The 72,089-nt window shown below is 43.8% G+C and overlaps 1 protein-coding gene across 2 annotated transcripts; it reads right to left on the bottom strand.

Moving 5' to 3' along the window:
- Nucleotides 1-16,268: 16,268 nt before the first annotated feature.
- Nucleotides 16,269-63,225, bottom strand: LOC147884465 (uncharacterized). 2 transcript variants are annotated; one of them, XM_087398527.1, is made up of 8 exons: nt 63,092-63,225; nt 61,959-62,047; nt 23,408-23,578; nt 23,040-23,315; nt 22,080-22,858; nt 17,630-21,924; nt 17,372-17,518; nt 16,269-17,010 (listed from the first exon to the last, which is right to left on the bottom strand). In XM_087398527.1, exons 3-6 carry the CDS (start codon nt 23,570-23,572, stop codon nt 17,667-17,669), a joined length of 5,478 nt encoding a protein of 1,825 aa, XP_087254653.1. In that variant the 5' UTR covers nt 23,573-23,578; nt 61,959-62,047; nt 63,092-63,225; the 3' UTR covers nt 16,269-17,010; nt 17,372-17,518; nt 17,630-17,666. The 2 variants fall into 2 exon arrangements, with proteins under 2 accessions (XP_087254653.1, XP_087254652.1); XM_087398526.1 differs by lacking the exons at nt 61,959-62,047; nt 63,092-63,225 and adding an exon at nt 61,754-61,817.
- Between the last annotated feature and the right edge of the window lie 8,864 nt (nt 63,226-72,089).

Below are 72,089 nucleotides of genomic sequence, written 5' to 3'. Positions count from 1 at the left end.
TGTGTGCATGCATGCACTGGAAAGATAGCAACCATAGAATGCATTGCCAAGACCATCAGATGAGGTTCTTCTCACTAGGATTTCCACACTCGCTCAACTGTAAGCAAGGTGCTAGGGATAGGATCGCATCCACTGGAGTTCATCTTGAAATCCATGAATGTGCCTCCTCACCATGGTAATCTCCTCCTGAATCTCCACCAGAGTGCATGCCGCTGCGTGCAACCCTCCATGTGGAGTGACTCCAGAGTGATGGCAAGGAACGAATGACATGAGTGCGCCCAAAACACCTTGTTGAAAGCAAATCAATTGCCAGATCACAAATCCCTTTCGTGAGGTAAGAATGTGCATCGTGATTGCCAATTTGTAGCATCATAACTCAGCACAGATGCTACAGGAAATAGAGATAAAATGATACGTGCAACATCTACAAATAGAATAAAAAGAACATGAATAGAAGACATAATACTGTAGAACTCTATATTCCAAAGCAAGAGCTCTCTCAATAATTGTGTAAAGAACAACGTCAAAATGCTAGTAATAGCATGCGTACAAGAACCGATGATCAGTTAGAGACCATTGAAGACTCAACCGCTTAGAGGAATGAACCGCCAATTGTTGTGGGTAACCCACCCTCGCACATCCCTCATAGTCACTGCTGCTAACCCACATGGTTATGCAATAACAACTTCACTTTCTGCATATTTCCTTTCTCTCACTTTCGTCCTATCTTCTAAGGTTTGTTCCGAAAGGCAAAGGATGACCCACAATTTAAGATGGGGAAATGCACATTATGTACAGGATCGTAAGTTGTACTCATTGTACATGCTTCTACTACGTAATCACTATGCTCATATATGCACATACTACTCTGATTTCTTTTTAGTTTGGATGCTATCATATGCACCAAATGAAACACAAAAAGTTCTTGTACATGCACCCTCTACTTACCCAATGCAATTTAAGAGGCAGTGTTGAGGATGGTGTAAATTGCACCATACCTCTAGGGCATAGGGGCAAATCCTAACCCTAATCCTAAGGGGTTCACATGTTTATCTTCATGTTAATGTTCAATACAACTTAGTGTACAGGTAGCTATATCGTGTGCACTCCTCTCTCTCTCTCCCTCTCTATCTTCCACTATCAAGTCGAGGTAGAACAAGGGGTACTAGGATAAGCAGTAGGACAAAGGATTGGAATAGGAACAAGGATAGGGAGAAGGCAAGTAGGATGAAGGCGAAGACCAACATCAAGATAAAGGTGAGGAAAAAATAGGAGCAAGGAATTGGTAGAGCAATTGGATAGCAAGACAGGTGGATAGTAGGGAGACAAGAATTCTAAGGGGAATGGTGAGAGGGACACCTCCAAGCAAGCTAATGACGGGTGGAACAATAAGGAGGGCACCCCCAAGGAGTAGGAGAAGTTGGAGGGGAATAGCCAATAGGGCACCTCCAATGGAGAGGACAATAATGATGGGGATACAATGGAAAGAGATCCAACAAAGGGGGCTAAGGACATGCATAAAACCAAGCAATAAGAAACTCAATCAGCACTCAATCCTCTTACCTTACCCCCACTTCTTTCCCCCCCTCTAGAGACTTGATCCAGTAGAGCCATTTCCTCTCGGCTTGCTACCGACTAAAAATGAGTATGAAGGCCATGCAGCCACAGAAAGTTAGTGGTAGGTGCTGAGAGAGAATATGGTTTACACAATTCCTCCCCATGTGTTGGAACATAACTTATTCTTGCAATCCAGGTACCAAGAGGAGGTGACCACATTTTTTGAGGAAGAAACAGCCAATTTGCACCGAGCGAAATGTGGGTGACCTAGCTGCCGAGTGTAAGTCTCTCTAAGAGTAGCTCAAGGGAGTAAGGGAAATTCACAATGAGCTCCTTTAGGTGCATATGCAATTGTAACAGACACACATCGACTGACTATAGCAACTTGCAATGCGAGCTTGAGCATTAGAAGGACCTCACAAACTAGGCCCAAGGCATTGTGGTGTCCATTGCTGCAAAAATTATTAACATACAGTGGGCGGTACAGAAGTTGTAGCAATAGGTCATAACATGTAGACCAAGGCCCGGATTGAGGTGCTAGAGTAGGAGAATGTGCACTTGAGGGAGTAGGTCATGGAAGGGGAGACATTGTGGGAGGAGAATGCATAGCTCCCATGGAGAGGTACTAGCAACTCTAGCAACTCATTCGCCTCCTCCAAGTGCCAGACGAGCACCATGGCAAGGTACCTCACAGACAACCGCCAGATTAGAATGGATCTAGTGGTTTGATGGGTGGCCACCAATAGTCCACTTTGAAAGAGCAAGCAAGAACCTCAGAGCCACATTCAACAACCAAGGGAGGGATTTTACAAATGAAGAGGCTAGAAGGGGTCACGACCCAAACACTGTTATTATTACATTCTAGTAAGGGGACCCATACCGAGCAAGCAGACTGTAGTTTTGATATAACATCGCAGATCCGAGTTTTGGTTGAGGTCAAAGATAAGGAGGTTCAAATCGACCATATTGTAGATGTTGAACCCCTTTTTTTGGATGATCTTTTGATTGTTGTTGCTGCAACAAAAGTTTTGTGGCATGTTCCAGGTAAGGAGGAGATGCCTATCCACTACACACTGTTTATCAACAACTAGTAAGAGATGAGGTGTTTACTGCACCCTCCATGCACAAGGACATTTTGGTACCCGTACGACCGATTATTTTTGTTTATGACAAGGCCATTGAAGACTTCAACCATTTTGTGGAGGAGCACGCTAAGTGGTAGCACAACATATTCAAGGCCGAGCGGCAGCATAGGTTGATTCTTACATGAGCGTGGTAGCTACCTAATCCTACCATGGCCGAGTTACCCATCTACTACAGTAACCTTTTACGAGGGCTCAAGCACCTAATCAATAATCATGCAATAGAAGTACGGCCCATGTGCGATAACATACGCAACCTATGTAAGGAACCAAGGATTAAATGGCAAGAAAGCATCAACCAGGTGTAGCAGTACCACACTAATTTTGAAACACTCATCATCGACTTCCCATCTGAGGACCCAATTGTTGAAGGTTGGTCCCTGGATTGGCTAGCCGCATCCGAGTGACCACCAATAGACATCTCTAATGTCTATCCTTAGCAACCAAGGGGGCGCCATTTTGAACCAGTGCATTTCGCTCCTCAACCACTACCTACAGATCAAGTCACACCTTCTTAACCATCCATCCACACTCGACCATCCAATCAACAAAGGCACCCTGACCCCACGGGTTCAATTCGTAAGCACCCACTGTTGAGCAACAACTAGTCCCTACTAGTCCATGAGGACATAGACAAGGATATCCGAGGTGAGATGTTCACCCAGATCCAACTAGTATACAGTCACTGAGTATCGAGTACTGATAGCGGAGCAACGGTAGAGCATTTCCTTGCAACAATGGGTACAGATGATTTCAGAGTATCAACTTGTAGGTGAGTAGCAGCAAGCGCATCGAGCACTTGCTAGAATGGAAGGCAGTTCTTAGGTAGAGAAAAAGTTGTAGTAGGCAAGGGAGAGAACAAGAGAGTATGCCAAGGTTTCTTCCTCCGACCTGAGTTGATAGGTTAGGGAGTGTTCATTGCAAGCTAATGCGGCTTAGTTGTTCACAATGATTATGATTCAATGAATGAGAAATGGTCTCTCTTCTTGGTTTCACTTTGTTACGTACTTCACTAAGTGTTAAATGTGGATAATAACTCAGTATTCTCCCATCATCACGTGGTTCTTGCCTGTTAGCTAGCCGCAACCTCTGAGTGTTAATTGTTGGCACATGTTCAACACCCAAACACCCCTACTTTAAGATTACAAGAGTGATCATCTTCACAAAACATGGCACTAGGTTGGAAACTATTTGAAGCATTTTGAGCTAGCATGGTGAGTGAGCATGAGCATCAACATTTGGGCGATTCTGCTTGGGAAGGTCAAGTGAATTATGAGCTGACAAGCTACCAAGGTAGGGAATTTAGAGAACCAAGTTGGTAAGCTTAGTTTTAGTGGGGAAAAGGAGAGAGTTCATGATTACCCATGACAAAGCAAAGCAGTTGCTAGGAATCATGGGTTACTATAGGAAGTTTATTCAGGTAACTCCAAACACATGGCATCGGTTGATAGAGTCCTTAACGATCGGGGTGTGGAACACAAAAAGTACTTGGATTGTTCTTTGATTATGTTTTGAATTAAGGAATGGCTGACACATGCTCAAAGAGAAGAAGAAGACATGTGGCTAAACGTGAAGAATATCTAAACTAGAGGCTTGTGTTCACTCACCCTACTAATTCAATAATGGAAATTTAGCATTGAGACAAGATTTTGACCCTGGGTCAGTTAGGTCAACTAGTATAAAGTCGCTGAGCATCGATGGAGCAGCATTTTGCCTTGTAGCAATGGGTGCAGATGATTCTAGAGTATCAACTTATAGGTGAGTAGCTGCAGCTTATGTCTCCCTTTTTCTCTCCTCTCTCTCATCCTGGACCCTTGTTCATATTTTTTTCTTTTCTGTTGCATAGCTCCCTCAAGTTGACAGGTTATTTAGCCCATCAACATTTAGCACTCTCATCATCATGACTGTAAACTCACACCTCAATGCTTGAAACTATTTCTCCATTTTCTGCCTTCTCTAGTAGTTGCTTTCTTATTTGCAATGCAGAATCCAAGCAATTTTCCACTTTTTCTATTTGTAGCTCTCGAGCAAAGATGGGGTTAACCTTACTTCTTTGTTGAGGATGCAACATGTGCTGAACACAAGCTTGGTTGCGTATTCTACTATAGCATCACACCTCACCAGATATTTCATCTCATGGACACCATTTCCACTTCTATATCTATCCGGCTACCCATTTTCCTTTCAATGAATGATAGAGATTGTATATGGAGGAGCTCTATGGTGCTTTGCTATCTTTAGTGAGGTGTTCAGGATATCAAATGTCCTCAATTTAGGAGAGACCCATTTAAATACAATATATGTTATAGATGCAAGGTTTCCAATGGGCCACCATGGGTGAGTTTGGCATGTCTATGCCAAACTCACCCATGATAGAATGGGCATGTGTGCCATGAGATCTTGTAGATTTTTGTCAACAAGAATTCATGCACTGACAGATTAGGTTTTGGATGTTATCCTTCTTACTTTGCCAAATAACCGGCAAGGGAATGGAGATTTTGTCATCTTTCTTCACCATCAATGCATTTGTAATAGTGGAAGGATTTGATTGCTTTGTGCATGAAAGTTCTTGATGCCCATCTCTACAATTTTTTAAATCAGAATGGCCTCATCTACTCTTGCACATATGGAGCATTCATTTGTCCTTTTCAAGACTCAACAATAGAGAGGATTGATTATCAATTCATTATCTCTAGGAATGCAACCACAAGTACAACATCTAGCACAACATTTTCTTGAGCATTCTTGACTATCTGTTTTGCTTCTGCTTCTTTCTAGGATTACCTCTTTATCATTCGCGCTGACCTTCCTCATGTGCTGGTATTGATGGCTTCAAGACTCACAACAACTATGCTAGTGACAATCAAAGACCTCTAGAATTGAAGAATTGTGAACTATTGCAAGCTACAGATGCTAGCTCTCAAAAAAGTTTGCATGGTGCGAGAAAGCATATGGCAATAGAACCATGCAAAAGATGAACAAATTAAATTGGTTGATGAACAATTTTCTAGCATGCAAGGCAGACTGCTTTTGATCTTTAGCAACATCTTGGGTGCAAGAATATACATATGCTTCCTTAAGCAATGGCAAGCAATGATGATACAAAGCATTGAAGATCTGCAAGCCCTTATTTGCAAACTTTTGGAGCCGTTAAGGAGTTCAAAGGCTAGCTTTGAATGCTTTGATAGCATCTAGCACCTCCATTAAGGAGTTCAAATGCTTTGGTCCCCTAACTTTGCATGGTTTGATAGGGTATAGAGCTACGGTTGGCAACTGTTGTCTCTGTGCCAACATGGACTTAGGTAGCACAGAATGTGTGTGTAGAGTAGCGGCAAAGCTGCGCTTGTACTTGCATAAGGCTAGGAATAATCTCTCTTATGAATCCTCAACATACATCTTCAACATGGAAGTCCTACATGCATGTTCTACAAGCAAGAGGAGCCATCTAGTCATTCTTCCTATTGTACACGGATGGTTCACAAGATAAAGCAATGCTTGATGGTCGGTGTAGAAGACAAAATCATTTGCCAATAAATAGTGTCAAAATTTCTCAACACTATACACGATTGCCAGGGCTTCTCTTTTGGTGGTGGTATAGTTGATCTCTACATCATTGAGTTGTCGACTGGCAAAGAATGGGTAGTCTTTCTTATGTTCACCAGGTTGGCAAAGCACAGTCCCAATTGCATTCTTGGAGCCATCACTACTATGAACATGAAAATCAATATCCCAATTGGGAGATATAAGGATGGGTGTTGTGATTAGGTGCCACTTTAAAAGCTCAAAGGCTTGGTATCACTCTTCTGTCCATAAGAATTCCACCAACAATTTGTATAGTGGTCTAGCTATCATGGCATACTACAAGATAGATCTTTTATAGTACCTGTGGCATGTCCCATAACGACCTATACACCTTGGAATTTGTAGGAGGAGGAAATTCCAAGATGATTTTGATTTTGTCCATGTCAATTGTTGCAATCCCATGTTGAGAAACGATATGTCCCAAAACAACTCCATGGGTGACCATGAACTGGCATTTTGTTGGATTTAGGGACATGCCATACTCCTTGCATTTGATTAGAACTGCTTCAAGACATTTCAAGTGGTCTTACTTAATGGAGTGGATGCACAAATCACCAAGAATACCTGTAGGAACTTATTCAAAAATGACTTGAAAGCATTGAACATGACTCTCTAGAATGTGGCCAGGGCATTACATAGGCCGAAGGGCATGACTCTATATGAAAAGATGCCCCATTCTGTAGCAAATGCTATTTTCAATTGGTTGACAGGAACAATTTGCACTTGGTTATAGCCACTAAAACCATCCAAGAAGTTGTATATCTCTAATCCAGCCACCTTTTCCAACAATGTTTCTATTACAAGTAGGGGATAGTGATCCTTGTTTGTGGTGGCATTCACATTCTTTAGGTTAAGATGTATCCTTAGCTTCTTGTTGCGTTTAGGCACGATGACAATGGGTGAAAGCCAATCGGTGTGCTCTATCTCATAGATGAAGCTTGCATCTAAGAATTTTTCTAGTTCGTCATAGAACATGGTGCCATATTTTGGATTTTTTTTAATAAGGTCCACATACCTTAGGATGGGCACCTTCCCTAATAGTAGGTATCATGTGCACTTCATTTCCTTGTATGACCATGCTAGGCAGTCTCAATATTCCATTAGGAGAGATTTTAGCTTTGTTTCCTCTTCTTGTGTGAGCTATTTCCCAATGAATACCAATTTTGCTTCCTCCCCTTCAAGTACTGCTAGTCTTCCTACATGTATTAACTACTGACAATCGGACAATCAATTGATACCAATGACCTCTCTCATAATCTTGAGGTAGGGTTAGCAGAAATTAAAGGAAAGATATTGTGTCAATATTAATATCAACATAAAAACCCCACTACCATCCGATTTAATGGACATGAAAACTAAACATGTCCTTCATTGAAGTACTTCCCGTTACATCTCCTCATTGTTTAACTAATGTAGATATTGGACACGACAATCGTGTTTAGGAAACTAATCACACAAGAGCTACTCAAAGAGTAAAAAGTAAACAGTGATGACTACAACTTTATTGGCATGTGCACTTGTTATAAGCATCCATAGACAAAACATCTAAACAAAATGTTTCATCGACCATGAAGATGTACAACTCTAAGGCAATCCCTAGTACAAGCAAACTCATTCAAAGCTCAATTCCCCCTTTGTCTTTAGTAGTGTTTCCTAGTATAATTTGCACTTGTAAAGTTTGATCTCTTTGCAATACTTGCACTACAATACATTATTCCAATGTAATTTCTTTGCATTCGGGCTCTTCAAAGAGCCAACTTCACTAATATTTACATCCTAATATGATTGCATGTATAATCATGTCTTAAAATAAATTATCTACCAAAACTTGATTAAAGCCAATTATTTTGGGTTCCCCAAACTCAAGCCACATGACAATGCACTATTTTTCATGTTTTTGGCTATATTTGAAGATACCATGGAGCAACAAGGGATTATTGGGAAAAGGATTTATACAAAGATGGCATGTGAAATTGAATGTAAATATTGAATTTTCTCACCTCTTTACTTTGAATCTTTGTCCATACCTTGCCAAATTGTCTTAGTGGATGCTTGCAAGAAGATGGGCATAAAGTTGGAGTACAAGGGTTTGATAGCACTAGAGATACTTATGCTCTTTCATGTCCATAAAATTAACCTTCTAAGAGGCTTATGCTTGTAGTAGTCATATGGGACTGCCATATTCAATAGAATGAGTCAATTAAAAAACACCTCCTTGTTTTTTTTCCAAAGATAAATTGCAGGAGCTAGACTAAAGAAGGCCAATATAGTTTGGCTAGAATTGGAGCTAAGATTAAAGAAACTATTGTATTGTAAGTATTTGCAAAGGCTAAACAACTTTTAACTAACCAAAAAGCCTTTTAAGCACATACCTAGTTTTAAAATTAACACCTACCAATTGTCAACCACACAAATTTGGATATGTATCACCAATTTTTCCTTATTATGGAATGACTTTGTAAGAATACAAAGCGGACAAAATGTTGCAAAACCTTGGAACATATGTTTTGCACAACCTCCACATATTTTCCTTGACCAAATGCCAATAGATGAAAATCCTTTATAGACCACATTTGTAAAACTCCTAACCAATATGTACCTAAGATACCGAGTCGTTAATCTTTGCAATCTAGGAAAGCATGATTCTATGTAGCCAGTGTAACTCTCTCCAATGTTACATTGAGGGAGGGTGTGAATCATGGACTTTTGACACTCACTAGAGTGGTAAAACAATATAGAAGTGAGATGGATGGAATGCATTGTTGCACAATGTACTAGACTACCATTTTCCTACAAGACAAACATAAGGAAACATAACTTTCAAACACATGTGCTCCATACCAAATTGGAAAAGCAAATCCCAGCATCTTGGATGAGCCATTGGCCCATAGCATATCCTAGTTTTATTGTAGACTTCTAAAAAACACACATATATTGCGGATTGCATTCACGAGCCAATGATTAGTAGATATCATACTACCTAATTCATATTTCTTTGTTAGAGTCCATGGAGGGAATATCTAGTCTTAAATACTTCAAATGCTAGCTAAACCACCACCCAACCGAGAGACTATTTCATATGATAGGCTTTTTTATTATGCCTCCTCACTGTTAATACATCCAATCGAGCAAGAGGCTCATTGTCATTTAGAGAAAACACAATGGACAAGTTCATTACTATAAAACTCTTTGGTAATGAAAACTCTAGCCAACCCCAACATTGACTAGGATAAATTGAATTCACTGTAATTTAGAAAAGGAACAAATTGCATCTTTAAGCACCCAAAAAAAAACATTCGAGTAGAAAGCAAGCTTGAAAAACATAATCATCATGCTATCATATAGAAGGAACACTACTTCATGGTGTTGAAAGAAGTGGATAGCATACATAGGGGGTTTATGTCATGGAGCAAAAAAAGAAGGGAAATAAAGATTGCTAATTCGTATGCTTTTCCCTTGAAAGAGCATATTTTGGGTGTTCCTCTTGGTGTACAAGATAACAATCCAAGGGAAAATGAAAGGGGGCTAACAAGAAATGCTCACATGAATGATTCTCATGTGTAGAGAAAAATAGCACGATGAGGTTTAGAGCATGGGGAGCTATTTCCCATGGTCCACTCTATTTCCCCCGTGTTCTCCTTTATATATAGCATAAGGAAATTCCCATCTTTTTCCCCTCGATGACAGAAGGCAAAGCAATCCCTTTCACCTTTTTCATGAGAACCACTGATGTGCTACCGTAGTTAGGATAATATATTGGGATTTATTTGATCCATGGTATGTGCCTTATGGAGTAATGTATGCGAATATATCAGGATGTCACTCTCTTATATTAAATTCACTCCTTTTAGTCATACATATCTATCCCTATGTGTTATTATGTCCTCAATGTCCAACATATATCCCTATGTCCTCAATATCCAACATATATCCCTGAGCATTAATAGAGAGGGCGACCAAGAAAACATTTCCACATGAAACTCAAACCATCGAAAACTAATTTGCCACCAAATTTTAGAACAAGGTAAGATAATGAAGAAAACAAAAATTATGGGGAGCCGCAAAGGTTGGAATGCATCATGTAGTGGAAGAGAGTGTAGTACAAAAGCATAGAACATGAAGAAAGAAACAATTTCGAGACAAACGTCAACCAAGATTGTGAAGAGGCTGACGCACAAAGGGCAAGACAAGACACAAGTTAACGAGAGGAGAGAGAGAGAGAGAGAGAGAGAGAGAGAGAGAGAGAGAGAGAGATTAACGTTTACAGAAGACCTCATAGATCTATTAGACAAAGTACATACACCATAAAGTGACTTATGACATCTAGACAACCAAAGAATCGAGGGAGTGCACAAAGCTCAACCCCTCTAGAGTTATTATAGGACAAAATTACATTCTAATACTATCATAAGGTAGCCTTTATAATATCAATTCAAGACTAAGAAAATTTGGGTTTGAATTTTAAGTCCCTAATCAGTGCTTGCCCATCTCGATAAACCACATGTTTATGCCTTGCGTACTTCCTTTACTTTTGTAAGTTCGCAATTTCTTTGTTTAAGTCGTATTAGAGTGAGCTCCTCAGATATCCAAATCTTTGTACCCTAGGTTTGTCTGAGCATCTTACCTCTTGCTAGCCTCCCTTTGAACTAGACTATCCTTGCGTGCCATTTTCAGTGATATGGCATATATCATTCTTGCCCCGTTCAACTTGTGATACTTCCTTCATAAGACATATGACTATGTCGTCTATGGCTTTCTCCTTATCATCATGAAGGCAACCACCTTCCAACCCCCTAATGCATAAGATCATTCAATTGTTGATTCTAGATTCCTATTGTTTTGCTTCCACTTTAAGATTAGCTTTTTTTACTTTGTTGCTAGCATCCGCATCATCTCTTCTTTGATAGAACGAACTTGATTAATGATCATCTCCTTAACTATGGAGACAAACTGTGGCTCTGGAGGAGATACGTTGCATTTGCATGATACTTCTGCAAACAATGAATTCATTCTTTTTATGATTTCCATATCATGTACGAAGCTGAAGAGCTACAAGTTGGAGCTTGAGTAGATCGGCTTCTGGCTCATTATGAAATTATCCTCATCTTTTGGTACATCATTGCATAGGAAATGGACGTTAGGATAGGTGCAATAGTTGAGAAAGAAATCCTGCTAGTCGAGGTCAAGGTAGCAAATGTTTCAACCTTGGGAAACTGCATGATCTTTGCATGCATACACTATGTACCCACTAGTAAAACTAACCGCCAAAGGGTTCAACCTAACCCGGGCTTGGGGACAGCAAAGTGGAAACTTTGGTGTTGACCTTGAAATAAAACTGAAAATGAAAATGAAATTGGTCAACCGTCCTAACAAGCGAATTCAAATCAACCCTAGCAATGTAAACTGGAATCAAAAACTAGGAAATGGTTGAACTTCGACAGTTGTAACTAAGGCTACTAAGCTGAGGTGGCAAGAGGGAGGATCCTAGTAGCAACAGTTCTACTGGAAATCTAATGGATGAGCTACTACTAAACTAGCAACTGAGGCTGGTAAGCTGAGGCAACAAGAGGCACGAGGTGAGCCAGAAGGGAGGGAGGCGCTAAGGAGAGAGAGAGAGAGAGAGAGAGAGACGTCCGCAAAAAGCCTCATAGGCTTATGGAACAAAGTGCAAAACATAAATCCTTACATCATCTTTATAAACTAGAGAGGGTCGAGGAGTGCACATGGCAACTCAGCTCGAGCTTATTAAAGCACAATTCTAAGTTGTAGTCCTATATCAAGAAGACCTTCATTACATCAGTTTAAGACTGAGGGTCTTTAGGATTAGATTTGAAATCTCGGATTAATGATAATTCCATCTCAGTAGACTGACCATTTTCCAGCTTTACATGCGTTCTTGACTTTGATGAGTTCACTATTTCTTTGTTTGAGCTGAGTCAAAGTGAGCTCCTCAGATATCCATATCTTTGTACCCTTCAGCTTATTTCTGTCAGAGGACATTGGCTCTCTCTATCCTTTCATTGAAATAAACCTACACTTGTGTTCCCTTTTGAGCGATGTAGCTAAAGTGGATTGAATTCATTCCATTCAATTTGAGGTATCTTCTTCTTGAGACATTATTTTCTCATCTCTATGAGAGCTACATCCTCACTAGAGGTGTCACATCAATCTTTGGGCAACGTGTAGTATGTACTACTGCTTCCTGCTCTTGAACTTCTGCATAGACGTCTACTTTATAAATTTTATTGTTGGCCACAATAGCCAACTCTTCCTTGGCTGAGCTAACCTGAGCCTTGATCATCTCTTTGACCATAGAAACGAGTGTTCGTGTTGGTGGGGATGCGCTGCATTTTTCCATAATCTCTGCAATTCTCTCTTTCTTGTCCTTGCTCTCCATCTCCTTCACTTTTCTTCCAAGAGCTGCAACCATAAGTCTGAGCTCTCTAATTTCATGTTATAGGTAGTACATTTGTTCCTGTGGGTCTGATTCAATCCTTCATTTGAATGTCAATGCATAGGGGCTAGGTGTTGCTACAATGGAGTAGTACGAAGGCTTGCTAGTCGAGGTAGAGATGAACAATTTAGTCTTGCAAAACTCGATATTGGCCTGCATCAATCTAAGAAAACCCCTTTGTTGAACTAATCCCTAAGCGTTACGGGTTCAACCCAACCTAGGGTTGCGTGAAAAAAGAAAGGCGAGCTGCTCCTCCTCAAACCGCTAGTGCTGCTACGAAAGAGGATGACCGAGGGTGGAGTGGAGGCTAATAAGGGACTAGCACAAAGCCAACGGAGGGCTAGCAAGGGCTGACAGAGAGAGAGAGAGAGAGAGAGAGAGAGAGAGAGAGAGAGAGAGAGAGATCATATGATATAATTATACTAAAGTTCTCCTGAGACCCTTTCAAGATCTACGGAACTGGTGGTCAACGTGTCGATAAATAGTAGCCTTTTACATTCGATAAATAGTAGCCTCTTACATTTGATGAAAGGAAATACTATAGACTTACAATACTTATTCAGCTAGCTTGTATGCTAGTCCCAAGTACCTTGTTGCAATCTTCCAAAACTTCATTTAGATAACTTCCTAGCCTTGTAGCTCATTAATATAATAGATTTTTTAGATTGCCTCTATTGGACAAATTTTGCACATTCTTTCTTTCATTGGGACCCTAAGTCTTACCCGCCTTCCCGTCTCCAGTTCTAAATCATGTGAGCTAATTCTTGTTTTACGAGTTTGATGCCTTTCAAACATTAATATGTCCTCCCCTTGCATTCCATGGCTGTCCATTGGATTAATTTCATGATTTTAGAATTGTATTTTTTACCCTAGGTCTTGCCATAATTTTTATAACGTCTTCTATATCACTAACTCCCTAATCTCACGTGTATCCTGTGGTATATCAATCGATTTTAAGCCCGATACTTCCATCCGTTTCCTCCAATCACAATACCATCCGATGTTTTGTACAGCTTCCAATGCCTTGTGACGTATCTTGTTGGCATCCATCTTCTTAACTTTATTGATGTAAGCCATGCATTGGCATAATGATTCCCTCCGCATCGAGAGGTATCGTGCCTATCTCTGCCAATAGGATGGGATGGCGTCTCTAAGCCTTAACTCCCAAATCCCCTATGAGAAATCTTTTATGTAAAGTTTCTATTCTTTTCCAAATAGGTCCTAAAGTGCCCAGGAGGCCGTGCTGGGAACCCAAGAAATATCATTATTGATATAAGCATAGTGTATAGACACTCATTTCTTAATTCCACAGATGTGCATTCCTGCATTAGTCTAAAAGTTATACAAATCTTTCAAACCCCCTAGGATTCTTGTTTCTTGTGGGCAAATTCCAACCCTAGATGTTTATATGAGTTGATGGTCTCTAAATGCTCTCCTTTGAAAGTAACATCAATCTGTTTATTGCGAGTCCCAATCACCATTACTTTTTGTCTTGGCTATATTTACATTCATTCCTAAGTGTCTACAGAAATCCTCCATTGCATCCAAATGTGCTTGCATTTTTTGCTATGTCAAGTCCCAATCACCATGACTTTGTCTTGGCTATGTTGACTTGCATTCCTGAGCGTCTACAGAGCTTCCAAATGTGTATGCATTATCTACTCGCTTTTTGAGAAGACGACTGCGTCATCTATGTATATAAGCAATAGTACAATTAGAAACCTTCTTTGCTATGTACTCTAATCCAATCTTCCAGATCATCAATGAATAGAGCAAAAAGAATAAGCAAGAGGGGACAACCATGTTTGACCCCTCTTATCACGGCTTAAGACAACTTTCCTTTGGAGAATGTATAACACTGCTTGTGACAACTTGCCCTTTAGAGAGCATTTGTATATCTAGATGAATCCAAGAACATGCCCAAACTCATCCTCTAAAAATACAACATATAGTGCAATTTCAATCTCATGATAGTCACTCATAAGGTTAAAAAACCATAAACTCCATCACACGCATAGCAAGAACTAATGTCATTAATGCCCAATAGTAGATGTAGACCATAGTATAGACATATGCTCTCACTTATTCGAATCCTCACACCCCCACATACTTGAGCATCCATTTATACAAAGATCTTCCTATTGAGTTTATGTCGACACTCCAGAGGAAGGGAAGACTTAAGCGAGACAAAGGCTAGCACTAAAGAAGGTTATCAAAAAGTAAAGGCTAGCACTAAAGAAGGCTATCAAAAAGTAGTCCACATTCTCATCACTCAAGCTACAACTGCTTGTGAAGACTACGATTTCATTTTAGTCTCTCCCACATGAGCTTTTTCTTTAGACATCCACGAGTGGTTGTGCTAATTCAGCTAATGTTATCTCGTATAGACAGTATGTAGCCTCTTTGAGTTCATGAGGGACTTTTGAGTTGTTCTAGTCTTTCCCATAGTTTCTTGCATGGAACCGTGTCAAAGGCTTTCTTGAAATGTACAAATCAATACAATACCTCCTCTTTTTAATGCTTAGCTCCTTCTAATGCAACCTTTATGGCGACCAAATGGTCTATTGTTGAATTGGAGAGAGAGAGAGAGAGAGAGAGAGAGAGAGACCCGGGGGGGGGGGGGGGGGGGGGGCGGGGCGAGGGGGGACAAAGGGGCAACAACACAAGATGCCATAGGAGAGAGGCAGGATCAAGAACAAAAGCATACAAACTAAAGTAAACAAACTGAAGTAGCATCAGTAGAGGATGAAGGTGGGAGCAAACATGTGCAACAACCTCAGGCCCAAGCATAGTAAAGAAGCATCTGGAGCGACAGTTTCAAAAACCTGCAGCATGGCAGCGACAACTTGCAGGGAAGAGCATCATCAGCAACATGCAACTTTCCAAGCTGTGGCCTCGCAAGAACCTTCCTTTTGTATGCATCCGCAAACCTACAAGAAGCCGCCTCCATCTAAATTGCATGCAACTAATGCAATCACATCCCATGTGTCAACAAACCCCTGTGGAAGCCACAGTCCTCCAATCACACCATTGGTCTAAAAGGCCCTCACACAAAAGTACCGACCTATTATGTCCTCAATACCCAACATCAATGCACAAATGACTCAGTATTTTTTGGGAGATGATCGGCTCGCAATTGCCTAAAACGATTACTTTCAGTTTCCAACAACCAGAACCCTCATTGCATAGGCTCTAGTTACAACATGAACATGTGTCTCAGACATACTATTGTTTGTCCACAGTTGCATTTCGTGTGCTTTCCATCAAAAAGATCGCCAGTCACGAAAGTGTCATCCTTTTTATTTAAACCTTACAAATCGTGCAACATATGTACTACACCAAAAATGTGTCAATTGACTATTTTCCTTCTCTTTGATTATCAGTTTCAGATACTTTCACATCGGTTTCCTTCACCTGCAACAATTGTATCTGTGGATTTGTACACACTCATAACTTAATTATAAAGTATCCTTCATGAAAACACTCTGATACATAAAAATCCACCAAGTGAAAGAGAAGCTTGATAGCAAGACAGGATAAAAGCATGGATAAATGATATCTTTTAAACAAAATCCAAAATTTGTTGCAAAAGAAACACAGAGCCAAACCTTGATGAAGATTTGCAGCTCCGTATAATTGATCTTCAACAAGCATGTTCCTTGTAAAATGTGTATAAACTTGCTCCCTCACAAGACCAGTACCATGATTAGATCTTAGTCACTATAATGTACTTCAAATTGTGAACAAGCCAGTGAACATTAAAATTGTGAACAAGCCAGATGAAATGGTGAAAGAGACCTCGACGTAAGATAACCCTCATTTTCCTCTTGCTTCCCATCGTCAAGTGCTGATTAGAATTTAATAACGGCAAAAAGATAACCAGTACAAGCACATACACTTGCTCTCTCTCCACAGACAGTACCATCAGGTTTGGTCACTATAATGACTTAATCGTGAACTAGCCAGTTGAAATGATCAAGAGACCTTCATGTAGGATGACAACCAGTTTCATCTTGCTTCGCATCATGTTAGAATTAAAAGGAAGCCAACAACCTTGTGACAAAAGACCAGCAATATTTTGAAAAAATAGAACAAGTTCCCAAAGAGAAGGAAAACCTGGATGGGGATAGACGGCAGCCTTATCTTAAGGGCTGAATGAATGAAAGTTATAACAAGAATCAAAACAGGAATTGGGTACACAGACTTCTCGATGCCTCATAGGTATCTCCATGTCTCTTGCTTGGTTATTGAGCCTACAAAACCTTCGAGCTGATTCTGCCACACCTCCAGCCAAAAAATATATATTAGAGGCTAATTATTATAAATTTTGGTTTTAACAAAAAGAGTGAGAAACTCCTCATGCATCCAAACAGATATTATGTCCCCAATAGCAAATCACAGTATCAATGCCACAATTGAGCCTAGAGCCCCTATTGCAACGTTGCTTTGGTAGATAAACCAAGGTGAAAACCATGCCCGTTTTCAGTCCAGAGAAAACTTATCTACTTACTACCAACATGCCACTTACAATGAAGAGAAAAATCAGTGATCTACGTGCAAAACTGCAAGGTAATTTCAGCAAATTGGATAGTGAATCTTCCAATGTTTTTTTAAAGAATTCACTACAGCAGCAAACCTGTCTCAGCTCTTGCAATGTTGAACTCATCAAGGTCTCGGTGCCGCTGCTTTCTAGCGACAAGGATGGGGAGAGAGGACACCCTAATTGTGATCAAGTCTGCTCAGTTATAAAAGACTGAGGTTTATATATCTTTAAAGGTATCAACTGCACATCAATAACAGCCCATTATACAAAGGATAAGAAATGTGAACATGGTCAGCATTGAATGTTTCTTAGTGGAAGTGGCAGAACAATCACAGATAGACGTGAGGTTACCTTCAGTCAGCAGGCAAAACCATGAACGTTGATCTGTTTAATGCAAAGAATTGGAAATTTCCTCCTTTGCAGTGTGAAGAACTTGGCTTGAAGGCTCTGTTTTAGCTTCAGACATGACCAAGACCTCACTTGCCCTTAAAAGCTGTCCCCAGGCTTTTAAAGCAGGCAAAGAATAATCAGTGGAGGATATATGTTCCTCCAAAGGCATGACTGCTCTACATTGTTGCGTGGGAATTTTCTTAGGTACCATCGTCTCTCTGCCTATGGCAGCACCACCTGCAAGAGCACATTCTGCATTCCCTGGCTCAGTGCTGCCCTTTATTTGGAATTTAACCTGTTGGACATCATCATTATCCTCTGTATCTTTTCTTTCATTGGCCACAAATATGCCAAGATTTTGATCCCTGCAGTTGCTTCTGAGAGAACTGTCAGGGCCAGCCACTGCTTCTGCAACTGAGCTCATGAGAGTGGACTGGGTCCCCAACCTGTCTTCACAGCTTTCTTCTTTAGTATCATATTGATCAACTGCAAAATTTAGTTTGGCAGAAGTTCCCACCTGCCTGAAAGCCATCTCATCATATGCACGTGCTGCAGCTTCAGCAGTACAGAATGTCCCAAGATATGTGTGCTTCTTGGTCAAAGGATTGTAAAATATAGACTGAAATTTCCGTCCATTGTAGTAAACACCTTTGTAATCTGCCAGGCGGGTGGAGCTTGATTTCTTAGAAGATGAATTGGAAGGACACACAAGACCTCGCTTTTTTCCACCAACTATTGACCTTTTTGAGCGGGTGGAAGAAAACTGTACACTCCTCTCCTGCAGTCCACCATTTGTCGTGAGTGAAGCCCCAATATTCACTCTAGGAAAGTGCTTCTGTGGTGCTGAAGAGTCACTCTCAGAGGATGCAGATGTTCTGTCATCATTTCTGCACCCATACTCTCCAAACAGGTCTTTAGGGCTTGAATCGTGCAACATAGATTGAGGGTCACTGGAATGGTTTCCATCCTTCGAAACTGACCCTTCAGGAGATGATTCATTTTTGCATTTTAATAAATCCTTTAGACGAGCTTCAATAGCTGGAATATCCTCAGGAAAATTGAGGCAGGCTGATTTTCCATGCTTGCTGTAAGCCATCTCGTCATAGGCATGAGCAGCCCTCTCTGCTGAGTCAAAAATCCCAACATCAACATACTGTTTTAACCTAGGAAGATAGAGCTTTGCATTGAACCTTCCATTTGATGTACACTGGACACCAATGTATTGAGTTCTTCCCAACATCATCTGATCTTCCGGGGTCATGGCTTCTGAAAATGGACTAATCTGGAGTCCCTCTGATCTGCACTGCCTTCCTCTCTTGAAACTTCTGGCAGCAACACTCATTTCAACTGCCTGGAATTGATCCTCAGTGATGACTGAATTTTGCTGAGAAGAACCTTTAGGAGCATTGTTTCTTCCTGTTTCTGTGATGAAAGCATTGCCCTGATCTTGCTCCTGCTTATCTTGCATTGCACGCTGTTTTGAAGTTGTCTTGTAAACACGAGCATAGTCAGATTCAACATATATGTCATTTTCGAATCCCAAAAAAGGGTCTCTAAGCTGAGCTCTTGCAGATGACAGCACCCGAGTAACATGCCTCGAAACTCGGCACTGTCGTGAGCTGCTCAAATCCTCCCCACCAATTTTACCCTTGTCCAAGAAACTGGAACTCTTGCCCTTTTTCAGATCAACTCCGCTAGGGGCTTTGGCGTAAGGACCCCAGATAGAACCAGGTTTGTCCATGTCGCCGATGTTGTTCATTTCAAACTCCACAGCAGCCAGCTTTTCTTGAATGTGCATCCCCTTAACATCTTCAACATCACATGCATCAGACACTGATTTCACTGGAAACAGCTGAATAAAAGAGTTCAAGGTGCAAGGATCCTCTGACTTCATGTCTTTCACAGGCTGATATTTGAGTTCAGTTTCCATCTCACATGGCTCATGAAGCCCATTATATTTTCTTACTAAATCTGTCTCTAGTGGTGCATTTGCATTTAAGATGGTTCTCCTGCAGTCTGAATGATCAGGCAGCTCCTCAGTTTTACGTATGTTTTGTGACACCCTGCCAAACTCAGACACAAACCCTAACTGAAGCAATTCTATACCTTTGTCACAATTTGACTCTTCCGTTTTACTGAATTTGCCAAGATCAACCTTTCTCCTCGGCCTGTCATGTGGTCCTGATTCAAAACTCCCAGATGATAATACTCTTTCTCCATTTGGAAGAATGCCTCTGTCAATACGCTCAGCCATCCCGCCTTCAGTAAAGTCGACTTCCATTTCCAGGCTTGACCTGCCATTATAAGCTCTGTCTACAGATTCCAGAGGATAATCCACAAGGTCTGCCACATCTTGATGCACACCTCGCTCACTGGAAGGATCTGCTTGTTTTTCCCTATCCGGAGAATAATCTGAATGACCATCAACTTCTTGCACTCCCACCACAGCTGAGGATATACTTTTGAACTTCTTTTTTTGCCTGCTACCACGTGGAACAGCAGTGCAAATGCTCTGCTGCTTCTGTGCTACTGTCATTTGAGCATCTTCATCTTGTGCATTAGCCTGGTGACCATCCAAAGTTTCAGTTGTGAGAAAAAACTCACTGCTAATTGTGTTTTGGATTTCTTCCTGGGGACCAGAATTCCATTCAACTTTGCAACACATTGAGGACACTTGTCCATCATTTTCTTCCAGCTCATGACAAACTGATTTTCCCAAGTCAAACTGCAGGCAGCGGCTTTCCCCTCTTGTACTAATAATACATCGTGAACTTTCTCCCAACTCCTGGTCAGACATGCCATCCATCTCCACAGCTTTGTTAATTCCACAATGGTTGGATGCCTCTGTATCTCCATTGTGATATTCCTGTCTGAATGAATCAGATATATCTAAATTTTCCTTTTTCAATAATAAAGCAGCTTTCTTTTCAAATTGGTCAGACACTGTAGCCTTCTCCAATTTCCCCCTTTTGGTTAATGTGAATTCATCCCTCTTCTTGCCAGTTGAAGATCTCCGCTTCTTGGGGGTCTCCTTGAACATTGTGTCATTCTCCTGTTTCACAGAGTGCATAGGACCACCTCTGACAGGCACTGGGACACGGCGTTCATCGCCTTGCACAAAGTTTGTCACTGCAGTCTTTCCTCGGAACATACGTGCAGCATCATCATAGGCATGTGCTGCTGCCTCTTCTGTTGGATAAGTTCCTAACCATAACCTCTTTCCTTCAGGAGTTCGAATTTCAGCACCATAAGCACCCCATGGGCGTTTGCGAACACCTAAAAACCTAGAGAAACAGATGCGTCTACCCTTATCCCGTACCGCTGATACCTCTTCATGCTGATTTTTGTGCTTATGCCTGTGGGTTGACTCTATACCTACCTCTGTGTCTTGAAAGTCATACTTGGTTCCCACATTTGTGTCCATTTTGCCAGCATCTTTCGAGAGCATAGTTTCCAGCTGATCAGACTCTTTTCCCTCTCTTGCACCCACCACAGAAGGATGCAGCAACCGTGAGGGTGCCCAAATGTGACCCATTCGGGTGACATCTAGGGATCCAGCCTCTATTAAAGAAGGTATTCCACAAATTCCAAGACTATTGTCCCTGGCATTCATGCTTAAGTACTTTCGATTATTTTTGTCAGCAAAACACTCACTAACATTTTCTGTATGGCATTGAACAGCTTTTGTAGCACCTATGACAGGCATCTGTCTTCGTCCACTTGTGTGAAATGCATCCTTACACCAAGTCCGACAGCTTTCTTTTACCAAATTTATATCCTTAGTTCCTTTGTTCGCAAAAGTTGAAGGATTCCTTTTAGGTTTTCTCCCAGGAAGATCAATTGCAGTTGTATTATTCCATCCTCCAGACCTATCAGTGTTTTTGGGATTAGCCATCATAAATTCAGATTGTGATTCATGTGTGTGAGGATGTTCTCGTTTGATGCCCTGATTGGCAGCTGATACTGCCCAGTTGTCCTCTGTGAAGTTCATCATGCCAGTAGGAAGGTTCGATACCTTCACAAGTTGTAGGACTTTACTTGCACTTTCAGACACAGAACCCGAACCATTGGTAGGAGTAGTTTCCAAATCATTGCAAACCCAAACATTATCTGCTTCATTAAGCTGATGTGCCAGTGTTGCTGCCGTCATAAGCAAAGAGAATGTCCCAAATCTGGGGGGGCTATTCCAGATTGTCTGTCCAAGGCTAACTCCTTCAGACACAGAACCACCAATTTGCTTGTGGGCCTGACAGAACCTGCAAATATGTATCATCATTACAACCATCTAGATTATATTTTAACAACCAATTTGAGGTACACTTAGACAGTCGATATCTTCTGGCAAGGAGACTCTGATCAAAGAAATACATAAAATAATTTATGAGTTTACAAAAGCAAAAGCAGTGCTCACCTTGTGTCAACAAGGTTGAGACACACAGGGAATCCACATCTTGCTTGTGTAGTCCCCTCAAGAAAGTCGCATTGCTTGTAAGGAGCTGAAGAATCTTCCAGAATGTGCAAAATACAAAACTGAAATCCATGCAGTACATATTGAGAGCATGGCTCCCTGCTAGACTGGCAATAGTAGGCTTGATATTTTTGCCTCTTATCAAACGTTAGTGTTGTTCGCACAATGGACGCTGTACTTGTATTGTGCAGCAAAAACAACTTAGAGTCTGCCTTCTCAGAGCAAAAAGATTGCTTCCAATTGCCTTGTGTTACTGCATTGCCAGCATCAACTTGTTTTGCTAGTGCCCTTCCTTTTAGTGGCATTGCCTGAGCCATAGCTTCTGGATGGCTTTGGTTTCTGGGTGTATAAGGTGATTGTTTGACCACCATATGGTCCAATTCATTCAACAGGAATGATGCCTTGCTCACCTGTTCATCAAAAGCTCGTGCTTTATTGCCTAGAGGCGGACTAGTTGCCCGTTTGCTTGCTTTTGAGGGGTCCTCTAAGATTGAAACAAAACCTTCCATATTCTTCCTTTTCTTAGATCTCTTACTTCTGGCTGCCTTGTTCTCTGCTGCCAAAACCTTGAGGGGGGGAAAAGAGACGCTATGTTCTCTGCTATTGCTGGCTATGCTTATGTCAGAAATAGTAGGAGGCCCTTCTCTGCCCTCAATTCTATTTTCATGTAAACTTGCACCATTTGTAGGGGATATTTGCATGCCTCCCCCTGAAGTATGATCCTTATTGAGAAAAACCATAACAATATGAGTACATACAACTCTCTTTCCTTTTGTTAACGAGGTAGATTTATCAGTTATTTCTACAACATGATTGCAAGAGCACCAAAGGAAATACTCCATCATAACATGAGGAAGACAGATATTGCAACGCATTACAAATTCTCTTATGAAACACACTCACCGACTCGAAGCACCTCCGTGTACTATAACCAACATCAGTTGGAATAACTTGAACTTTGAATTGTTCAGGTGATGCAATTTCAGCAAGAAACACATCCCCATCCCTCACATTATGGTAAGTAACAAATTCAGGCCAACCTACAGTCAATGCAAGCCTCCGCCCAGACTGCATGTAGGCTATCCATTCCACTTTCCATGTCAAACCTTGATCATCCTCTAATGTAACTTGCCCTTTAGACCCTGTCAGGTAGGAGCTCAAGAACAAGACGGGAAGAGCCTGCATCAAAACCAGTCCAAATATTGCATGCTTCAAAACACGATTCTCTGTCTTGGGGTTCAATGCAAAAACTTAAGTCAAGAGACATTTACCATTCTTCCAGATGGACCGAGGCATCTCTTTTGAATAGCCCTTGCGAAGGATGGTTGTTTTGTTAGAATGCCCTTCACGAGATCTGTTACCATCTGCCTGTTGGGGCTCAAGATTCCCTCTCCCACATAGGGTGTAAAGCCAGATCTTCCAGCATCAGGCTCCATTTTATGCTGGGTACACAGAAGATCATGAAGAACAAGACCAAGTTACAAATTTTTTTCCTGTTGATGGAAAAGCAAATTCTCATTAGCAGATAGATAGAGTAGTTTCCTTATTTCATTCTTTTCTAATATACAAGGTAACATGACATAAAGCTAAATCAGTGGTAAGTAGTATAATTGTAACACAAGTGCATTATGGCCAAGCTAAAGACATGGAAAATCCTAGAAGCCAGCCCAAGTTCATGTGCATGCCATCAATTGACAAGTATCACATATATCATAATCCAGAGTCCAAATGCAAAACACTCCACCCTGAATACCACATCTGTACAGACAATTCTGCGTAGTTCAACCAAGAAGGATTAAGCCTATCACACATAACTATTTGCTGTGCACATGATCCCACCGAACCAGTAGGCTGATCTGCATTGTCCCATTTGCCTGACTCTTGATAGAGGTGTAAGTAGCACTGTCCAAAACAAAAACAACGTATGAGTCATGACATGTTCATGCCAGATCTCGTAACCATGTCTATAACCTCGCTTTTGGCACCAGTTCTTGGTGACATGAACTGAACTATCCTCTTTCGATCACTTATTTTGCACAATACATTGATGCATTGGAGGACCTTATCAAGCACACAGAAAGATATATTATCTTTCTCCCCTTTGGGCCTGCCTGCTTTCACACGACCGCTCAGCCCTCCTCTCTAGGTCTTCGCCACCTTCCTCCTCTTCCACCCACCCTGCTGCCCCCCCTCCCCCCGTTTTATGCCTTGCTTCAACTTAGGACAACACAAAGGCCTTCTAGTTAGCAAATCCTAAGATCATTCTCAAGAACCGGTCATACTAATTGCAATTACCTTCTTTGGATCTATTTCAACTCCCTCTGCATTTATTGTGAGACCCAAATACTCTAACCTAACCATGCATAGCATAGTTTTCTTTTTATTAGCAAAAAGATTAGCCTTCCTCAAATTACTGAGCACTTTTCTAAGATGCTCACCATTCAGTGATATTCTTGCTATATAACAATATATCATCAATAAAATGTACTACAAACTTTCAAATATATGGACATTGTACAGCATTCATCTTTATGACAAATGTTGGTGGGTCCAAATGGCATTATCAAAAACTCACAATGGCCAAATCTACTCCTAAAAATAGTCTTGTGTACATCTTCAACTCAAATTATGGTTTGATGGTAGCAACTTTTGAGATCGATCTTGCTAAACATTGTGGCCCCATGTAATGCATCCAACATGTCATCTACCCTAGCCATAGGACAAACTTTCATAAGACTAGACCTTACAAATTAACATTTTTATAAAACAAGCGAAACAACAAAGGAAAGAAGGGGGTTTGCAAATGACTTTAAACAAAATTATGAGTAAATGAGAACAATAAAATTAAAAATAACAATGTAAGAAAAGCTATGCTTATGTTCTCATCAATACCCAAGCATCATCTCCTAGCCATGGGATATCCATGTTTGATGGAGAGATTATTTTACCCTTGGTAATCAATACATAGGAGAACAGAATAATCTTTCTTTTTCTTTAATACCACCGGAGAAGAACAAGGTGAGTAACTCGGTGAATAAACCCAAACTTGATCTGTCCCTCAATGATATCTGAGTTCCTATCTTCATATGGCTTGGATACTTTCCTAACCTAAAATTTGCAATTTTAGGCCATTTCAGTTTAGTTTTCTTCATGGTTTGAGCACCTTACTAACCTCTTTTATGTTTTCTCCCTTAAGTGCCTGTCTATGAATGCATAAATTACCTTACCTGATTAGTTTGAAATCGATGAACCATATCTTCAAAAATTCCAATTCTGGCATTTACTGGTTGAGTTTCATGTGCCATTGGACTTGTATAAGCCGGGCTCTCGATCCCAAGAGATCCAAGTTTCACTTCTAATTCCATTTTGACACCCAAGAGATCTAAGTTTCATTTCTAATTCCATTTTTGTCACATACTTGATAGGTATACTCTCTCTCTCTCTCTCTCTCTCTCTCTCTCTCTCTCTCAATCTAATTAGGGATTTCAAATCTACACCTTTTTTTTTTTCAAAGAAAGGAACCTTCTATTAATGCTTGAAAGATTTCATACAAGACAACAGCCCCAAAGATGCTGAATATGAAAAAACTGGAAAAGGCTGAAAGAAAAACCGGCCTATTCCAAAGAAGCCCAGCTCACTGCCTAGGGGATCTCTGGAACTGGGGCTAACAGCCAAGTGGGGGGACTATACAGCCAGCGAATCCCTCGCGGAGTGAAGATGTAGAAAACACCTGCAAGCCAAGCCTTGCAGAAACGAGCACGCCTCTCAATAGTCGCCATAGAGCCTGGAGTCCCACGCTCCCATGTGGACCGTAGAGTGTAAATGATATCCTGCCAAATGGCAACCAAGGTAGCCGAGGATGGAACCGGGTGCTCTCCCATCACAAGACTGCACCAAGCCACCCAAATGTTCCAAGCCGTGATGCTGGCTACCACCTCCCAAACACTGTCCTCCCTAGGAGGAGGAGCTAGGATGTCAGGGGGGACTGCCTCGTGGAGTGCAATCCTCTCAATGCGCTGACCCTGTATCCGGTAGGCTGGGGAGATCTTATCAATCTGAAACGCGTGTCCTCCCTCTGTCAACCAAGCCACCATCCCCCAGGTGTAGTCTCTGTGTATACTCTGCATGTGTGTCATGATCTTGAGGCTCTCATCCAAATCATCGCTGCGCTACGACAGCTCCATAGGCAGTGCGGGATAGTCTCCAGGACACCATCTAAGCAGCAGTGGCACTGCCCCTCCACTCGCATCTGCTCCAACCACGCGCCGATGGGCAAGCCTCTGTGGGCTGCCAGCCAGAAGAAGTATGAAATCTTCCTTGGCCGCAAGCTGGACTACAACCGCGTCCAGAACTTGGAGCGAACATCCCGGGGCACTCTCTGGATCACCCACTGTCTCTCCCTCGAGGGGGTCCACCTCGACGAGTCCATATGAAGTCTCCTACCAATCCATGTGGTGTAGGAAGAGAAAGGCACCTCATCTATCGTCTCAGCTAGGCCACCCTTGAAGGGCCAAAACCACTCCCCCGGGTCCCACTGGACCTCCCTCAGGGGTCTACCCTCCCATAGCCACAAGCGCCATCGAGAGGCGTCCTACTCTAAGATACTAGGATCAATGTGCCACTCCTTCCCCAAGCATCCTACCACTCTAATCATCTGCCAGTGTATCCCATCAAGACTCCCATCCATCTCAAGGTCCCTCCCAGTGAGGGGCTGAAGCAGGCCTTCAGGTCCTACACGGAAGAGACCGGGGTGCATGCCGCCACGCTACATCAAAATCCTCAAGGGAACACCAGTACTGAAAACTACCCCAACCATCTGCTGTATCTCCAAATGTGAAGTCCTTCCTACCAGGACTCAGGAATGGCTGAGTTGATCTCGCCCATCCACTGCCCTACCCCTCTCAGATGCGCTAGGGCATCAAGCCTCGCCTCTGTCTCCATAGGTAGTCTACTCCAACGACCAAAAGACCCTGCTGGACCAATGTCCCACTGTGCCCAGCCAATGTGAGTCCACTGCCCAAGCATACGTCCCTCCTGATCTCTGACCTCTGGGTGCCACATAAGGGGCTGGCGCTCAAATCTGGGCGAAGCACGGATGAGACCCCCTGCTAGTCTCTGCCATTCAAATCTACACCTAAAGACTCTCAATCTTAAAGTGATGTTATGAAGGCCACTTCTATTAGTTTTATAGTCCTAGTATGTATCAGTTTGATATAATAATCGAGCTGAGATGCCATGTGCACTCCTCGACCCTCTGGCCTATCCAGATGTTGTAAGTCTTTTCGACATTTTGTACTTTGTCCCATAGACCCGTGATGTCTCCTGCGGATGTTAATATGACTCCCCCCCCCTTCTCTCTCTCTCTCTCTTGGAGTCCAGATATAGACAACAGAGTCTAGATATCTTTTTGTATGAATCATGACTTTAGAGACTAATATCCATTGTATTGTCCCTAAACTCCTACTATTTCTCACATTCTAGGACAAATTTGGGTATCAAAAAACCCGACTTTGCTCCGCCCCCTCCTCTCGCAGCTCCACCCCCTCCTCTCCTACTCCGCCTATTAGAAATTAACCCAACAGAGGGTACACGCAGCGGAAGACTTATAGTAATGCCCAGGAGCTCACATAGTGTGCGGTGTGGGTGTGGAATCACAGACTTCTTTACTTATGTGCATACAATAGGTGTGCAGACTCATCAATAGACAATGAACCAACCAGATAGAGAAACCACCAAAATATATATTTCCATCCACAACTATGGACACAATACAACCACCAATGGTGTGGTCCTCTGATCTTACCACAAAGTCCTTCTCCTATCTGCTGGCTATCTCTAGACTCGAGTCTGCGTGCTCCACCTCGAGCATAAGTAGACTTTCCGTCTAGATCCCTTCCACCTTGCTGTCTTTGCACCAGCCTAGGTGGGCAGCACCCTCAGCTAAGTCTGCAGCTACTGTATGCTCTCTTCTCCTCCAGTGATGAGGCCCAAGACAAGCTCCCTGCTGCTCCTTTCTTATGGGGCTTTTCTGCTGCTCCAAGTGATGTGAAATGAGGCCCAGGGCCTCTCCTTTTATAGGCCCCAAGGGGGGTGGCAAAAAACCAACCAGCCTGTTACAGACTGGCCAACCAGTCTGTGGCTGGTCCAGCCCTAAAAGGGCACACCTCCCAAGGGTTTTGGCCCAAACTTTCAGGGTCCTTTGGCCCTCCATTCAAGGCAGGTATCCAGCCTATAAAAGGCCTGCCTCCTGCCCACTGACAGCCACATTTCCTGCTGCATATCTGGGCCTGCACATCCTGCCATATCTGTGCCTCTGCCAGGCCCTCTTCCCAGCCACGTGTCCTGCGCCGTACACTGCTGATGTCATCGCGTCCTGCCAGGTCAGATCTAGGGCTTGCTGTCCCCGCCTTCTGCTCCTTCCACAGGTTCCTTCCTTTGCAGCCTTCTTCTCTTGTGAGGTGCTGCCCATGTGGCAGCCCCCTCTTTCTTTCTTCTCTGGGCATCTTCTGCCCTAGGTCTCCCTCCCCCACGCTCTCCTTATTTGGGGGCTTACAGATGGGGAGGTGACCTTTCCAACACCGCCTGCTAGCCTCCCCTCCCGCTCCTGCAGCCCTACCCTTGCTGCTCTGCCCTTGCCCTCCACCCTTCTCTGCCCGCGCAGCTCCCCCTCCGGCGCTGCTCTCCTGCCCTCTGCTCCTGCTCCCCACCAGCGCCTCACCCTGCACCTCCCGCTGCTGCCCCGCGCCCCTCCACCCGCTCTGCTCCTCCTCCCTCCCGTGCTGCTCCCTCTCCCTCCCGCGCTCCTCCCTCCTCCCGCGCTGCTCTGCAGCTGCTGCAGCCCCACCTGCTACTGCAGCTCCGCCCGCAGCTACAGCTCCCTCCTCAGCCCGCAGCCCCCTTCTCCGCCCCTGCTCCTCCCTCCGTCCCCTCCGCTCCTGCTGCTGCTTCCCCCAGCCTGCAGCTCTGCTTGCTGCCCCCCCCCCCCGCCTGCAATCCCGCCCCCCTCCTTCTCTCCCCCGCTTCTACTCCACCCCAGCCCCTCCGCCTGCAGCTCCCTCCCTCCCCATCTAGCCTCGCCAGCAGCTCCTCCTTCTCCACTTACCCTCAGCCCCCTAGGGGTTCCTCCCATCATGGGGGGGGGTATATGATCCCGCTCCTACAGTAGGACTAGGACCTACACCGAACACGAGTCTATCTATCGAACGAAATGGGGAAAGATGGCAAGGATACGGATAAAGCCGCCAAGAAAGACGACAACAAAGCCAAGAAACAAACACAACTGAAACTCGAAGATGTGAACACACGCTACAACCGCAGTGGACTCGGAGTGGACAGCAAGGCCAAGCAAGACCCACCTCTGCCTCAGCTTCAGTCTCACCCTCGGTCTCAGCTACATCCTCATCTTCAGCTTCAGTGTCAGCTCGAGTTCCAGTTTCAGCTCCACTTACACCTGCAGTTACAGCTATTGGCTTTGGCACACCCTTACCCATGACATCGATTGCTCCACCCTCCCCTAGGATAGAGGGATTGCCACTGCCACCATCTCTCCCTTCTTCTCCCACTACAGTTCTTTCTCTTGATTACGACACCTACTTTGGAGGGGTCATACATTGTCCCACACTACTCGACCTTTCTCTCCCCTTTGCCTCTCAGTCAGCCCACGCTCCCAAACCCCGTTGGGATCTCCTCCTCCAAGCCACTATCGTCTCCATATCACACCCATCTCACCCAGTCATCACCCAGCCTCCAGTCTCATCCTCACACTATCGGGTCACAATCCTTTCAGTTTCCGTTAGAGCATGGACGAGCTGACCCATCAAAGACTTGGGAGTACTTGCTAATGGAGGTCCAGAGCATCCGAAAGCGCGAGAGCAAGATGGCACGCTTCGCACAGGAGCAGACATGCTTCACCCAGGAGCAGGCACGTCTCATACACGAGCAGTCTCAGGCTATCCGAGTCCACTTATTCAAGGGCTCAGACACGAGATCTCACAGCTCCGACAACGCGAGGACAGGGGCTCATCAGGCACCACTTCTCGACAGAGATGATTCCACTCTACTGCCAAACATTGACCTTGAGGAGGCAGGTATGCTACGAGTTTCAACTGACAAACAAGGACCGCTCAAATCTTATGAGCAGGCACTCTTAGACCTCGGCAAGATGCATGATCTTATTATCTATAATGGTCTTGACAAATGGCCCGCATCCGGTGGCTTCACTTGCTTTCCGCATGGGGAAGGCTGCAGTGTTGTGGACTACATCATGGGATCCCTTGCCTTCGCATCTCACATCACTGACTTTACCGAAGCACCTCTCCCTCCAGGGGCTGATCACACCTATCTTGTCTTTAGCATTTCTACCCCCCACCGCATAGCACTTTCTACCCCGTTGAGTTCTTACTCCACCTACCATGATATACACTTTGATCGCGATCACTCACCTACTTAATTTGGCCATATGTACATACTTCTCACATACATTGACTTTATACCCCTATTAGAGGATCGTGCTGCCCTAGTCACTCGCTCACTACATGAGGCTGCTCTTCACACCTTCCCCCATACCACCCGCCCACCACTACCTAGGACCGTACCCTGTAATAGCTAGTACAATTATGAGTGTAAGGCTTTACGCCATTGGCTCAGATTCGAAACAAAAAACAGCCTTCCAGGCAAACCAGAGACGCTACGCAAGTACCGTCATCTGGTACGTAGGAAGAAACTGGACTTTGTGCGTCGGAACGAGGCGGAGCTATTGAACATTCTGTTCAGTGACAACTCTAAGGACTTGTGGCGGAGATTTCTAGAGGGGCGATCCCCCCACCACTCACTAACACTCAGGTGTGGACTGATTATGCACGCACACTCTATGATATTCCAAATCAGCCAGCCCCTAACCTATCACATATGCCACGCCCCACGTCTTGCGCCCTCTTCACAAGGGGAGGAGGGGTAAAGGATGTCGTAATAAAACTTCATAATGGCCGATCGAAGCATCATGAGGGACTATGCAGTGAGTTCATTGCATATGGGATTAACCTCCTAGCCCCGATCTTAGCCAACCTATTTAATGAGGTTGTTTGCTTGGGGTTCCCACGCACCTGGACCATCAACACTATCTCACCAATCCACATGGCAGGGGATCCCATGAACCCGGAGAACTACAGGACCATTATGATTGGACATGTCATGTCCAAGATCTATGCATCACTACTTGATTCCGAGGTCAACAGATTTGCGGAGTGTCGAGGACTCAAAGCAACGAGACAGGCCAGTTTCAGGCGAGATCATGGGACCATGGACCATATTCTCGCACTCAGATGTATCATCGAGGAGGCGAGGGCACAGAAGCAGAGGGTTTACTGTTGCTTTGTGGATTTCCGCAAGGCATTTGACACCGCTCCAAGAGTCCGCCTCATACGACGCCTACAAGATTTGGGTTACGACCAGGAGATCATTTGGGCTGTCATGGATGGACAGACGAGATCATGAGCACTATAGGGGTCAAACAAGGGTGCCCATTATCACCTACCTTGTTTGGCCTCTACATCGACGAGCTCGAGACAGTGATGTAAGCACAAGGTGGGGTAGGTTGCTCCCTCGTGAGCATGCTGATCCGGATATTACTTTAGACAGATGACGTGGCTCTCTTGTCCTCCTCAGCAGAGGGGCTCCAGAGACACCTTGACGCACTACAATCCTTTAGTGAGTCTCATGATTTGAAGGTCAACTTGGGTAAAACCAAGGCTATGATCTTCAATACATCTCGAGCCATCGTGCGAGATGAGCATTTCACATTTGATGGGTCCCCTGTTGAGATAGTTTCATCATACACTTGCCTTGGGATCGTCTTTTCCAGACCCATCTTCACCATGAGACCCGCGATGCATGCACGCCTAAGCAGAGGATACGCTTCATTGGCTAGGCTAGAGAGACAGTGCTTCCGCTCTCACTTTCAGGATCCACGGACCAAAGGGTTGCTCTTTGACTCCTTGGTCCACCCAGCAGGGATGTATGGCAGTCCATGCTGGGGGCCAGACTTATCGGATACAGAGTGGGCCAGGGTGGAGCAGCTACAGGTTCTCATGTTATCACGGATGATCCGTGGTAAGCCATATGTCCCTCACCAGATCATTCAAGCAGAGTTTGGGTCACCCCCATTACAGCTAGATGCTACATTTCAAGTCATCACGTATATGTATTGAGTCAAGGAGTATGGGGATTACACAGCCGGGCGTAGCAGGATACCATGGCTAGCATTGTCCTCTTCTATGGCACTTGCAGCATGGAGGGACCAAAGGTGCTAGTATGCACGCACAAAGGGATGGTTTGCCGGACTCAGGCTCCACATAGACAGACTGTCTCCTTTCCAGTACAGCATGGATTCTCCTTTTTCTCCCCTCCTATCACACAAGGTCAACCAAGTTATCCGTGAGGATCTACTACAGCTACACACATTCCGGACTTGGTTGGGCTCAAGTGATCTTCCAGTGAAGCTGGGCTTCTACAGAGATCACTTCTTACATATCACAGCGAAGGGTTTCATTGATCCACCAGGATACACGCAAATTCACCTACCCCACTCGCTGAGGATCTCTCTTGGGCAGTTTCGGGTCTCTTCACACAAATTTTGTATTGAGAGCGACAGAGCGGAGCGGTTACCCAGGGAGAGGCGCATATGCACATTATGTGACATGCAGGAGGTTGAGACACAGGAGCATTTCATCTTCAGGTAACCTGTCTACTATGAGATCCAAGGTCGTTTCTACTGCCTCTTCAAAGATAGCTATGGAGTTTTTGGCCCGTTTCCTCTCCTACCTAGACCAGCGATGTTTAGCGGCTTTCATTCATGAGGTGCTCAGACACCGCGATAGGATCCTCCGAGCACGAAGACAGGAGCAGACTTCCTCCTCGACTAATACTTCTCAAAGCTCTATCATGGAGTTATTTAAGCCAGATCACATAGACCCCCACGAGGCGAGGTCTCGACATGGCCGTGACCCGGAGCCTATCACCCGGACATCCTCCTTGTTTAGGGTCGGAGCCCAACCGACGGGGGTTATTGTGACCTTGGTCAGACGCAAAGCTACGACCAGGACTGCACCCTTAAGGGGGCGACAGCGCTCTATTGTTGACCTCATGCCTCCACTTCCACAGCCCCATCCATCCTGATGTCCTACTGCTGTTGATGATGATGATGATGGTTATGATGATGGCGATGATGATGCTGAGATTGATAGATATATAGTCGAGATATGACTGCTGTTGTACTTGGGATTTAGTACTATCATTTTGCATTTTCTGCATTGGTATGGATGCTCGTTTGGTAGCTCCACTACCACAGCTCATTGTATCAGGTTTCTCACAATCTCATAGACCCATCGGTCTTCCAAAGACTTTAATAAACTCTCTCTCTCTCTCTCTCTCTCTCTCTCTCTCTCTCTCTCTCTCTCTCTCCCATTCACGACTTGGCTAGCTACTGAGTGATCCTGAGGTCAAGAGTTCGAGCCTCTCACCCCAGTAATCCTATTGGTGTCATCTTCTAAGGGGTGGTGGCGCAGTTGGCTAGCTACTAAGTGATCCTGAGGTCGAGAGTTCGAGCCTCTCTCACCCCAATAATCCTATTGGTGTCATCTTCTGACTCCCTTCTACTCTCTGCACTCTTAGTCTCCCTTTCGATGCCATCTCTCTACCCCTCGTCTTCTACCTCTCTCCCCCTTGTGCCACCCTCTCGCTCACCCCCTCCATCAACCCTCCCGCTCACCCCCTCGCTCAGCCCCCCCCCACTCACCCCTCGCACCCCTCCTCGCACCCCTCCTCTCACCCCTCCACTCAGCCCCCACAGCCCCTCGCTCAACCCCTTGCTCACCCCTCCCGCTACCTCTGCTACCCCTCGCTACCCCTCTCGCTACCTCTACTACCCCCTCCCGCTAACTCTACTACCCCCTCCGTTACCCCTCGCTAACCCCCTCCGCTACCCCCGCTACCCCCCTCCCCCCGTTTTTTTTTTTTTTGGGTGCACCCAGAAGCAAGCCCGCATTATACAGGAGCAAGGCACCCTTATCTAGGACTCAGACACAACATCACACAGCTTCGAGAGGAGCTCGGGACCCTCAGAGCAGCGCCTAGAGGGACCCCAGTCACAGAGATGGAGGCATAGATAGCCACGATACAATCGGCTATAGCAGAGACGACTAGATGGGTGGACGTGGCAAGACGGGAGCCCGCAAATGCAACCGTTTCAGCCGCCATACAAGAGCAACAGCAAAGGGCTTCGAAGGCCCTCAACATCCGGGTACGAGGGATCACACGAGACAGCACCAGCACCACTACGACGCCCATGGAGGCGGCGATCACCTTTGTGACCACCTCCATGGGAGTCCCCGACCCTGGCATAGAGGGAGCATGGCGTGTTGGGAGAGATCCCAACCGAGAGCAGCCCCTAGTCATTCGCTTCAGAGATTCACATACTCGACTAGCGACACTCCGACGCCGAGCCTCTCTACGAGAGCATCCCACCCTATCCATGGACAAGGATTTGGCACCACTACAGATTGAGGAGCGATGAGTTCTTTTGCAGCAACGGGATGTTGGCCGCAAGGAGGGAAAATGGGCCGTGGTCCGAGATGGTAGGTTATTGACCAGCACCCGTCGGGCTCCCACCCGTACCCTCCTAGGGGGACGGGGCCTATGAGACTCAAGTTTCTGAGACCCTAGACTGCAGCATTTGGAACTGTAATGGTACCTTATGGTCAGACCCAGGGAACTTCTCGGAGTCTTATACAGGACGACATAGTCTTTTACACGGAGACACACCAGAGCCCAGAGCGTCCACTACCGATAGTCAGTGGCTACACATGGGAGTCAGCCTTCAGGGATGAGACGAGGGATACAGGAGGAGTCCGAGGATCAGGCGGGGTCGTAGTATTGTACAGGTCTTCCCTCGTTGAAGCCATCTCCATTGAGAGGAAGGACACACACTCCCGATTCATGTGGATCTGGATCCGACACACAGACACCCGTGACCTTTTCATAGCAATATGCTACTTCCCACTAGACACATCCCACTTCGCCAGAGTGGCACGAGAGGAGGGTGAGACATCGCCATATGCACCCATGGGGAAGTTCTCCTCATTGGGGACTTCAACGCCAAGACAAGCAAGCGCCAGGCACCACTCTTGGACTTCTGAGACGACTCTATCATGCTACCAGACATGGACCTAGACGGAGCAGGTATGACCAAGACCTCATCGGACCGACACGGGCCTGTTACACCATATGGACACACGCTCCTTGATCTGGGCAAGATGCATGATCTCATCATCTACAACAGGCTCGACCTATGGTCCTCCTCAGGTGGTTTTACTTGCTTCCCACACGGGGGGGCACTAGTGTAGTAGATTACATCATGGGATCCCCTACCTTCACTTCATGTATCACCGACTTCACCGTAGCACCACTCCCTCTAGGAGATGATCACACATACCTATTCTTCACTATCGCCACCCCACACTTAGCCACACCACAGACACCACATAGAAAGCACGACACCTACCACGACATACACTTTGATCTCAGTCTCTCACCGGCCTACTCTGGACGCCTAAACAAACTCCTAACCTACATCGATCACATACCACTCATAGAGAACCGTGCTACCCTGATTAGTCACACACTCCACGAGACTGCCCTCCAAATCTTTCCCCACACCACACGATCCACTAGACCACCACCTCTTGGTTTTGTACCCTGCAACAATTGGTACAATGCGGAGTGCAAGGCTTATCGCCGATAGCACCGATTTGAAACCAGATGTCACCTCTTGAACACACCAGACACGGTATGCAAGTACCGACGTCACGTACATCGGAAGAAGCAGGCATTTCTTCGTCGAAATGAGGAGCTACTGCACATCTTGTACAGCAGCAACTCTAAGGATTTTTTGCGGAGATTCCTTGAGCGTAGGTCCCCATCACCCCTCACCGACACGAGTCTGGCACACGTATGCACACCATCTTTATGATGTCCCACACCAGCCCACTCCAGATCTCATACACACACCTCGCCCCACCACTTGCACGCTGTTCACCACAGGGGGAGTCAAGGACGCGACATTGAAACTACACAATGGCCGAGCGAAGGATCACGAGGGGCTATGCACTGAGTTTATTGCATATGGGATCGACACGTTAGCCCCGATCCTCCAGCAGACTTTTTGTTTATCCCATGATTTGGAGGTCAACCTTGGTAAGACCAAGGTCATGATCTTTAACACCTCTCGAGCAAACATGCAACAGAAGCAGACATGCAACAGAAGCAGGTTACTTTTACTTTCAGTGGGTCACCAATTGAGATCGTATCCTCATACACTTACTTGGGGGTCATCTTCTCCGGCCCGATCTTCACGATACCAATCGGTATGTATGGCAGTCCTTGTTGGGGGCCTGACATGTCAGAGATAGACTGGACACAGGTGGAACGCCTGCAAATCCTCATGCTCTCACGGATGATCCGAGGGAAACCGTCTGTACCACATCACATCATTCAGGCCGAGTTTGGTGCTTCTCCACTCCAACTAGATGCAACCTTTCAGACCATCACATATCTACACCGGGTTAGATCATATGGGGACTGCAGATCAGGGAGACAAAGGTTGCCATGGTTGGCTCTCGATTCCTCCATGAGGTTGGCAGCAGAGGGAGACGAGCGATGCTGGTATGCACGGACTCACAGATGGTTTGTGAGACTAGGGTTCCACATCGATAGGATACCTCCTTTTTAGTACAGTTTAGATGCCCCTCCGGTACTCCCACCCACCATCCCGATTGGGCCACACACCAACCAGGTCATTCGAGAGGATCTCCTGCAGCTACACACCTTTAGGACATGGTTGGAGCCGAGGGAGCTTGAAACCGGCCTCTAATCACTCAGAGGGCAGTGGAACTAAACCTTTAATCACTTCAGCACTTATTTACAGCTCACAAAGCATATATCACAACCATTAACCATTGCATGATCACCATTTGGCATTTACCCATTTGTTCACAAACAAAACCACTGAAAAAGGGATGGAGGCTAGAATGCCCCTGCTCAACAGACATAGACAAGTGCACCCGATTGGCCCCAAACACCGTGGCGCCCCTTTCGGTATTTCTTTATATTTCACAGTGAAATGATTACAAGTTGCATCTGGGAGACCTTCCCTGCAACTGAGCACGCAGCCCCAATTCACTAAGCCTTCGCAAGGCTTTCAAGCATATAACACCATCACATAAGTGCACTTAACCCGTAGGCTCAACCCAAAGGCATTCTCTTTTCCGAGTGCAATTCCATTGGCTGTCCAGATGCAATCACACTGCACCCCAGCTGCACTCTCCTTGAGTGGTTTCCAGATGGCATTCACAAAGCTTTTTAAAGCTCCGAAATAAAATCAGCAAAGTACCCAACGGAAGAATGACTCATGTAGCACTGCCTGGGCACCTGTGAGCCAAGAAAGAGGCGGCACACGAGGCCAACCAATAGCTTATGACAAAAAGAAATTGCAGTAGCAAAATCACAACTCACCAAGCCCTGAAGACTCGAACCAAGTCCTCAATCGCCAAGAGGACATAGTAGCCAATGCCCAATTGCATTCTCAGCCAAAGAGGAGTGCAAAGGCATGAAGAAAGAGCATTTACAAGAGCCGACCAGCAAGAATTCCACTGAAAAATGCGAAAAGAAACACTTCTGTCGCGAAGAAGTGGGAGTTCTTGGGCTCAAAAGAAGCGTGCTTCAGAGAGGAATGCATTGAGAAGGTTTTGGAGAAGTTTCATCGCCGGAAAGTCCTCCAAAACTGAGAAAAACCAGTCAACCAGCACGTCGGACCACTCGAAATTCAACAGAAAGCTGTAGCTTTGCAAGAGGAGAGGCCCAGGAGGCGGTAGAAGCAAAAAGGTCCAGAAAAAGCCACTTTTGCAAATTCGTCCAGCAAAAGAAGTGCTCAGCTCTGCCCGTTCTACCAAACGCACGGAGGGAAAAGCATATCACTACGAAGGGGAGGCAGAGGGGAAGCCATCGGGCCAAACGGAAGTCGAGGAATCCAAACGGGTGAGGAGTTATGAAGAAAAACGGAATTCAGCTGAAGGAGGCTGAAAAACCAGTCCAAAATCTCAACAAAGGGAGAAGATGAGAGAGAAAACCACACATGTGAAGTTTTGAAGGCCCAGGAAGGTCCAGGAATGGCAAAGGAGCATGTAGAAGGCACTAGAGCCACCTGGAACTCTAGGGGGGCCACTGAAGGTACATGGCCCTCTAGGGGGCCCATTAAAAATGCCACGTCATCATTTCCCAACAACCACTCTTTTAATTCCTTGGAATGCCTTTGGGCCTAGGGATTAATTACGCTTATGTGCTAGGCACCATGCCGCGTTTAATTACACATTATTAAGCCCACGCTTGGACTTTTAAAACCAAAGTTGTCACGGTCTTGTAGTACATTAAAGTACCTAGAATTTCACGCCCCCGTGACATACCCCTCTCTTGAAACAGCAAACCACAGTTTGCTGCCCCAAAACACAGGAGCGAGCATGAAATATAGCATAAAAGAGTATACAAGAAAGCCGCAGCTATAGTATACAGAGACAGTGAAAATATGGCTAGGAGAGGCATGCATCCATCCATATATACTGCTCAAAATCTATGTGATCCTCGGCGATCAATAGTCAAGATGCATCAATATCATGAAGTCTCACAGCAGAAATACTGTCAGCTCAGTATCTCGGATGAAACATACAGTGTCATCAAGCGACCTCATGAAATCACGGTGAGCCCGTCTGTACTGAGGGAGTGGAGGTGCTACCCCCCTCTCGAACATCAGGTAATGCTCCAGACGCTCGCTCTGCTGAACTACCTGTAGGAGCCCGGACCGCAGTCGGCTCTAATTGGAAAGCATCAAGGTAAAGCTGCAATATCCCAGGTGAATCTGCCAGTTCACCTTCCTCCATCCATTTCGCATCAAGTGATGGGTAATTTTGAAATTTTACCAAGTAGCGACGGATAACTTTACCCTTGAGCTTTCTATCTCTGTGTGCCAGAATCTGCTCTGGGACCAGAAGTTCATCCTGTTCTTCCACTTCAGGCTGCACCTCATCAGGTACATCCTCGGGAATATCTCCATGATATTGCTTTAATAAGCTCACATGAAAGGCATTATGTATCTTCCAATGCGGAGGCAACTTCAGCCTGTAAGCTACCTCGTTTATCTTTTCAGAAACCTGGAAAGGACCATAGTAACGCATGTTCAGCTTTGTGTACAACCTTTCCTTGCCTTTCTTATTTTTCAGCCTTGCCTTCTGAAAACGCAGCAAAACCCAATCACCTTCTGTGAATACCAATTCCCTGCGGTGCTTATCTGCTGCTCTTTTCTGCTTGTCTTGACTTCTTTGCAAGGCATATTTGATCTTCTTGTAAGCCTCTTCAAGGCTTTCCACAAAACGATCAGCTTCGAAGATTTTCTCTTTTGTATGCAAAATGGGAGGTATCTTCCTGGCACCTTCCACTATTTCAAAAGGTGCTTTACCTGTGGATGTGTGCACCGTATTATTGTAAGCATATTCCAGCAAAGGCAAATAATGCTCCCATTTGCTTTTGTGGTCTGAGACATAGCATTTAAACATATCCAAGATGGTAGAGTTTTCCTGCTCCGATTGTCCATCAGACTGAGGGTGAAAAGATGACGAAAAATTCAGCGTAGTGCCCATATTTTCAAACAGTCCTCTCCAAAAGAGGCTGGTCATCCTCGGATCTCTATCACTGATTATGGATTCAGGCATCCCATGATACTTGAAGACATGCTGCAAAAACAATCTGGCCATTTGATCTGCTGTAATTTTCTTTCTTACTGGCACAAAGTGGGCTTGTTTGCTAAACCTGCAAATTATTGTCCACAATCCATCATGTCCAGTAGGAGTACGTGGAAGATCAAACACAAAATCCATAGCTATGCTTTGCCATGGTCTATCAGGAATTGGCAAAGGGTGTAACAACCCAGGTGCCTTCTGCCTGTCAAACTTTACTTTCTGACAAACCATGCATGTTCTCACATAATCTTCCACATCTTTCCTCAAAGATGGCCAATAAAAGTATTGCTCCACTGCTGTAATTGTTGCTGTAATTCCCCTATGTCCTGCATATGGAGGAGCATGACTTTCCATTATGACTTTCTGTCGCATCTGATCAGTGACACAGAGTCGTCCATGCATCAAAATGAAACCCTCTTTCAACATATAGTGATCATGCCTTTGACCATCAGAAAGCTGATCATAAATAGTTGAAAAATCAGCATCATTAACATACTGATCTTTCATCACATCTAACACATTGTTGTAAGCAATGCTCACTGCTGAAACACTGGGTTTCTTGGAGACTGCTTCAGGCTGTGGTTTCCTGGAAAGTGCATCAGCCACGACATTTTTGTTACCCGGCACATGTACAATTTGAAAATGAAACATTGAGAGGAAGTTAGCCCATCTCATGTGCTTTTCAGATAATTTTCTCTGCGTGAGAAAATATCTAAGTGATTGATGATCTGTCTGCACATAAAAATCAGCTCCAAGAAGGTAATGTTTCCATGTGGTCAAAGCATGTATCACTGCTAACATTTCCTTCTCATATATCTGCAAGTACAATTCAGCATCTTTGAGAACTCTACTCTCATATGCAACCACTCTGCCATCCTGCATCAAAGTGCCTCCTATGCTGTTTCCACATGCATCACAAGTTACAGCAAAGGGTTTTGCAAGATCTGGCAAGATAATAACGGGTTCAGAACACAATTTTTGCTTCAGCTCTTCAAAAGCTGCATTTTCCTTTGGTCCCCACCGAAACGGTACAGCTTTCTTTTGTAAAGCATGCAAGGGAGAAGCAATTTCTGCAAAGTACTTTATAAACCTCCGATAGTATGAACACAACCCAAGAAAGCTTCTGACTTCATGCAGATTTTTCAAAATTGGCCAACTCCTTATGGCCTCAACTTTTGCAGGATCCATCTTGACTCCATCCTTTGACACTATATGACCGAGAAAATGAATCTCATGCATAAAGAATTCACTTTTCTTGGTGTTTATTAATAGCTTGTGTCTTTTCAACTCTTGAAACACAATAGTGAGGTGTTTCCTGTGCTCTTGCTCATTTTTAGAGAACACAATGATGTCATCAAAGAAAGTGCCCACAAACTTTCTGTGTGCTCTAAAAATTCTGTCCATCATTCTATTGAAAGTGGCAGGTGCATTAGTCAAACCAAAAGGCATCACAAGGAACTCATATAAGCCAAATGAAGTGCGGAAGGCAGTCTTGTAGACATCTTCAGGCCGTATCCTTATCTGATGGTATCCACTTTTAAGGTCAATACGACTGAACATTGAAGAACCTTCCAACCGATCCAATATATCATCAATGCGTGGAATTGGAAAACGGTTCTTAATTGTGACTTTATTCAAAGCCCTATAATCAATACACATTCTCCAACTGCCATCCTTCTTTTGCACAAGCAACACAGGGGAACAGTAAGGAGAATTACTTGGCTGTATTAATTCCTTTTCCAAGAGTTCCTTCACTTGTGACATTATCTCTTCCTGTTGTGCCTTACTGACACGATAGGGAGGTATATTAGGCGGTGAGCTTCCTGGAATTATATCAATTTGATGATCCTCGGGCCTCTTGGGAGGTAATTCTTGAGGAAGTGCATCTGAGAAACAATCCTGAAAATCTGAAATAAAAGCAGCCCTTTCTCTATCTAAAGCAGAAAGAGTAGAGCCCTCCTGAACTGGTTGGCTGTCCTCTTTGACAAAAATCAAGTACGCTGAAATATGACGCTTTATTACATTGGAAATACAAGAAGCTGAAACTACAGGGATGGACTCCCCTTTCAACTTTACATCAAGTACATGATTTTTGCCTCTATGAGTTAAAGAAATCTTCTTGTTTCTCATCTGCACATCAGCCCCCACCCTGTACATCCAAGGCATCCCAAGCAAAGCATCACACTCTGGCAAAGGCATAATGTAGAAGTCCTCTGCATCCTGATATCCTTGGATATGCATCCTCAACTTGCCAATGATAGGAGTGACAGGTGTGTTGAGTTCAGGGTTGGCCATATCACACATGCCGGATGGCCCCATTTCCTCAGGCTCGATGCCAAGCCTTCCTGCCATATCAGGAGTTATGAAATTTGCCTTTGCCCCAGAATCAAAGAAAAACAAACAATTCTGATTTCTGATTTTTCCCCATGCTCTGCACATCTCAGTCTTTTTCATTTCCTCTTCATCATGTGCATGTGGCAAACTCCCAATCACATCTGGAAGAAGTCCTGCAGAAGGTTTAGGCTTTTTGCCCTTCCGATCAGCCTGTTTATCACCATTCTTATCATCATCTGACCTGTCTCTTTTCTTGAATGGGCAATCATAAGAGCGGTGTCCCTCTTCTTTGCATATAAAACATTTGTTTTGCTCCATGAGTGACTTTTTCTCTTCATCAGATAACTTGGTACGGGGCTGTTTATTAGGCTGTCCACGCCTTTGACCAGCTTTGAATTGGGCTTTTCCTCCCTTTTGAAACGGTCGTTTGCCATAATTTTTATTTTCAGATTTGATGTCCTTATCCTGGTGTTTGGCAGCCCGTTTGTTGTCTTCTTTCTTGCTGTCCATAAAGCCCAAATTCTTCTCCTGCATCCATGCATATGCTGTCCTTGCATTCTCAATTAATTGAGTCATAGAACCCACCTTGGTTTTGATGCAATAATCACGTAGCTCACTAGGCAATCCACAACAGTACCTCTCTATTTGCTCTTTCAAAGAAACATGCCTGTAAGAGCTCAATGGCAGCAAAACATCCCAAAACCTCTGGGTGTAATCATCAAGATTCTTGCAAAGTTTGTATGACAAGTCATGCCAGTGTGAAAGTACTTCAACTTCAAAAGTTGGAGTAAGCCAAGTAGAAGAGAACACTTGCTTAAATTCCAGCCAAGTAGCAGGTGCATCTCCATGAAGCATAAGGTTAGTGTACCACTTAAGTGCATTGCCTTTCAAAAATGTGGCAACCTTCCTCATCTTGGATGCTTCTGTAAACAAACCCCCAAGAAATGCAGCATCAAACTGTTGAAGGAATGTGAGGGCTTTGTACCTGTCCTGTACTCCATTATATGTATCAAACTTGACATGAGAACCACCATCCTTAAATTCTTTATATACATTTGATATTGGCTGTCCCAAAGATGGCTGTATATTTGCAGCATTCCCTTGACTAGGGAGAGCCATGCTTGGCTGAACATTAGGCATGGGAGCATATGCTGTGGCTTGCATGCCTGGCTGCATTCCCACATTGTCATACATGGCTTGTTTTCTATGCCCAATTGGCGGTGAAATCAACATAGCATCAAAAATAGAATCTGTACCAAAATATTCAGGTTGCTGCCTCAAATATGGCTGAGGTGGTTGAGCCACATTTATGGACTGCACATTATTATTTTGAGGAGTAGAAATACCCAAACCAAGGCCTTGTGCTGGCTGCTCATACTGTTGCACTGGATGTACTTTTTGTACCTCTTTCTCAAGTGCTCTTTTGGGCGATTCCTCTCTCTTGGAAGTCACTTTCTGAGTCATTTTTGATGGCTGTCCCTCATGGGAAACCGATGCATGTGTGTACTCACTCTTTCCGTGCTTGTGCTTTCTTGGTTTCTTCTTCTTCTTGGCATTTGTTTGCACAATCTGAGCCAAATTTTGAGCCAGCTGAGTCAAAGCAGTCACTGCACTTGCAAGCTGTGCATTCAACATAGTAGCATCATCTGACTCACTGCTAGAACTAGTATCACCGTTGAGCTCAGTTGTAGCTTCATGTGTGGCCTGCTCAAAAGGCATTTGTTGTGCTTCCTGCAGCTGTACACTAGCTGGATGATTAAGGCTTTCCTGCCTTCTCCTTTGAGGAGTTGTGGAGCTCTCTTGCTCATGGGTACTCACCATGTTCATGGTTGTAATATTCAGCTGTCAAAAAGTGCAGCAAAGATATCCTTCCACCAAACTACCAAGGCCCACCTCTTGAGAAAGAGTGTGTGGTATCCCGGCAATGGAACCAATGAAACCGGCCTCTAATCACTCAGAGGGCAGTGGAACTAAACCTTTAATCACTTCAGCACTTATTTACAGCTCACAAAGCATATATCACAACCATTAACCATTGCATGATCACCATTTGGCATTTACCCATTTGTTCACAAACAAAACCACTGAAAAAGGGATGGAGGCTAGAATGCCCCTGCTCAACAGACATAGACAAGTGCACCCGATTGGCCCCAAACACCGTGGCGCCCCTTTCGGTATTTCTTTATATTTCACAGTGAAATGATTACAAGTTGCATCTGGGAGACCTTCCCTGCAACTGAGCACGCAGCCCCAATTCACTAAGCCTTCGCAAGGCTTTCAAGCATATAACACCATCACATAAGTGCACTTAACCCGTAGGCTCAACCCAAAGGCATTCTCTTTTCCGAGTGCAATTCCATTGGCTGTCCAGATGCAATCACACTGCACCCCAGCTGCACTCTCCTTGAGTGGTTTCCAGATGGCATTCACAAAGCTTTTCAAAGCTCCGAAATAAAATCAGCAAAGTACCCAACGGAAGAATGACTCATGTAGCACTGCCTGGGCACCTGTGAGCCAAGAAAGAGGCGGCACACGAGGCCAACCAATAGCTTATGACAAAAAGAAATTGCAGTAGCAAAATCACAACTCACCAAGCCCTGAAGACTCGAACCAAGTCCTCAATCGCCAAGAGGACATAGTAGCCAATGCCCAATTGCATTCTCAGCCAAAGAGGAGTGCAAAGGCATGAAGAAAGAGCATTTACAAGAGCCGACCAGCAAGAATTCCACTGAAAAATGCGAAAAGAAACACTTCTGTCGCGAAGAAGTGGGAGTTCTTGGGCTCAAAAGAAGCGTGCTTCAGAGAGGAATGCATTGAGAAGGTTTTGGAGAAGTTTCATCGCCGGAAAGTCCTCCAAAACTGAGAAAAACCAGTCAACCAGCACGTCGGACCACTCGAAATTCAACAGAAAGCTGTAGCTTTGCAAGAGGAGAGGCCCAGGAGGCGGTAGAAGCAAAAAGGTCCAGAAAAAGCCACTTTTGCAAATTCGTCCAGCAAAAGAAGTGCTCAGCTCTGCCCGTTCTACCAAACGCACGGAGGGAAAAGCATATCACTACGAAGGGGAGGCAGAGGGGAAGCCATCGGGCCAAACGGAAGTCGAGGAATCCAAACGGGTGAGGAGTTATGAAGAAAAACGGAATTCAGCTGAAGGAGGCTGAAAAACCAGTCCAAAATCTCAACAAAGGGAGAAGATGAGAGAGAAAACCACACATGTGAAGTTTTGAAGGCCCAGGAAGGTCCAGGAATGGCAAAGGAGCATGTAGAAGGCACTAGAGCCACCTGGAACTCTAGGGGGGCCACTGAAGGTACATGGCCCTCTAGGGGGCCCATTAAAAATGCCACGTCATCATTTCCCAACAACCACTCTTTTAATTCCTTGGAATGCCTTTGGGCCTAGGGATTAATTACGCTTATGTGCTAGGCACCATGCCGCGTTTAATTACACATTATTAAGCCCACGCTTGGACTTTTAAAACCAAAGTTGTCACGGTCTTGTAGTACATTAAAGTACCTAGAATTTCACGCCCCCGTGACAGAGCTCCCAGTGAAGCTGAGTTTCTACAAAGATTAATGTCTTCGTATTTCGAAGGAGGGATTCATCACACCACCGGGGTACACTGAGCTTCATATGCCTCACTCACTATAGATCTCCATCGGACAGTTTCGGGTATCATCACACCGCCTCCGCATAGAGAGCGGTAGAGCAGAGGAGATTCCTAGGGAGCATCGCTTATGCATATTGTGCGACTGTCAGGAGGTTGAGTCGGAGGAGCCTTTTATTTTCAGGTGCCCAGTGTACTACGAGATCCAAGGTCGCTACCACTGCCTCTTTAGAGACGGCTCCAGGCTCCTTTCCAAATTCCTCACCTACCCAGATCAGAGATGCCTCACAGCCTTCATTCACGAGGGGATCCGACACAGAGAGTACTTACTCAGGCGACGAGGCTTGGCCACATCATCAGACCCCTGTCAAAGCATGATCACAGAGTTCTTCCCATCGAGTGACATTGATCGTCCAGTCTCTAGCCGCAGACGTGACAGAGACCCCGACCCGACGATCGTAGCATGACACACGAGACATCGAGGGGAGACACAGATCACTCTAGGGGACTCCTGTCATTGTTTAGACCCGGGATACGTCCCATGGGAGTCACGGTGGCTCTGGTCTTGTGTCGAGTCTCGTCCAAGAGAAATGAGACACACGGCACCCCTTGACAGGCGCCAGCGTCCCATCACTGGCTATGCACCAGCCAGGGCGACATGACATACGGAGGATTACACTCCGCTCCAGTCCTTTTCTTTTCTTTTCATTGTTACATCCAGATGTATTTGATTATGTATGATCAAACTTAGGGTTCAGCACGGGTGATGATGCTCGTTTCAGTAGCTCCACCCTTACTGTGATTCGTATCAGGTTTTCTTTCAGTCTCATAGACCCATCGGTCTTCCGAAGACTCTAATAAAATTTTCTCTTTCTCTCTCTCCCATTCACGGCTTGGCTAGCACAGCCAAAGCTCCCTATGAAGCTCAGCTTCTATCGGGACCACTACTTGCACATTTCAGCAAAGGGTTTCATCATCCCACCAAGGTACACGTAGATCCACCTACCACATTCACTCAGGATTGCCCTTGGACAGTTACGTGTGTCATCACACCCACTCCGTATCGAGAGCAAGCGAGCAGAGGAGATTCCCAGGGACAGTGGTATCTGCACATTGTGTGCGCGCCATGAGGTGGAGTCAGAGGAGCACTTTCTCTTCCGTTGCCCAATCTACTATGAATTTCGTGGACGATACCATTGCCTTTCCAAAAACGGATTCGTGAACGATACAGACGACTCCTATACCTACATCAGAAATGCCTCGCGACTTTTATTCACGAGGCAATCCGACATAGAGATCATCTCATCAGATCGAGACAGGTGCAGGGGACCGTGCCCGACCCATCCCAGAGTATGATCACAAATTTCTTTCCAAGCAAAGCAGGTTGCTATCCCAACCATTGTCAATAGGAGAGGAAGAGACCATGAGACAGAGACACGGCACACCCAATAGAGGACAAACACACATATCACACTCACTGACATCTCCATTTTCAGACCTGAGGTGCAGCCGATCGGGGTTACAGTAGCGCTCGTCAGTAGCGGCCAGAAGGACACGATAGGTTACTCATCCAAATAGCAGACAGCGATCCATTACAGACTTCTTGCCTACACTGCCTAGTTCGCCGTTGGGTATATCTTGATGTTCTATATGCCTGTTGTATTGTATTGGATCAAACTGTGTCTCCACATGAGGAGGAGAATTCAAGGATGGCTGTGTATGATTGTGGTGGACATGCACTATGATATCATCGACCATGTCTACACAGTTTTCTAGCAAGGGTTAGGATGCTCGCTTAGTAGCTCCACCCTTTTGCTCATTGTATCAAGTTTTTCTTTGGTCTCATAGACCCTTCAGTCTTTGGCAGACTTTAATAAACGTTCTCTCTCTCTCTCTCTCTCTCTCTCTCTCTCTCTCTCCACATGGAATGAGATTGAAAAAATGCAGAAAGCATTCCTACGACAACATCTAGGAGTCAAGGCCACCACCCCTTACTCAGTAGTATCTAGTGGACGTGCAACAAATGCCAACAGACAGATTACCACACAAAGTATGGACAGCAAGTATGATACTTCAAAAAAACCATAAAAGCAAGATCGTCTGTACAGGATGGGGGACAGACATAAGGAAATGGTTCAGCAGATGGAAAGTGGAATCATACTTGACTATGCCACCTGAAAAGGTCAATCTACAAGAATTCCAGTTGTCCTTACTATGCACCCTACAGGCTCAATGGTTGACAGCAGAAAAGAAGACAAAGTTAGACTACTGCCAAGTTCAAATAAACCCCCTATGCTGGTCATCATTTATGACATCAGATGCTCTGCTCAGCCATACATCAGCACTCCCATCCCTCTTCTCTATCGCAGGAATATTGCTAGATTCCTCACACAATCACACACCTTGGCAATAGAGAAAGGAGCTTGGCTGAATTTGCCACGACATGCCAGAGTTTGCAGATTCTGTGATTCACAGACAGTCGAGACAGAGGCACATGTAGCCCTACAATGCCCCAGACATACACATATCAAGGATGACTACCAGCAAATACTGGTAGACACCACTCAGCTCTCATCAGTTCTCACCATTGCCCCTCCGGCAATGTTGGGATCTTTTGTCACCCGTCTTTTTTCGTACCATCAAGAACTTGAAAATTCTTGACCCTTCCACATCGGAGGAGATTTTTGTACTGAATATTAGGTCCCATGCGTCATTTTTGGCCCCCCGAGGACTATAATAAATTCTACTTCTCTCTCTCTCTCTCTCTCTCTCTCTCTCTCTCTCTCTCTCTCTCTCTCTCTCTCTCTCTCTCTGCATTAGAGATACAGCCTTGTTCGCACAACCTTACAAAATCTAACTTGCACTCTCCCTCCTCCCCGAACTCTCTCTCTCTCTTAGCATTAGAGATACAGCCTTGTTCGTACAGCCTCTCCATCCGTACAGCCTCTCCGTAGCCTCGTACAGCTCCTGTAGCCTCTCCATTCATCCCGTAGCATCTCCATACAGCTGCCAGCATCTCCTCTCCGTACAGCCTCTCCTCGTACAGCCCCCTCTCCCCATACCGTACAGCCGGTACCTTCGTCCTTCGTCATCCGTACCATAGCTCAGAGTCGTACATCCGTACCTCCCCCCGTCAACACCTCTCCATACCTCCCATCCGTACCTAGTCCTAGTCCTCCCTAACCCCGAGTTGGGCTAAACCCCCAACCCAACCCGGGGGTTAGCTTAAGCTAGGGGGTTCAACATACAGCCAATTATGGATTGGCCTACCCTCCCCTCCAAGTCCCCTCAACTCCCTCAAATCCTTCAACATCCATCAGGACTCGGTACTCTACAGTTGCAGCCATGACACCCTCTCCATATGCACGGCATTACCAACAAGAAGACTCAAAACGACCCATCCTCGGGCAACAGGATCAGATTTTTTATCTGCAACAGGCAGTGAGAGAGCTACGACTGGAACTGGTAGAAGTAAAGGCCCGACTTCACATTCTAGAAGGGCCTGGTAAGCAGGCAGTAATTGATGAGGCTGTAAAATCTTGTAAGGATTCCCCCCTACCTCGCAGCTAGTCTCTACAATAAAAGATCTTGTTCACACTGAAGTACAAAATGCAAAGAAGGAAGTGATTGTGGAAGTGGACAACAAAGCAAGTAAGTCTGATATTCAAGTAGAGATTAAGGAACACAAAGCTGGATGTGATAATGCGCTGAATATTAGAATAGGGGGACTCCAAGAAGATTGGTACAAAGAGGAGGACACATATAGTAAAATATTGACAAAGATCAAAGCAAGCTTGCCCAACATTGAATGGGCGAATGATGATGAGCAGGAGGATGACGACTCCAGGCCAGCTTCTATTTTGCACTATAGAGGTCATGCAATCCTTACACTGAAGTCAAAAGATATGCGGATCAAGCTTCTTCGACACAAGCTGAAGGGCACCAAAGTATGGATAGCAGAGGAGCTTACACAAGCTCAACTCAAGATCAAGGGAACTGAATTAGCTAAACTCAAGCCTGCCAGAAAGGATGGAAAATGGGCAGTTTACCGTGAAGGCATAGCACTAATTAGAGAGTTTAAATCAAAACCAAAAGACTCTCAGTCTTAAACTGATGTATGGCTATTTACTCTTCCAAAATATCATGTAGGTACTCTAAAAATGACATGGGTTGCTTTTTGCACTCCTTGGGAGCTACCATGTGCCCTCCCTAAAGTAGATGTACTAAAGGGTTTCTTGCTGTCCCATAGACCTTTTGGTCTCCCGTGGACGTTAATAGACTCTCTCTCTCTCTCTCTCTCTCTCTCTCTCTCTCTCTCTCTCTGTGTCTGACTTCGCATAGAGAGTGGCAAGGCTAAGGGTTTGCCCAAGGAGAGGCGCATATGCACATTATGTGACATACAAGTTGGAGGAGCCTTTCATTTTTAGATGCCCAGTATACTATGACATTTGAGGACGCTTCTATTGCATCTTCAGAGATAGTTCTGGGATATTGTCCCGCTTTCTCTCCTTTCCAGACCAAAGATGCTTAGCCGCCTTCATTCACGAGGCAATTAGACACCGCAAGCATCTACTCTGATCACGGAGACTGGAGCAGATCTCCTTTATAGACTCTTCTCAAAGCTCGATCACTGAGTTCTTCTAGCCAGACCATGCGGACTCCCACACCACAAGGCCCCGTCACGATCGTGACACAGAGCCAGCTACACGACAGCTTAGACAGACGGTTGATACACAAATTACACTTGGGGATATTCCTTCCCTGTTCAGTTGGAACTCCACCGACAGGGGTCACTGTAGCCCTTATCAGACGCAGAGCTACGACCAAGAGAGAAAACAGGACCACGTCCGCGAGCAACTGCCAGCACTCCATCTCTGACTTTATGCCCTCGCTACCTCATCCCCCTCGACGCTCTAATGATGAGGATGTGAGTGTTGTGTAGACGATCATCATTCTAAATGACTATGTAGCACTCATAACTTATCATTTGCATTCTACATTGGAGTGGATGCTCGTTTAGTAGCTCCATCCACACAACTTGTTTGTATCAGGATTTTTCACAATCTCATAGACCCATCGGTCTTTCGAAGACTTTAATAAACTCTCACTCTGTGTGTGTGTGTGTGTGTGTGTGTGTGTGTGTGTGTGTGTGTGTGTGTGTGTGTGTGTGCCTCTTCTTCCCTGGTCTTTCAAGCATTTGGCTTCCTATATGTCCCAGGCTATGGAGATATTTTGGAAAAGCAAATCTCATAAAAAGGCTTTGCGACTACTACCTATGCAGTCTATTTGTTCACCCAAGACTCATGGGGGGCTGAATATTCTCAATCTCCAGGTTCATATGTTGGCAAGAAAGAGCACTATGATTGCTGATTTTCTTCAGCAAAAACAGCCATGGGCTATAATGTTAGCAGCTATGTGTGGAAACATGGCGTCTCATGCATATGGGCATTGGATTACAGATCACTGGGAAGCAGTCATGACCACATTTCAGGGGAAAATTCCTGGTTGCCCTGTTTCTAATGCTTTTATTCATGATTGGAAGAGAATTCTCTCATATGCAAAATGGACAGGTGCTTCTTCTCATCATGGTAATTCTTTTCGCTTTACAGGCACCTATTAAAGCATACAATCTCATGAAATTGGGCATAAGATTTGTTGGCGATGTTGTGGATCAACAAGGTTGTATGCTTTCATTTCCACAAGCTTGCAGGACATTCTCCTTGGGTCTGCATCATAGGTCCATTTGGAGAATACTTTCAACTATGTTGCAGCCATTTGTTCCGGTTCCTCCACTGTTTGTACAGGACAGATTACTGGACTGGAATTTGACTTCCTTACCTCCTGCTACCCATACGCTCTCAATGCACAATCTGACCTCCTCGAAGGTCTACAGATTTCTTCTTCCACAGCCATGGATTGACAAGCATGCCAACACTCTTTGGAATTTGGATAGGCCTCTATCTTGGTGGCAATCACGACTCATGAAAATCTGGAAAGCCAAATTGCCATTGAAACAGAGGCTTTTCTTTTGGAGATGTATAGTGGGAGCTTTTTCCATTGGGGCGAAATTGGCAGCACGCCGCATTGCTTCCCCTTCCTGCCCCCGTTGTTCTCGTCACTGTGAAACAGTTCCTCACCTATTATGGTCTTGCCCACACTCTCGCATATTGATCACGCATATTTCTCATTTGCTGCGGCTTCGGTTTCCCTCTATCAGATTTGGGAAACTTTTCTGGATGTTTGGATGCCTCTCATCTCAGATGTCTCCATTCCTCCTCTTCTTTCACTGGACTCGCTTTTGGGTACTATGGACCATTTGGACACAGAGACTGCATTCTAGGATGGGTCAACAGTTTTCTCAAGCATATATTTTCTTCACAATGTCCCTCAAGCAATCCTTATATGACAGTTTTGCTGCAAGGGACTTGGATGCTACTAGCCTTGAAGTGTTCTCTACCTGCTTTTGAGTTTTTCCATTGGGCTCTCTTTTGGAGTCTAATGTCAGTGTGTGGGAGACTTCCCATCTTGTAAATTTATGAGAATATAAATACACTGGATTTTACCAAAAAAAGTGTGTGTGTGTGTGCGTGCGCGCAGAAGGAGCCAAACATAGAAAGACATTGTCTATTGTTCTTTGTTGATTTCAAGAAAGCATTCAATACAGTCCCGCTGTAAGACATTGTTGGACAGGCTAGAAAACTTCGAGTCCCTCTAGCCGCTAGAACTCAAAGAAGCGACATATCGACTCTATGAGAGAGTTTTAGCAAAGCTAGCACAGCCACTAGTAGACAGATCATGTTCCAAGAGAAAATCTATCGTAAGCAGCGATATAGGAGTGAAGCAAGGGTGCGCTCTCTCACCAACGCTTTTTGGCATCTTTATTGATGATTTGGAAAAATGGATGAAAATACATAGCAGGGAGGATGTGCAAATTGCAGGATACGCTTTGCTAATGCTTATCTACACAAACGATGTGGCATTCTTTGCAAAGAGCAAGGAGAACTTGCAAGCACATTTAGATGCATGGAGAGAATTCTGCATGCACTTGGGAATGCAGGTCAGCATAGATAAGACAAAGATAATGGTGATTGGAACACGCATCTAATAGGTGGATGTCACCTTCAAAGGAGAGCCCCTAGAAAAAGTCAACACATATGAATATCTAGGGCTGGATTTCTCAGACAACTACAAATGGAATGCATGTGCGGAGAGGAGAGTACTAGGAGGTTTGAAAGAGTTATAGAGCTTCCAAAATAAATGCAACAAATCACACCTATGGAATTGGGAAATGAGAAAATCCCTATACACTATGCTTGTACAGACAATAATCCTTTACGGATGCCCAACTTCAGCACTTGGACTCTAGGATCTACTCGGGCAGAACAGTCCGCAGCAAACCAGAACAACTTAGAAAACAACACCCAAGAGCTAGATTGCCCTCGTCCAGCACCAGACACTAGATTGGCCCTAAACGTAGCGCCCCTTTCAGTATTTCTTTATCTTTTACTCAGAAGGCGTTCAAATATAAAGAAAGTACTGCCGTGTGTCAGCCCAAAGACAGCAAACTGAATAATCCATTCACAGGCACTTCCGTCCTGCTACGTGATCACAGAAAAGGCATCCCAGTCCAGTGCAACATCCCATGGCAACCCTTCTTCCAATTTTTGACAGTTCTAACCTGGCAGCTCTGTTTCCCACTAGGGGAGTCCTAGCAAGAGAGAAATCAGCCAAATCTGTCCTGGCATCTCTAATACCCATCAAGGTAGTCCTGGCAAGACAGAGGCCAGCAAAACAACCAAACCTGGCTGTTCCTGGCAACAAAAAGGCTGGCTGCAACAAAGCAATAGGATCTGAAGGTTCTAGAAAGATTCCGGAAAGCAATCAACTGATCAGAAGGCTCGGGAACCCTAGAAGAGCAGTACGCATGAAAACGAATCTCCATAGGCAAGTTCTCTGGCACCTTGGCAGGTGAAAATCAGTAAAAACAACCCTGGAAACCTGTTGGAGGAAAATCGCCAAGCCTGGAGATCTACAAGAGAAAATCGCCAACCCTAGAAGCCTTGGATGGCCCTAGCAGATGAGACAACCTGAAAGCGACCCCGGAGCAGCCCAAATAGATACGAAATTGGAAACGACAAAACAGAACAGTCCCTTGGCCAATTGTGATTTCACAAATCAGCCCTGGCAGGCTCCTGCAACCTGCGAATCAACTGGATCAGCCCTGGAAGCATGCAAAAAGTGAATCGACCTGCCTGGGAACTCTGATGCAGCCCTGGATGAGTTGAACCAACAGCAAACGCATGTCCTAGAAGGCAAACCCTGAAGAATTGTGATTTCAGCAAACAGCTCCCGGAAGGCCCTGGTGAATTGTGAATTCATGTAACAGCTCTTGGAAAGGGCAATTTTGCAGTCTGGGACCTTGCAGGGCTTCTGGTTGATGGCAGATCAGAGAAATTGACTACGGGAAGGTGTGTGGATAGCTGCCTTTGCTTGCCCTGCAAGTCACTAGAATTTTACCCCTCTCTAACCCTCAGATCCTTTGCCTTGGCCCATGGAATTAATTGCACTGAAGTATCCTTTACAAATTTAGTCAGTTTGAAGCCAGGTCAGTCACCGTAAATTCCTGAAAACTAGAAATTCACGTCCTTGTGACAGACCCCCTCTTGAAGAACAGCAAACATCCTTGTTTGCTCGTTCAAAACAGCAAGCACAAAAATTAGAAAAATGAAAATAATGAGTGGCAAACTCTGCCAATATTATAGGTACCTGTTTAGATATGTGCTTGGAACATCAGAAATGCATAAACAGCATAGAAAAATCAGAAAATATATACAAGGTATGGCTCGGTAGAGCTCAAGATAATCAGCCATTCCAGATACATAAACAGAAGCTGACAGTAACTAGTACACTGATCCAGAAGTCTCACGGCAGATATACTGTCAGCAAGCCGTACCTCGGGTGAGACCGACAGTGTCACCAAGCGGCCTCTAGATATCAGGAACAGTCTGAACCAAGGAACTGGAGGTGCTACCTCCCTCTTGAGCATCAGACAATGCTCCAGAGCCTAAATGAGCCCCAACCGAAGTCGGCTCAAGCTGAAATGCCTCTAGGTAGAGCTGCAACAACTCAGGTGAATCTGCCAGTTCACCTTCCTCCATCCACTTCACATCAATAGCTGGATAATTTCTGAATTTAACCAGATAGTGGCAGATAACTCTACTTTTTACATTGCATTCCTTGTGTGCCAGAATCTGTTCCGGAACCAAGATTTCATCCATTTCTTCAACTTTAGGCTGTTCTTTAGGAGGCATATCCTCTGGCACGTCTCCCTGAAATGGTTTCAAAAGACTCACATGAAACGCATTGTGAATCTTCCAATGATCCGGTAACTTCAGCCTCTAAGCTACATTATTGATCTTTTGCAGAATCTGAAAGGGACCACAGTACCTCATACCAAGCTTCACATACAGCTTTCAACCATGCTTTCTAAAAGCGTAAGAGAACCCAATCATCTTCTTTGAATTTCAACTCACGACGATAACGGTCAGCGGCTCTCTTTTGCTTGTCCTGAGACCTCTGGAGAGCGATCTTGATTTTCCTGTAAGCCTCATCCGTCAGACTGTGGATGAAACGAGGATAAGAAATTCAGCGTGGTCCCCATATTTTCAAACAATCCTCTCCAGAATAAACTTGTCATCCGCGGGTCCCTATCTCTCTGATGATAGACTGTGGCATTTCATGGTATCTGAAAACATGAGACATGAAAAGCTTTGCCATCTGGTCTGCTGTAATTTTTTCACTCACCGGAATAAAATGAGCATGTTTACTGAACCTACAAATATTGGTCCACATACCATCATGACCTAACATTGTACGAGGTATGCTCGGCTGTAACAGTCGAGAGGTTTTGTGCCTATCATACTTCACTTTCTAACAGGTGATGCAAGTTCTAGCATACGCTTCAACATCACATCGCAAAGCTGGCCAATAAAAGAAGTACTCAATAGCCTTCACAATTGCATCTATTCCTCTCTGTCTTGCATAAGGAGGAACATGACTTTCAGCCAACACCTCAGCCCTCAACTGCTTTGTGACACACAAACAGCCATGCATCGACAGAAAATGATCTCAAAGAACATAATGATCAATTCTCAGCCCCTCAGACAACTGATCATATATCCGTGCAAAGTTAGCATCCGTAGCATACTACAGAAACCTATGGTTTCTTAGATACCGCATTCGGCACACGCTTCTAGAGAGTGCATCTGCAACCACATTATTGTTCCCAAGAAGAGCTGAAAGAAAAGTTGTGTTCTGACCCTGCCCTAATCTTGCCAGATTTGAGAAAGCCCTTCGCTGTCCAGTGTGATGCATGTGGCAACATTGGAGGAGTTCTTATGTAGGATGGAAGGGTCGTTGCTTATGAGAGCAAGGTGTTGCAGCCTACGGAAACGAATTTTCAGATTTATGAAAAGGAGATGCTTTCTGTAATTCATGCTCCCTCTCAGTGGAAGCACTACTTGTTGGGTGCTGATTTCTATGTTCAAACGGATCATTCTTCACTAAGGTATTTTCTCACACAGAGAAAATTATCTAAGAAGCACATGCGCTGGGCCAATTTTCTGTATATGTTTCATTTTCAGATTGTGCATGTTTCAAAAGCTGCAATTTCTTTGGAAGTCCAGCACAAAGATACTCCCTTCTTTTGCAAAGCATGCAGAGGTTAGGCAATCTCAGCAAAGTAACAAATAAACCTCCTATAGCACAAGTATAACCCAAGAAAGCTCCATACTTCATGGATGTTCCTAAGTGGTGGCCAATTCTTGATTGCTTCAACCTTCCCCAGATCCATCCGAACTCCGTCTGTGGATATCATATGCCCAAGAAAGTGAATTTCTGGCATAAAGAATTCACTTTCTTCGCACTAATGACCAACTTATGTTTTCTCGACTCGTCAAACACGACCGCAAGATGCTTTCGATGTTCTGCTTCACTTTTGGACAAAGCAATGATGTCATCGAAGAATGTGCCCACAAAGGACCTGTGTTCTCTAAAAATCATGTCCATCGTTCGATTGAATGTGGCGGGAGCATTGGTTAACCCGAATGGCATGACAAGATACTCATAAAGCTCAAAAGGCTGATCATCTTCTCTCTCTTTTTCTTTGGCAAAAATCAAATACGCAGAAATATGCTTTTTCATTACTTAAGACTAAAGTAATTGCAAAAGCGGATACAACCAGAATGGACTCTCCTTTGAGTTTTACATCAAGCACACGAGTCTTTTCCCTATGAGTGAAGGTAGCTGTTTTATTGAAAGTATCAACAATAGCCCAAAGACGGTAACACCATGGAATTCCCAAAAGCACATCACAACCATTCACAGACATGATGTAAAATTCTTCGATATCAACATAACTCTGGATATGAAGACGGAGCTTTCCAATGATCGGAGTGATGGATGTACTCAGCCTTGTAGCAGCCATGTCTGCTTGGGTAAGTGAACCCATTTCTTCTGAGCGTATACTTAGCTCATGAGAAATAAAATTTGCTTTAGCACCTGGGTCAAAGAAAAATACAGCGGTCTAATCACGAACTTTGCCCCAAGCTCTACAAAGCTCAGTATCATCTTCTTGTTTCTTATCAGTAATCATATTAGATGGCTTTTGCTTCTTGCCCTTTTGATCAGCTTTGGGTTCCACCTTCTGTTCATCTTTATCCTTCAAAGGATGCTTTCTTTTCTTCTTGTGCAAGCGTTCATGCACCTAATGGCCCTCTTCCTTGCAGCAACATCTGTTCAGCTCTCTAAGGACTTGTTTCTCCTCTTCTGTTGATCTAGTAGGCCGTCACCTGAGAACACGCCGTTGTCCTGCAACCAAAGTAGCTCTTCAAGGTCCACCAAATTTCTCCTTCTGTTTGAACTCTTTCTTCCTTTTGAACTCTTCTTTCTTGCTGCCCTTAAAGCCACTGGTCCTGCCCTGTAGCAAAGCATAAGCTGTATAGGCATTTTCTATCAATTGAGACATGTTAGAAACCTTGGACTTCATGCAAAAGTCTCGAACTCCCTTTCAGCAATCCACAGCAATATTTCTCTACCTGCTCAGACAATGGTACATGCCGCTAGGAACTAACTAGCAATAGGGCTTCCCAAAATTTCTTGTTGTATTCTTCTAGATTGCGGCACCTATCAGCATCCAATTTATGCCAAACAGTCATGATGTCAACTTCAATGTAGTGTTCAACCATGCAATTGAAAAGACCTGCTTCAACTCCACCCATGGGGTGGGTGCTCTCCCTTGCAAGAGGAGATTTGTCCATCATTGCAAAGCATTTCCCTTCAAGAAAGTGGCGGCCTTTCAAATTTTTGACGACTCCATGAAATTCCCACCTGAGTAAAGCCGCATCAAACTGCTGAATAAAAGTAAGAGCTTTCAACCGGTCTTGGTTCCCATTAAAAGTGTCAAATTTTACAGCTGAACCGCCCTCTTTATAGTCTTTCTACTTCGCCTTAGGTGTGAGATTATCATAGGCAGGTGGCTGTAAATACAGGGGCTGCATAATATTACCAAGATGAGTGGCACTCTGCCCACTACTCACAACAAGATTGACCATACCTGATCCCATTGCATTCATTCCGGGCATTCCCAAAAAAATTCCCATCATACCGGGCATAGCAGTCTACATCCCAATGTTACCATACATCACGTTAAGCATCATACTAGGCATACCTCCAAACATATGTCTTTGATAGCCTTGCATGCCAGGCTGACATCGAAAAGAAAAATTTCCCGACATCCCCATGCCTTGCTCAGGCTGTCCAACCATCACCTGAAATACTAAACCTCCATAGAAGATGGAGGTAAAGCCTACTGTCTTGAACCGAAAAATGGAAAGCTCTGGGGATTTCCCCATACATGATGAAGGAGGCATTTGCACCAGATTGCTGAGTCTTCTTCTTCTTCTCAAGCTTCAAAGGGGATCCACCAACTCTGCAAAACGTGGATCTTGCATCAACTATGCAAAAGTCTGAGCGGTTACCTGCAACTATGCTCTGAACTATTCATCTGCATTTGGCTCCTCAACTTCTTCCTCTTCATGTCGAGAACCCTCAGCGGCATGTGCTGATTCAACGGCCTGTTCCTCATCTTCCTCCCACCATGCAGTATAATCAAAAGAGCCCGTTTTCTCCTCACCATCAATGCTATGTGCCATGGCTGAAAAATTCTCCAGGCTGCAAATTTATTACAGCAACTAGTATTTGTTGTCCTGACCCAAACAGAACCACCGGCACACCCTCTTGAAGAAAATGGCGAAATCCCGGCAATGGAACCACTATAACCGGCCTTTGGAATCTTAAAAGGGCAGTGAACAGTTAATAACCAGCAAGTACTTAATTTCCAGCCACTTACAACAACTGAGCAGAATCAAAGTGATGCAAGTGTCTCCAAAAGAATGGCGGTGTGGCTGAGCAGCATCATGGTGGGTAGAAATGTTAAGAATATAATGGACAACAAAAGAGCGGCGCAGGCCTGGAACAGGGCCAATAGCTGGACAAGAGTGGCCTGAGCCAAAAAACGACGGTAGGATCAGATTTGATCATGGAGAGGCTATGGTTGAAAGAACCGCTCTGATACCAACTGTTGGAGTTGGTGGGTGAGGAGTGGGAGAGCTCAAGGAGGATAGATGTAGGAATCCATAGCTTGAAAGAGTAGACCAAAGAGCATATCTATTACCATGTAGAAGTAGCCTTATATAGCCAAAGTACAATAGATGTTGACCTCATGGATGAGATCATCTCAATTGACTTAGCCACTTGATCTGCAGGCTGTTTCTCTACTTCTTCAATTATCCCCCACAACGCACCAGGTGACCCCAAATCCTTATCTTTGGTCCACACACCCTGCCAACGTTCAGCATGATTGAACTACAAAGACAATTCTCAATCACAACAGACTGACTTCTTATCACACCTCAGTGAGTAGACGTCGCCTTGCTTTTTTAGTTGTCCAAGTTGATCTAGTTTGGACGGCTTGATCACCAAGGCATACAACTCCTGGCTTCAGATCTCACCTCCCTCTAGATCCCTAGCTCTTAGATCTCACTTCCTTGTCCCTGACACCATGGCTGAAAAACCAGAGACATGTACCCTAATTGACCTTGATACCAGCTAGACCTCCCATGCAGCAGGAGAGTGTGAACCAAAGGAAGGAAGGAGAATTCTCAGTTAGATCCAATTTCAACAGACATGTGCACTAAAAACTCTCAAAGAGACTCAGATCCGAATGATCACAAGGATTGAGTTCAATTATGAAGGCTTCTAAGGCGCAGCCAAACAGCTAGCTCAGAGCTGCACTTCGAATTATGGCTGTCTTATACCCAGAGACCCCATCTGGAATTCAGTGGTTCTACACACTACAACTTTTAAAGTATGTTCTAGGGGTTTATGCTAAGCACAAAGTGGTTGTCTTCTACTTATTGTGATTTTGATTGCCTTCTTCTTACAGAAATGGTGCTTTGATGTGATGATACAACTATTCCATCTGAAATTCCATTCACGTCTGAGAATTTAAAACAGTAAATTGAACTGCTCTACAATGTATAAGGTTTGACAAGCATGAAGCTACTCTTGATATATATATATCAACATGTTCAATGAGATTGTGCTGTGCATGAAGAGAAGCTTTGGAAGATCATAAGCCATAAGCTTCCAAACATTTTGAGAGATTTGGAGAATAAATAATGGCATCGAAGAAGACGATTTTATTAACAAAGATGACTCTTGAAGAATTTCACTTAATTTGGTTTTATAAGGATTGTAAGTGCAAGTCCCTCAACCTTATGATTTGTCTCAAAGTTTATCAAAAGCTTGGATAAAGGGAGATTCCCATCTTGACCCCGTAATGTGGTGTTATGAGTTCTTTATTTCTAACTAAGTCTCAATAGCTCAAGATTCCATGACCGGTTAATCACGCAGGTGGAGAAGAGCATATCATAAGTGACCATTCTGAGGAGGACCCATAGCAGTCCCATGATTCTGAAAGGGCAAATACGCCACAAGGCCTAAAGATGGATGTAAAAGAATAACTATCGAAAAGATGATTCTGAAATGGCAAGTATGCCACAAGGCATAAAGATGGATGCAAAAGAACAACTATGGCTCCAAGAATCTTAGTGCGGATAAATTTGTCGCTGTAAGTGAGGTGCTATATTGATAACTATTCCAACATATAACAATGGTATCATAAAACCTCTAGTTTGTGACATAAAGTGGGTCAAGAATGAGAGGGAGGAATTTGCATGATGAAAGTGAACCTCCCTCTCAAAGGCAGTTGTAGTATGCATCAACCATGTGAGCCGCATACAATATTGAGCATTATCCGATCATTGCAACTAAGAACAAAATCTACATTTTGACGTTTTCTTTACAAGTCCCAGCTCCTATTTTATTTTATAAAAACGTACAGTATGTTTTCCACTTTGTGAAATGTATGTCCAGTGCTTCCATGAATAGAAGCGACAAAAGGTCACACGGTTTGCCAATAAGCTACGAACAGAAGGAAGCTACGAATACCACCCTTAGCCACAATATTCCAGCAACCACAGGACGTTCCAATCTGGAAGTTCCAGGGTTATTTTTTGATCCCAAAACCTAGTCCATCTCTTCTTTTATACATAATCCCCTTCTTGTGATTGAGAATCATACTATCACATGGTAGGAGAAAAAATCAAAATACAAAGCATGAACAACGAAGGATAAACATCTCTCCTGGCTGGTTACAAAATAAAGGGGAACAAAATAGAATTTCATGCTACACTTCAACAGACTCCTGATATGATTATCTAACCTTCCACCAACAATCATCAACAAGAAGTGAGTTCAAACACGGCTTCATCTGTCAATCACCAAGTCTGTCAGGAAATCAAAATCAAAAATTCAATACCTGTCCACTGAGTCCAACCACTCACTTGCATTCAGGAAACCTATTTATCAGCAAACGGTCAATCACAACATCCTGGATAGTATAACCTAATCAGCCTTAGATTTCTCACATTTGGACAGGAATGTTTGATATCCTCCACACAAAATCCTCAACTGGCACACTGAGCCGCGTCAACCCTCCATCGAATCAGCCTTTCTCCTACATAACAGCAGCCATTACAATCAACCAAAACCAAAAACAGACCCCTATGAGACTTACATTGCTATAAATGGCCTTCAATTGGAGGTTGATGTCATGCAAGCACTTTTAACTTATTGCATACGAGGGAGGATAACCATTGGGAATATGTAATAAAATGGACTCCCAACATGTAATGTCCCAATGTAATAAAATGGACTCCCAACATGTAATGATGGACATAATGGCAATAAGGTTCAATATGCGTTTAAAGCTTGATGCAGAAGTTCATATATATAAAAAATTGTTTACGGGTTCAAGCCGCATAGGTCGTTCTAAAAACTACCACTCCCATGAAAGAAGACGTTTTGCTGTAATGCTCGTGCTAAGCCTTTAGGATTGGAAGTTGTCCCTTGCAAATGCACTATGGGAACGGGAATCGTCGTTCGCATATAGCTGTGCTCTTTTGGAGGGCCAACGAAAATTCAGACTTTACTACCGTGGTGAGCTTTTGTAGTCCAGGAAACAGGAGTACACAGAAATCACATTTCCGTAAGATCTGACGGCTACGACGCTTGACTGCTACCATGAACAACATTCAACGCTGGAAGGCAAAGATTTCGGAGGAAGCAAGGGCCACGTAGGCAATCACGTCAGAGATCCTGCTGCCAATATATTAGGGGTCGCGGAACCAGTCACTGGAAGTGGAACACGCAACGAAACACGGATGGGTGCGTGATCTACGTTCAAGTTGGCAGGGGATCGAGAAGGTAAAATGTCCCTAGAACTGGGGAGGCCGACAAGCGGGCGTTGGGAGCGGAGGCACCGAAGAAGGAGGGGCACGAGGCTGACAAGGCAGGGGGGGAGGTGGTGGGTGCTGAGGCGAGGGGTAGGCAAATCGAAGCAGCGAATTGGGAAGGTGGAGGTGAATGAGGAGTGGAGGGAAGAAGGGAGAGGGTGATGAAGCTGAAAATGTGGTGAGAAGGAGGGCGAAGATGACGAAGGAGGCGAAGGAGGAGGAGGAGAGTGTGAACGTGAGAAGGGAAGGAGGAGGAGGGGACGTACCGTGGGAGGAGGAGGCAGATGATGATAGGGAAGAAGGGCAATGGTGGTGGTGGTGGTGGTGGTGGTGGCGGCGAAGCTATGAAGAAATAGAAATGGTCACGTAGCAAAGGAAGAGGAGGATCTGGTGGCCGGCTGCAGGACACACAGCACAAGCAACCTCTCCTACTACTACTCCTACTACTACTACTACTACTACTAATACCTCCACTACCACCACTGCTACTATGGCCTTGCTCACAGTCTGCTTTCCTTTGCACGCCTGCCTAGCGCTGATTAATTAGCAGCAGCTGCTGCCGCACACACTACTTATCCCGCCGCACTCCTTCCTCCCCTTTCCTTAATCCTCCCCTCCCAGTCCCTCGCACCTCCTCACATGCTTCCATCACCCCAGCTTAGATCTCCACCATCTGATCAATGCTCATACCTTCCATCAAATCACTCATGATCCATAATGGTAATCGGTGGTCTCAAAGATGACCGAGCAGATTTTGGATTTGATCAGGATAGCCGGCGCGCCAACGCTAACACTACCAATCTCTGCCTCGTACACGTCTAGTAATAATCAACGCGTGTGCACCGCTTCCCCTGCCTTTGACGGTCCGGATGCAGCTCCAAGCGCCGATTCTCAATCAAAAAGTGGGCAACCAACTCTTGGCCTACGGTCGGTCATCGCCGGCGCCCCACTTTCCTCCTAGGAATTGGCTCACACCATCGAAGGGTAGGGTCGGCAAAATGACAATCTCAATTGTTGGATCAAATTTTTTTATGAATCGTAATCCGAGACCTGCCCAATTTGTCTATCGTGACACATGACCACTTTGATGAGACCAGGAAAGGTGCCCAAAAAATGGCTCACGAGCTGACCACGAGCCATTTTTTAAGGCGAAAATGGCCCCCCCCAACTCTCCCTACTCCATCAAAGCCGCTCACACTCGAAGAATTGATCCTAACCATTCGATCAACCTCCTCTATATCCAAGAAAATGATGGACATTTCAAGGTAGCTTATGCGTCACCATAGCCACGATTCTCTCCCATAGGCAAAACTTCAAGAGTCACCCATCATATCATAGTAAACTTTCATTAAAATTAGCTCCTCATCCCATCAACTTTGATAAGAGGTAGAGGCATGCAATTCTCCTTTACCTCAAACTTGCACTCACCACTTCTATCTAACACATGGACTCTACCTGCTTACATGTCAATCTCCCCACATTCCTTCCCATCTCATTCGACCTTTCCATTCAAAATCTTCTTGAGTTCATCTCCCCACCTCATGATTACAAGCCTATGCTTCACAATTGCTCAAGGTCCTCCGTTCTTGCTTGCCTTTTTAACCAATCACTCCTCACATCACCCAACCACCAAAACTTTTCACTTTCACAAGCCCAAAGACATGTTAAGCATAGTAGCCACCTTAACAAGGATTGTAGCCAATAGTAAAATACGCCTCATGCACACATGCAAGGTTGTCCATCACACCAAACCCTCCTCTCGCCCATCCATTTGGGACACGTAGTTGTAACCACACTCCCTAACATTCAAGCAAGGGAAGGTCTACAACGAAGGTCTAAGGCTTAAGGCCCGCTTTTGATCAAATTTTGTAGGTCTTTTCTTGGGCTGACCACCCCCCTTTTTTTCTAATATATAAGCTACTTTTTTCCCCAAAAAAAAAAAAAAAGCATTCAAGCTAGCTAAGGCACCCTATGTAACTATTCCAACAAGCGCCATTGCATCAACACTCGATGGCCTCACATTCGAAAAACAACATCACCAAGCCCTTTGTCTAATACAACCTACCAATGACACTATGATAACGTGGAGTGCATCATTGAACCACAAAGCTCCTACCTGACCCAACACATACCTTGTGTATGTCTACCATTGATCCACGTATCGCATCACCCAAGGTGCTTCATCCATGGCAAATTTGTCTCATAACCAAGAGTGGTACATATCATAGGAATTTTGGACAATTTTCACAAGCACATATGAAGAGACTAGTTGTTCCACTCACATGATTCTATAGATGAATTTTCAAAGACTAGGCAAGTTTGGCATCTCTATACATTATAGATTGGCTAGCATGGATAAGCCAGTGTAGCAGCCAACTAATTCTGACTCATGAGGATGCATGGTGCTAACAGTTATGCTAATGCGATTGTAATGACCCCAATAAACAAATAAAAGAGGAAGCAAGCTAGCCTTCTTATTTGCCCAAGCTCTTTAGTTCTCTACACCTTTGTCCTGTCCCTCTTATTCATCTTCTTCCTTACACTTACATGTTTTACATTTTGGTGGAGATGTCTATGCCAAGCAATCAAGTTCCACATTTCAATATTTTATGACCTATGCAACATCCTAAATACACGCAGTGCAACACTAGTCCCTTATGGGTCTTCATTTATCTCCAATCCTAATTCAACCATTTTGAAGTTAAACAGATACAAAAACAATCTATGGATGACTATGTTCCACCAAAATATTCAATTCTAAGTATACCATTTTAATTCAACCACATCTATAACTTAAGGATATATATGCAGCATGATTTGTGAACAAATATAGAAAGACAACACCCACAATTCCAAATCATGTTAGAGACACTTAGTTACACTCCTTTCAAAGCTCATTCTATCCAATTTAAATGTTGCAAACCTAACATCCAATCTGCTTCCTTCGAGCTCATTAAGAATGGGCCACAATTGTAGAGCTTGATCCAAAGCTTTTCGTAGCACACTTGGGAACACATCATTTTGTGGCTCGACGTCTCTACAAGTTGGCCAATTATCATAGATGGTTGGATATGCAGAAAGTAGATGATCACCATAGGGAATAGTGGCATCAAGGTATAAAAAATTCGATTCATCGATCAACTATCATGGCCACATGTACAAACAATACATTGACAACAACCACCTTTAAAAATCCACACGTAGTAAAAATGCACTCTTGCAAGACCTCAAAGAGACTGTATCAAAGTTTGGAGTCAAGTTCAGTCACATCTTACTTAGAGTTAATCCAAGCACCCTTGAGGATTTAAAGCTTTTTCTTTTTTTGACCAAGACTTCCAGACATTTCATACTAGACACAAGAACAACGTCCCAAACTCTAAATGAAGCATTAGTAATGTTTGCCTCATGAAATTTCCCAAAAGGCCATCTTCATTTAGCTCCAATCCTAATTCAACCACTTTGAAGTTAAACAGATACAAGAACAATCTGTGGATGACTGTGTTCCACCAAAATATACAATTATGAGTATACCATTTTAATTTAACCACATCTATAACTTAAGAATATTAATCCGAACACCCTTGAGGATTTAGAGCATTTTCTTTTACCAAGACTTCCAGACATTTCACTAGACACAAGAATAAAGTCCCAAACTCTAAATGAGGCATTAGTAATATAGCTCAAACAATTGAATTCAAATTGTCAAATTTTAAAGTAAAAATTAGTCCTTTCGTTCCTGTACTAAATACACCCAATTCTCTGCCTACACTTGACCCTTAGTTTGCCTCATGAAATTTCCTAAAAGGCCATCGCAATAAAAAAACTAAACTTTCAGATAAAGAGAGTCAACAGAGGCTAAGATGTTTCTTATGCAACCACTATGCCGTGTTGAAAATCATTGTCAATAACTTATCCAAATACAAAATGCCCAATTGATCGATTCAATTCCACCAAACACGAGATCAACTTTGGACTATACTATAGTTTAGCAGTTTTTGTGTTCCTTTTCAATCGTGTTTGGTCCAAATTTTTTTATTGTCATGATTGCAGATGTAGTTCATGAGATCCGTACACATCAAGGCTTGTGTCAACAACATTAAAAAAGAAGATGGGAAACTAGAAAATAGGTACACATGATAATATTAGATACTCAAGAGCCCCATGGTCCTATCAACCACATATCATTAAAAAAGTAGATAAACCATATTTCCTTTACATTGATGTGATAACTTTGAATCTTACACATGGCTTAAGACTATGTCAACAACCCAAAGGGAAAATATCTAATTTACAAAATGATGAAATCTGAAAAACATATGATGAAATAAGAAAAGAGGTATAGATAATACTCAAAGATGGTATTATCAGACTCAAAAGCCCCATGGTCCTATGAACGAGATCTTATTTAAAAAATTAGATAAAGTGTATTGCTTTTAATCGATGCCATACCTTTGAATAAGGCTACAATATGAGATCCCTATGTGTGACTTAGGGCCTATGTCAACAAATCAAAGAAGAAGATCTAAGTTAGAGGATCCCTACACATTAAGCAAGACCTATGTCAACAACTCAAAAATGTCTAAGCTGGAAAATGATGAAATCCAAAAAATATATGATGAACTCAGGCAATAGGTACTCAAGGATAGTATTATCAGACACACAAAAGGCCCTTGGTCCTATCCACTACATCTTATTAGAAATTTAGATAGATCATATTGCTTTAACATTGATGTCATACCTTTGAATAAGGCTACGGTAAGAGATGTGTACCTATTGCAAAGACTAGATGACACCTTGGATTTGTAAGCCCATTCTTGTGAGCATAAAGCAAAGATAGCATTTATGACAACTTCATGATTATATGAATTTAATGTCATGCCATTCAGTTTGAATAATGCACGTAGTACGTTTCAAAGATCAAAGAGTACCATATCTTGGAATGTAAAGTTATTGCATATTGATGTACTCATTCATACAAAATATTGTGATGAACATTTCATAGTACTCAAAAATTTCATAAAAGTGGCTTAAAGATAAATGCCAAAAAGTGCCACTAGGCTCATATATAGTTAAAATATATTAGCTTCATAATCTAGTAAAAATTCAAGCCTTCAACAACTGTCCAACTCCACAAAACACCAAACATTCCATGTTGTATATTTGTACAAAATAATGTGATGAACATTTCATAGTACCCAAAAATTTCCTAAAACTAGCTCAAAGATATTGAAGTTAAATGCCAAAAAGTACCACTGGACAAAAAGTGCCACTGGGCTTCATAATCTAGTAAAAGTTCAAGCCTTCAACAACTGTCCAACTCCTGAAAACACCAAACAAGTCCATGTTGGAATAACACATTTTAGTTCCATATTCATTCTACCTATCTTGATTGTTGTAACAGAGCCTATTTAAAAAGCTCCAACCCAAATCAAGTATAGATTATCAAAAAACTTTTTGATCAAATATTCACATTGAAAGGAACTTTATGATTTCCAACAACATCACATGAAAGTTTACTTTTTGCAAGTGTAGAGGAAATTGAATCATGTGATACAAATAAAATGATAGATATATACCTCACATTCTTGATGGCTTAGGAGTTGTTCAATTCCATCAAACAAATAGGTGGAGAATGAGGCACATCATGCTCCCCCTAAATTTGGAAGACCCTACCATGCTTTTCAATACGATGGAATTATTCAAATAACTCTGTTGTAAGCTATGGTTGAGGCGATGCAGCCATTCTCAACCTAGGGCTACATCTATTCTATCGAAATGCATAATTTGGAACTACAAACTATCCTCATAGCCTTGAATATCCACCTTTACACCATGTATCATGGTGTCCCAAACTTTTCTATCATTTCCCTTTGCAAGAGAGACTACATATTTGTGGGTGCTTGCACTCTCAAAAAATCTCAAATTTCTTAACTAATGCAGTGAGTGAAAAATTATGTGTGGCACAATCATTGACCATTTTTTTAACTTTGCTCCCCTTGATATTTCCATGCATCCTCCTTATATCATGAGGACCAAAAGTAAGTTGCCACATTGCCCTGCTGAGATGCAACACATATGGGTGCTATCCTCATGGTAAACCTCTACTTTTTTACATTTTCAGTGACTTTTAGCAGTAATACATGCACTACATGTGCTTGTTTTTGTTGAGGTTTATTTGAGGCTTTAGCTCCCATCCTATGATTTTTTAGGTAGGTACAAATAGAATGATCATTGCCTAGAAATTTAAAGCAAAGATTTTCTTGCTTAGCCTTTCCAATCCTCTTTTTTCAAAAGTGGATACCTTTGAGTTTAAAGTTTCTTTGGATAAGCTTGGGAAACTCCATTTTTGAATGGGCCCTTTCTTTTTCCATTAGGGACTTTATTGAATTGGCCCTATCTTTTCAAATCAAGAAATTTATTGAATATGAGAATAGAGCCAGTTTGATCCACAACTCCACTTTTGATTCTTCCTGTCATATCACCATAGATATGGACATACTTGATATCTTTTTCAAAGGTTTTGGAAGAGTCTATTCTCACCTCTACCTTGTAATTATCTTTTAGACCTCTCACAAAGCCCCTTATTATTCAAAACTCATCAATTCCTTTTAGTTTGAGCATTAGCTATATATATTGACTATAGGTTTTTGCCAATAGTACATCTATCTCAAGTCTCCCATGTCCTTTTAAGATCATTCTCCAATAAAAGATCATTTAAGAATGCTTGTTAAATGCTCTCGACTCATCCTGGTTTGAGTTTTTTAAATTTAAAAAATCTTTTAAAAGCTTGATCTAGAAAGGAACACATAGTATCTAGCACCCTATTATTTGTTTGAGGTCTTGGAATTCAAAACCCATTTACTTTTGGTATGAGAACTTGACTTCAATCTCACTCTCCAAAGTCAATCTTCGCAATCCAGATCTCTGAGGTTATTTCCAAAATCTCATGTGATGGATCCTTGCTTTGGAAAAAAGAGATTGGAATAAAATAGATATTTGTTTTTGCAAAGGAAAGGAGAGGGGTAGAAAAAGATTCTATGTTGCAATTTCTTACTAAAGTCTCAAACTTTGATATGATGTGGCACAATCTTTTTTCTTCGTCTTCTCTAGAAGGTCAACGATGGAGAATTATGAAGCAATCAATGACTGGTGTGATATAGTCAATGTTACCTCCTCTCATCGTTTTGTCTCTATCGATCGTTCAGCTACCTTTCATCTTGTTGTTGTCATTATTAACAACCTCTCGTCTATATTTTGCTTGTTGACCTCTTTGTTTTTACCATTAAAAGAAAAAGAAAGATGAAAGTAGAGCGAGAGCAGTGGCAAGGATTGTAGTATAAAAGAAACAACGTAGTTCCTCTAAACGAAAAAGAAAACAAGGAATCTTCACCCCAAAAGGATCAATGCCCTATAAATGTATGCACTCATGAACATGGATACCATGTCTCAAACAATTTGTAGCTCCATCGCCCATCTATGAGTGGTAGCGGAAATCAATAACCATTGTAAATCATCCAACATGGCCACACTGAGTTTGAGCAATGCCTCAAGCATGTCAATGGACCACTTATTCCAATCAAGCTAGCCATCAAAACCCTCGACCACCATGCTAGTCTGCATGTCCAAAAGAGATACATCCTCACTATAAGAGGTTTGAACTCCCTCTTATACCAAATGGGATCCCTTGTGGCAATGATGTCTTTAGTAAAAATTGGAATTTCAGTCCCTGAAGGGCCCTTTATATAGATAATAGAACTGATACTTTTTCCTCTAGATAGCCACCATCAGAAGTGAATGTGGATATCAATGTAAATCGCCTTGGTCTACCTATGTCACACCTTTGTAAATGTAAATTTTGCGCAACGAGATTAGTGGAGCTAGAGCCCCTCGCACTATCCTAAGCTATTCCATAGTTTGTGCTAATAATTACACTTGAAAGTGGGTAGGTTTCTCAATAAAAGAGTCACCCTCATTTTGTTAATTTTTATTCTCCCTCTTACCCTTCACCTCTTCTTTAGTTGGCACTTCTTCTTTTGAACTTATCTCATGCAAATCATGATCAACCAAGTCATAATTATCTCCAAATGATGTAGTCTTTGAAATATTTGGCTACAACAAATTCACTTTGTCAAAGCAATATCTACAAAAAATAAAATTTAAAATATTGTATAGATTTTATCAACCGTCTACTAGTTCTATATTCATCAAGTAATTGAAGGAAAGTACTCACCCCAATTGTTGCACCTCTATGTCTCCATCATTGCTCTCCCACTATTCGAATTGTTCTCCTATCTCTACATGATGCAATTTATTTGCCACTATCATCTCCATAGCAAGCTTACGTAATGACCTTGTCACATCACAATTCTAAAATAATTGTACTAATGATAGAACTATAAAACTCTTAAAACAATGCTTGAATCATTTAAAGATAGCTTGAAAATTAGACAAACATATAACTCTCCACCTCATTTGCTCTCTCTCTCTCTCTCTCTCTCTCTCTCTCTCTCTCGTCTGTGTGCCAATAAGGACTTAGGTAGCACAGAATGTGTGTGTAGAGTAGCGGCAAAGCTCCACTTGTACTTGCAAAAGGCTAGGAATAATTCCTCTTAGGAATCCAACTTGCATGTTCTACAAGTTCTACATACGATTCCTACATGCAACATGTGAGTTCTACATGCAACTCCTACATGCAACATGCGAGTTCTACATGCATGCTCTACATGCAAGTTCTACATGTAGCTCCTACATGCAACATGCGAGTTTTACATGCAACTCCTATATGCAAGTTCTACATCTAGAGAGAGAATATCTTACAATTCCTACATGTAGAGAGAGAAGCTTTCCAACTTGTATAAATACCACATAATGGAATGAAGCCCACACTCTTTGGAGCATTGTGTTGAGTTCTACTTTGGTATTCTAAGCAATTGTCTCCAAGTATCCATGCCTCCTTGCACTCCACGTCCAAAAGCATGTCCTAACCTTGCAACTCCTCCTCCCCTCTCCTCCAACCTTGCAACCCATCCTCTCCTCCTTCTCCTCCTCCCTCCTCCTCCTCCTCCTCCTCCTCCTCGTCCTCGTCCTGCTCCTCCCCTCCTCCTCCTCCTCCTCCTCCCTCCCCCTCTTTCTCCTTTCCCCCCATGCTCTTACACCTTCTTTCTCTCCCACTCCTATGCTCCCCCTAAACCCTTAGTTCCTCAACCCTTAACCTCCATGATCTACGAGGGAGACGAGTTCTCAAAAGACCCTGCTCTTCCTGCG

The sequence above is a fragment of the Dipteris shenzhenensis genome, chromosome 27 (assembly GCF_047967505.1).
Source record: "Dipteris shenzhenensis isolate YYH24624 ecotype China chromosome 27, Dip_SZ_1.0, whole genome shotgun sequence".
NCBI lineage: Eukaryota > Viridiplantae > Streptophyta > Polypodiopsida > Gleicheniales > Dipteridaceae > Dipteris > Dipteris shenzhenensis.
Note: the sequence above shows the minus strand (reverse complement) of the source record. Positions and strands in the feature narration are given on the sequence as shown.

What these genes read in the sequence shown, in the direction of transcription:
- LOC147884465 (XM_087398526.1), bottom strand. Translation starts at nt 61,801, where the DNA reads ATGAAGCCGTGTTTGAACTCACTTCTTGTTGATGATTGTTGGTGGAAG. An exon ending in TTGATGATTGTTGGTGGAAG is followed by an intron (nt 23,579 to 61,753) that starts GTTAGATAATCA and finishes CTGTGTACCCAG; the next exon opens with CATAAAATGGAGCCTGATGC. An exon ending in CACGGAGGTGCTTCGAGTCG is followed by an intron (nt 22,859 to 23,039) that starts GTGAGTGTGTTT and finishes TTTCTCAATAAG; the next exon opens with GATCATACTTCAGGGGGAGG.